The following is a 72,089-nucleotide window of genomic DNA, read 5'->3' on the forward strand; positions in this document are numbered from 1 at the left end:
GTGCAAGAAGAGAGCATCTCTTCCCTTCCACAGTTCAAGAAATTTTTCTTATCATGCTCCCACTTCCAAGATTGCTCCTATCACTAATATTTTTCTCATAAACAGGTAATTTTTGCCAAGGTAAATGGAATGCACAAATACATTACTAAGTAATCTAGGACCAAGAATCTGATCTTTAATAACATCGCCCCCTTGACTTCACACTTTCCAGGTTCATATGAGTCATTAATGGGATACTGTTAATTAAGCTGACCCAGGCTACTACACATACTTTAATGTATCATCCACATTCAATAAACACCAGGTCCTCTGAGATGCGTAGAAGTTCTTGCTCAAGTTAAGTTCTTAAGTTCAGACTTCTGTTTATACTTGAACCTACCCATTTCTCAGTGATCACTGAGGTGACATCTTATGACAAAACCATTCTCTCAAGCCAATTCCACACTGCCTTCAGACAACAATTACATTCTTCTGCAACTAAAACCATCAACCAAACCAAGACAGCATCCCATAGCACCTCAAAACAAACGACCATGTAATACATCCCTACCTACGGAGGGGCAGATGTGGATGCCTCTGAGACAAAGCTTTGACACAGAGATGCTCAAGCCTAGATCAGTCTTACCTAGGAACGGTAAACAGAACAGTGTACATTTAGAAATGTCAATGTTAGCAACTTTGTGCCTGAAACGAATCATGAACATACTCTCAAACAATACAGGTGGTCTGTTCTCACTTTGAGATGCAACAGTAAATCCCATTCATCAAACTACTTAGAAGTGCGGGAAGTTCACATTTTGAGCGCTTTTTTGATTCAAAGTGATACCTTTTGAGCACACTACCTGTGTTTTTTCTCCCTCATGTTTCTTTGCCTAACAGAAACAGCATCTTGAAAGTTATGGTCAAGAGGCATTTGGGGCAGGAGATATATAAAGCAATTCTGGCAAGGACACCAACTTAAAAATCTAATGCTCCCAGAGAAAAGTTTGTTTTTAAAAGAGGCGATGTTGCCATTGTACAGACTTCTACAATTGTAGAATGTTTCCCCTGGGTCTGTGGACCAGCACAATTCTACTAGTGTAAAAAATCCCTTTTACAGACAAGTTCTAAGTAAATTATAAAATACACCATCCACACTTGATTTCAAATTCCCTTAAAATTTACAGTTATGTAAACAGAGGTGTATGGTTGGAGTAGAGCTCTTAAGGAAAAGTAAAAAAGGAAAAAAAAACCCAAAGACTGTGGCTCTGCAAAACAACAAAAGGGAATAGTTAGCTCCCCCCTGCTGCCACTTTTTTTTTAACTGAATAGTCTCAATGACCAGTTGGAAGAGTTACTTTTTACTCCATCCAATACTGGACTTGTAGGGTCTTGGTTAAATACAAGTTACCAATGTGTGATTTAGCAGGGTGAGAATCTGTAGTGTAAATAATACATCCAGAGATGTGTATCAAGTATGATTAATTCTGGATTGTTGAAATAAAATAAATAAATAAACACCAAGTAAGAAATGAAGGTAAAGTAGTCTGTTTTAAGAAAACTATTTCCAAATACAGCCAAATACAGCTCTGACTGTAAGTGACTGTGTGTTTGAACTATTTTCTGCCACACCTTCCTGTATCTACTCATCAGGATTTCAACCTCATAGACTTTCCTATCAAGCTAACGTGACAATTGATAAGCAAACAAAAACCCAGTTAAAACAGTAAAAGGCATGATGGCTTCAATACTGTTACTGGAGCCTTCAGAATGAAACATTGTATTCCGGTGTTCCACCAAAGACTGCTACACAAAAATAATAGCACTCACCAAATATAGTCTGGATCCAGTAAGGTATTAGCATGATGCCATATAGGAACAACCTGGAAACACATTTAGCTGATACTGACAGATTCTCCCATTCTTTTTTCAGACACTCTGTTTCACAAGCATTTCAAACTTTTTTTTCTTTTACCTCCATTTTTTTTTAAGTTGAATGATACAAAGTCCACGTTAATGCAGAAGTTAAAAAATAAGAAAATGCCATGGTAGGAAGCTGACAAGAGTGATTTCTTAGAAGATTAAGGAACAAACTGCATTTGCTTAATAAAAATCTATGCCAGTTCTTTAACAAGTGATAGAGTTCTATTCTGAAATTGAACTTTAGGACTGACCATCTGTCATAGGTTAGCAAGCATAGTCCCGGAAGGGATGTGCTTGCTAAGGGGTGCTTACAGTTTCCTCTGGGAACTGATAGAACCTATCAGCTGGCCAGTTTGAATATGGACAATTCTTTAAGCCACTTAGAGTTGTGACCACCTCTGTGATCCACATTTAAGAATAGGCAAACTCGCCCTCCAAGCTCTCTCTCATTTCCGGCGCTGGCACAGGTGGCTGCAGGCCCCGAGTGGGGGCCAGCGGGCCCGGCCAGGCCCTGCTTGGGCCAGGCCGGGCCGGGCCACGGCCATCCTGGAGCCATGGACCTGTTCTAGCCATGGAACCCCCCCCCCCCACTGCCTTGCCGTGGGCAGCCGGAGCGGCTCGGCTCTCCCCCTCTCCATTGCGATAAGAAAAATTCAACATTCCAGCTGCAAAGCTGCAAGGCCGAGGTGAGATTAACCCTTTTATTGCTGTGAAGAGCTGAAAACCTGAGGGAAGAGAGAGAGGAGATGCTTAAAGCTGAAATTCTGTTGTGAAGCTATGATATATCAGAGTATCCTGTTGTAATTTCATGAAGATATGGGGGGTGGAGTGTTCAGCTCGTGAGCAAAAGCACCTGCGCTGAGATAGGCAGATGCTGACGCAGCTGTAATTTCATGAGAAGTTTGGACAGGGAGAGATGGACCAGATGAGGACTTTTGCCCCAAACGGGAAAGGAGAAAACCTCAGTCCCTAGAGATGAACCAGATGAGGACTTTTGCTCCAAACGGGAAAGGAGAAAACCTCAGTTCCTAGAGATGCTCCCAGAGATAGTCCTAACAATGAAGATGAGGAAGACCCTTTGCTCCCAGGGAAGGAGAAGGGCCTCTGTTTTTGTTTCTGAACGGCTCAACCTTAAAACTGTACCTCAAAAAACTTCAAGAGTGGACCCTCGAAAGCAGTTGCGGGAAAAGCTGCAAGTCGGGGGAAAGGACTCACACACAGGCAGAGAGACTCCTCTTCCTAAATGGACTGCACAATATTTGGAAGTGGGCGGCTGTCTCGTTGTGATAATGTTTTCATAGCATGAGCAAGAAGAGGCTTCTCTTTCTAAATGGACTGAACAAGGTTATTATGGAAGTGGTAAACAGACTGAACATCTTAAGGGTTGTCTTTTTACATTGTCAGTGGGATAAGGGAGGAAGGTGGGGGGAGGAGGAGAGTTCTGAAGGTGGTATAATTTTTTTTTTCCCTCTTTTAGGTCTGTTAATAAACTTCTTTATATTCTTTCAAGTTTGGTGCCTGCTTTGCATTTCTCCTAATTCTTATCTCACAGCAGATAAACAGTAATGAGTATTTTGGACCAAACCACTACACCATCAAAAGAGAGAGAAACACAGAGTTAGCTAACACTTGCAACCAAGACATGCATTTGAAAAGAGAATATTGCACTAAGAGAAGAACCCTGAAAGCTTTAAACGCTTCCTTCACTGACCTAAAAAAGTAACCAACCATTTTCTATAAGCAGTAGCAAACCTGACTTGGTCCACATCCCTACAAGTTGATAATACTTTATCAACAAACCGGTATTCCATTTCTGGACCAAGAGAGTCCTGCACAGGAGCACGCTTCAGGCGTTTTGTTTCTTGGGTATAACCTTGTTTGCTACTGGATTCATTCAAACCATCAACATCCATAGCTTGTGCCATGTGACTTGTTGCAGCACCATGGTGGGAATTATTCAGAGTTTCATCACCGCTGTCCACAGATGATACCACTGCACTCAGGAGAGGAAGTTTGTTGCTTAAGTGCTGTTGAAGGTAGAATACACACCTTCTTCAAAGGAAAAGGAAAGAAAAGAAGAAAAAAAGTCATGCACTGAAAATAACCTGCTGTTGCTGCTGAACTGTTTCAATTCATTTGCCATCCCACCAGACTTCCCTCAAAGACACAAATCTGCTGTCTCTGCTCATGCTCTACTAGAAAGGCTCCACATCACTTTAGCAAATCTACTGTTACCTAGTCAGGAACCTGCACCCAGCTACTAAAGCAGAAATTTTCTGCAGCCAATCTTCCATCTACATTTTGCTCATTTTTTGTTGTTTAAACATTTGAAGTGCGAGAAGGCTCATTAACAGCATTGTGTGTGTCTTGTACAAATTAAAGAGACAAGTGGAGCTTACACCACAAGATATTTAAGCCAAATCAAACTTCCCATGCATTAGTTCTGATTATGCTCTTGAACATTTTCCAAAGGCTTAATACATAATAGCTTAAAAAATCTTTTATTGAGTGGTACTTTCTAAAAACAGAACAATTTGTTTGGAAATATCACATGAAGAATCATCCACAAATCAGAAGGAAACACTTTTAACCAAATCCTCTTACCTATGACACCACAATGTTTCATGCCCTGGGTAATTATCAATCAGTTCAGTGCAGAGCTCCATCTCTTCATCTAAACGGCAGGGGAGATCCACACTTTGCTCCTCTGCACAGGCAGCTTCTGTCCCTGCACTCTCTTCCCCCTTCTGAAGGCTAGGGTTTTGTTCATTTACCATTTGATTTTGTACCAGTATGTTATTGTCAGTCACTGTTCTGCGTATCAAGGAATTGAGTAAGAACTGGCGGTAATGAAATCCACTGTGGTCCGAGACATGCATGGATACCCAATATTTAGTGGATGAAAGTTCATCGAGGAGAACCTGAAACAAAATTCAGCGAGAGTTATCATCCAGTAAAAAGGAGGAACCTACCACCACTGCTTCTGTATTAAGGTAACCTCTTCTTTGGGGATTTCAGCCACTGTGGTAATAGTTTAAGAACATACAGAAAAATGATATATCACTGAGCCTTTTCCCCTGTGTGCTGAAAAGCATCTCGGCATCCCAGCAGGAAACAAATTAATACTTCTTCCAAACTCTGAAAAGGCAGGCTTTTCAGAAACCTGCCCACAGGCTGACTGGGAAAAAACCCAAACCACTTATGATATGAAATAAGCAATGGTTTAAGAATCTCAGAATGGTTAGCAATAAATACTACTTAGAGAAGGCAGAAACTACAGTGCTATTAGGTTTAAGAATTTTAGTTTTTACCCAGCAGATTGTGGGTGTCAGAAGGTGGGTGAGTTGCTTAAAAAGAATAAAACCCGAACTTAATTTACACCTTCATTTTCCATGAGAGAATGTCAACCATAGCATTACGTTTAAAGTCCTAGGGCCTGTGAAATACAAAACTACTTGTCCATAATCAAGTTGTTTGATTTTACTACTGAAGAACCCCTAGAAAGGCTTCCACAACAACTCTAGTAAATAGTTAAATGCCAACTACAGTTCTGTTTTTAACACTGCTGGCTCCTATGAATTGTCTCTTAATTCTGAGTGCTTTTAAATGTTCAAAATTCATTTCCGGAGAGAAATGCAGGTTTAGCTACCAGACAAAGCTTCTTTTACTTTGCTTTCTCTGTTAGAGCCAGTGATTTGGTTTCTTTTTACAGGCCTTAACACCTCTTTCCTCACACTACTTCTCCTCTGGAGCTTAAACTATCCAAAGAGACCAACACTACCTTTTTCATTCACTTCTAAAGACTTTGAATATAATCTTACTGATATGCTCCTGCTTTTAATCTCTTCTCCTAAGCTACCTACATCACTTAACAGGACCAGCTGATGCAAAACAAGTTTCATAGGAAGAAGTCTTTCTTTTTGATACTGCAGCACAAAAGCCACAGACTCCCACAAAGAAAACCATGGAAACACACAAGGCCAGCTATACAGCTTTTTTGGGGGCATCTGATCTAAAAGAAATTGGAGCAAATACAATGCAAACAGTGTCTTCTACCCAAGACAGTCAACATGTTTTTCTAAATCCTGACAAAAGATACCAGCATTACCTTCCTTTTACACATCAGCAATCTCAAGTGAAGTATTAAGTAACAGTCCACACACAGTCTTCTTAAGGAGGCTAAAATTCCATGTCCAGATCTGGACTTTAACCATTAAGACCAGCTTTTCCCTTCTCAATTGAGCTTAGTATTTTAAACGTCTGAACTTTAGAATTTACGAGTCTGTTAAGAACAACATAAGGCTTAGAAAAATCAGATCAGCCTTTATTCAGCTGTGATAGGTACTACACACATTTATGCTCAACTGAGACCTTGGAAGAATCCAATTCATTTATGTGAAATATTTATAAGCTACAAATTTACAGGGGACCATCTTAATTACGCATTTTAACTCCCTGTACAAAGGGAACAAAATTATTCCCAGCATCACTCCTTATCTGAACCAGAATACCTCTTTCAAGAAAGCAACACAGAAGATTGCCATTAAAACCTCCTGAGATCTACAAAAAACAGAGCCTCCTATCTAGGAACCTTGGAGTACCAGTGGAAGATGCTTCAAACAACTGGAAGTAAAAGAAAAAGCCAGCTAATGTTTGAATTCCAAGAGGTTCTTTCTTAGGACTGTATGCTTTGCTTAGCGCTTTCTTACAAAGCCAGCTTTCTCCATTTCCATCTCTATCGGTACAAGCCCTTGTACAAGCCCTTTGCCACTGTTCTGTGAATAAAGAGGAAACTGTATGAAATCTCCTTCCTTCCCACTCTTGACAATCTCTTTCCTACCTCTGGTGGTGAGCTGGCTACCATGGAACTGGCAGCCTCCCCCAGAACAGGACATGTGTGTTCAGTGATCTTTGTCTTGACCTCTGGGTCTGCACTCCCTCTTACACCATCCCTGACTGACTCTTTGCTTGGTTGTTTTAAAGCACTTTTCCAACCATAAACTGCAGACAAAAACCTCCTCCCTGGTCTGGGACACTGGGGAAATGAAAAGGAACTGGGGAAACAAGCTTTTAAGGATAACTAGATAAATCCAGCAATGTCCAGTCGCAGAAACTAGTACCTTGGAGACCCAGTCATCTAAAAAAAACCTAAGGCTATACTGGGGATGGCTAGAAGAAAAACTACTTCGTGGCTCGTGAACATGCTGTGTTCTGGGCACCACACAAGAGAAGTGTTGCCTCACGACAATTACCCCACCACTTGTTTGCTTGCTCTCCATCCTGTAATTATGAAATTGAGTATTCCAAACTGAAGAAAACAAAAAAGTTTGTAAATCCTTGCTGAACTACATCCTATTTTTCTACCTGCATGATTTCACTGAAACAACACAGTGTGTGTTGCAGCGGGGATTACTGCAACATGTGTGAGACAGCAAGGCCCGTGGAAAAGAAATATGGACGGATTCTTGGTAGCTGTTTCAGAGATGTTTATTTCTCCAGCCGCATGGCCGGAGCTCCGCCGAGGAACTGCTCAATCACGGGACCTGAGGGTCCTTCTGCCCGTGCAGGGGAGCACAAACCAACCAATGGGAACGAGGCTGAGCAGGGGCAGGGAAACCCCATGTCTCACCCCCAGGGCCCTCTCCCAGGGCTCCATGGCAGGGGTAGGAACCCCAGCAATGAATTTTAAGACTACACCCCTACCACTCTCTTACCCGGGTTCTTTAACTAATTATGCACCCACCTTTTAGTAGGTATCTGGAGCCTATGATCTAACGCTACTAACTCTACAGTCATGTGAGAAAGCTGACATCAGCCTTTCCAAGGCAAGTACTCCAGTAACAGAAAGATTATTCTTGACAAATCCTTGACTGATATTAATGAACACTATTCAAACCCTACATAAACTTGCTAATGCCATTCAAATTCTGCAGCTAGAACAAATTGAAATTTATGTATTGAAAGAAGATAATGCTTTTGACTGTCTAGCATAAGAAAGAAGAAATATCTATATCCTTATGAGAAAATCTTCCTACTGGGCCAAAACCTTCTCCTCTAGCATTTTAAATCTTTTTCCCATAGACTGAGCTGAGATTCAGTCTGCAGTAGCATTAGGATTATCAAACAACAGAAGAAAACCAATCAAAATCCTATTAAACAGCCTACCTCTTGAAATCTTCCAAAGCAGGCCAACAGCTTCATTAATGATAAACCTGTTTTTAGAAGTCTATTTAAATGATAATTCAACACACAATTTATGTTTCTGGGCCTCTGCTTCCTTGTACACTTCAAACTGCAGGTCAAGTTTGCATTACAGCAGAAATATGGCCCTAACTAATACCCGTACTCATTAATTTCAGGCACCCTTGCAAGAACTAAATGGCCGTAGAATCAGTGATTGTTTTATTTGACAGTTTTTCAGTATGGTTCCAGTCTTGCACCTCAGTGAAATTTATCATACTTTTCAGATATTCAAACACAGAAATTGCTGAAGGTGCACCATGAGACACCATGCAAGTAAACAACCCATACAGAATGTGTAGGGATGGGGTCAGGATAGCCAAGGCAAAGCTGGAACAGGACTTGGCAAGAGGTGCAAAGAAGAAGAAGGGACTATGTAAGTACACAGGTCAGAAAAACAAGACCAAGGAGAGTGTATGCTCACTGATAAGCACGAAGGGTGAATTGGTGGCAACTGATATGGAGAAAGATGAAGAACTTCTACTGAGGTCTTCATCTCAGTCTTCACTGGCCTGGCAGTCAGGCCTCCCACTTCTCTCAAGTCCCTGATCCTCTAGATTCGTGTGCGGAGAAGTGAAGTCCCTCCCACTACAGGCAAAGAGCACATTCAGAAACCACTTGAGGAAGCCGAACAGCCATAAGTATATTGGATCTGAAGACCCACATTACAGAGTTCTGAGGCAACTGGTTGATGTTGCTAAGCCACTGTCCATCATATCTGAATTCGGGCAGTTAGGGGAAGTCCCCAGTTACTGGAAAAAAGGGAACTGGAGACCGGTAAGCCTCACCTCTGTGCCTGCCAAGATCATGGTGAAGATCCTTCCACAAGATACGCTAAGGCACATATGAGACAAGGAGGTGACACAAGGCAGCCAGCAATTGTGCCTGACCAATCTGGTGGCCTTCTATGATGGAGTAATAGCAGTGGTCAACAAGAGAAGACCAACAGATGTCAACTATCTAGATGTGTAAGGCGTATAGTATGGGCTCCACATGATAGCCTCATCTCCAAATTTGAGACAGACTTGATGGAATTGGATGGAAGGTCTGCTCAGTGGGCAAGGGACTGGCTGGATGGATGCAGCCAGAGGGGCGTGGCCAGTGGCTCTATGTCCAGGTGGATACTGGTGACAAGTCCCTCAGGGCTCTGCCTTGGGACTGCTGCTCTTGAGTATCTTCATCAAAAACACACACAGTGGGATTAAGTGCACCCTCAGCACATTTGCAGATGACACGAAGCTGAGCTGTGCAGTTGACACAACAAAAGGATGGGATGGTAGACAGGGAGATACGGACAAACTTGAGAAATGGGCTCATGAGTTCAAGAAATCCAAGTGCAAGGTGCTGCACCCAGGCTGGAGTAATCCCAGACATGAGCACAGACTGAACTGAATGAGAACAGTCCTGCTGAAAAGGACTTGGGTGTTCTCACGGATGAAAAGTTGGACAAGAGCCAGCAATGCCCACTTGCAGCCCAGAAAACCAACTGCATCCTGGGCTGCATTGAAAGCAGCATGGCAAGCAGGTTGAGAGAGGGGATTCTGCCCCTCTGCTCCACAGTGGTGAGACCCCACCAGGAATGTTGCATCCATCTTTAGGGTCACCAGCATAAGGATGTGGACCTGTTGGAGCAGGTCCAGAGAAGGGTGACAAAGATGCTCTGAGGACTGGAGCATCTCTCCTCTTAGGACAGGCTGAGAAAGCTGGGGTTGTTCAGCCTGGACAAGAAAAGGCCCTGGGGTGACCTCACTGTGGCCTTTCAGTACCTTAAGTGCACTTACAAAAAGGAGGAAGAGGGACTTTTTTTTGTGAGTAGATAGTGAATGAACAAGGGATAATGGTTAATGAAAGAAGGCAGGTTTAGACTAAATATTAGGAAGAAATTCTTTACTGTGAGGGTGGCAAGGCACTGAAACAAGAGAGGCTGTGGATGCCCCAACCATTGAAATATTTAAGGCCAGGCTGGATGGGGCCTTGAGCATCCTCATCTAGTGAGTGGCATCCTTGCACATGGCAGGAAGGTTGGAACAAGACTGAAGTCCCTCCCAAGCCAAACCATTTTGTGATTCTATGAAACTGCATTATTTTTGTGAAAAACTGTAATGCCTGCTTTTTCCCTGCTTTCCTACTTATTTGCGTTTTTGCTTGCATCACATCTTGCAAATAATCACTGTATAATTCTGCCTCTTAAAGTTACCTAGACACAAATTTTATCTCAAGTTTCTAGCTGTCTTTTATGTTCCGCACTTTTTCCTAATTTTCCAGTATCCCAAACATCTTCTGCTAGGCCATCTGAAGAGATAGTGTGTGGTGTCATGAAAAAAACCTAGAGCCAACATGGAGACTTCCCAACAGGTTAAACACATTGGTGGAGGAACAACAGCACCAGTGAAATTTTGCCAGAGGTAACAGAAATCAGATGGACAACTTTAGACAAAAGTACCACTTCCACAGTCTTTATTCTAAAAAAATAGCTCAACACGGGGATTAGGATGGCAGGCAAAGCAAATCAACTTTGGAATGACCAAACAAATTTAAAATAGTTCCTTCACAGGCATCTTTATGATTTGTCACGAAAAGCACTCACAACTGACAATGAATAAACTCAACAGAGTAATTCCAGTTCTGCATAAAGTTATTTCTATTACAGTGTAATTATTTCTCTTTAATTAAATTAAGGAGCAGCATGTGCAAAGAGCACTCAAGGTGTTATCCAGACCCTCAGAGTACAGCTACCAGTATAATGGAGACAGAGATGTTTAGAACATGTGTTAGCTTTTTGTTTGTTTTAAGGCATAAAATTACTTAAATTTTCTTTAACAGTGCTAACTCCTCTCATCCTTTAGTAAGCTAGTAAAGATATTAAACTTCCTGGGTAAGAACCCTTAAAAACAGGCAGAGAAGTATCTTGAAAGCAATGTCTGATCCTGTTCTCTTTCCCTTTTTGTAGGAACCCAGAGTGCCAAGAATATTTCTCTGCCTGTTTTTAAGGGTTCTTACCTTCCTGTTTCCTGTTAATATAGACTTCTAAACCTAACTTCTAACCTCCAATCTATCTCAATCCTACAATTCTTCTAAGTTTTCTGAAAACTACCTTTTCATATAAACTTGCTAGGCAGATGGGTCCAAATTCTGCCCTGTCTCTGCAATGGACACAAAAATAGTGGCTATATTGACTCAATAGTGTCCTGTCAATTCCTCCCTTACCACCCTATGTGGCAAAATGTAGCAGCTGCTGTTAAAACTGAATGATGCGTCACTGTGTCAGCCTAATATTCACAAAGAATTCACGTAACAACTTAGAAAACACAGTATTACAAAACTGCCTACATAATTTTAGATCACGTCACATTAACTAATTCAATTTGCTGCAGGTCTTAATGTTACAGATGCACAATATTCAACATTGCATAAAATGTCCCTGCCGTGCCTGAAACAGTTTAATCAGCCCCCAGTGTAAATGCTGTCAAAAAATACTGCTGGAGCTGAAGAAATTAGTTACAAGCACTATTATACTTTCTCCAAAATTCCTGCTGTCTTGTCTTGGTCCTTCAATATTCTGAAACCACAGGTAAGGCAAACGGGAGTACAAAAACAATATTACATGTTCAAAACCATATCTGTTATGTATTACCTTTTTTCTCTACTAGGAATTTCAAGACTACTGCTGGAAGAATTACTTACGAGTTGCCCATTCCTTACTTCAGCTCACAGTCCCATCTATACTCTTCCCACACACATATTAGCACCAATTACTAAGAGAGAAACATAACTTTGTACACAGGCAAGAAAAATGTGTTATTTCTGCTGAGCAGAATCTGCTTACACTGGCAAGAAAAATGCAAAACATATTCACTGCAGTATTTTGCCCACTTTCTTAAAACATTCTTAGCTACCTGTGATAACTTCACCTGATACTCTTCACTCATGTTATACAATCTGCTTAGCAAACTAGTATATGGGTTTTCTGGATAAGAAAATTCAAGAATTTATTCACTATTGTATTATACCTTGACAGTGAGCTTTGCCAAATGCTGTAAAACCCAGATGCGATGGGACCAGGCATTGTAGTTGCTTGGATACCTCCCAGCAGCTTCGGAGCAGACATTCATTTCCTCCTGCACTAGTCGGTGAATTCTCTCCATGGGTGCTGCTCCCAAGTTTCCTTTAGACGCAAGACTGGGCAAGGAGTTTTCCTGAATTAGTTGTTGCAGCACCCATCGTCTGGTTAAACGATGTAAAGTGTTAATGGTGAGAGAGCAATTTTAAGAGGAAAAAAATAGTTTTTCATTTGCATAAATCAAATCTTTCCAGTATTTCTATTCTCTGAACTACACTGGAGCTAGGTAATGAGTGAGTAGTAAACAACCACCTGAACACTTGCCATACTAAAAGCTGTGACGCAAAGATCACACTCCAACTCAGCTGTACCAGTTTGCTCACCCTAAGTGATCATGGCTACTCACAGCATACTAAAACAAAACAGAAGGAAACAGCAAATTTATGAAAGAGTGCAAGCAGAATGTGTGTGAGATTTCTAATGAGCTCCTCTTTCAAAGTCTACCATAGCATTAAAATGAAGTATCGAAAGTGAGATAAAAGAAAGTGATTTAATAAAAAATTAACTCTGCTCAGTATCTTTTACATCTGGCAGTACTGCACACTGCAATTCAAATTTCTTTCTGTACATCACCAGCAATAGCAAAGTCCAAAAGGTTTATGGTTTCAAGGGCTATAGGTATAAGCAAAACAAATGTTTTTACTGATGAATTACACATATTTGATTTCATGTGTCTGAGATAAGCACAGATTCCTAGATGTTTTGGGTTTTTATTTTACTCTGGACAGAGTTTAAGGTGTATTTTTAGAGGCAACCTCAATGCTGCATCTGTAGCCTGTACACAAAAGGGTCCTACAAAAATGGGTTACAGATGTGTGAACTTCTGCAGAGCAGCCCATGCTAATGGAATTGCAAAGGTCCAATGTGGAATGCTCTAGAGAGATGGACATCCTCTGGTCTGAGACACAAAGGTTATCCTGTTTTGTACTGGCTCACATCAGTTCCAAAAACCAATGATTGCTACTTTCAGAAAGGTGTCACTCCTGGTTAAAAGAAATCAGTAAATAAAATAGAACTAATAAATTCATTTTCTTTACAGAGAGAATTCTATTTTACAAGCCATATATAAAATTATATATATATAAAATAGGTAAGTCAACCACTGTTTTAAGAAAATGGTTACTTCATCTGCTTTTTCTCTCATTTGAAAACATAATATACTTGTTCACTGGTAGGTTTCATACACATTGTATCTTTTCCTCTCAGTTATCAAAAAAAGACAAAGTATTGGAAGACAATATTAAAGATAATTTATAAGAATGCAATTTTAAACTCTCAGCAGAAAATTACAAGCAGTGTATGAACACTTTCTTCATATACACCATGTGTTTTAAATAAAGATGTACAGCCAAGCAAACCATGCTCTGACTGTTGTAGAACAGTATTTTAGGATATGTGGTAATTTTGAAGACTTAGTTTTTGATTTTTAAAAATGTCTTTAATCCAAACATCACCTCTTAGTATTTTTTAACTTCAGTCCAGAGGTATGCAAGAAATGGAAAATTCAAAAATAGTCTAGGCAGAAAATCTCAATGAGCATAGTCACTCTTAACAAAAGATATGTATTATTTCATTAACATCAGCTTCTGAGTAAAACCATAAGACAAAGTATTTCAACTCTAATTATTTCAGTTTCTTAAAATGAGCATGTTTTACAAAACAAGGAATTCTGATAAATTATATATGCAGGAGAGAGTGGAAAAAATACAGACTTTATGGGCTCTCTGGCTACAACACCACAAAAAATATAAAATTAAATTAGAGCCACTTTCTAGACAATGCAATCACAATCTCAGAAGACTTAAAATATATTTTTGGAACCTGTTGAATACCATGGCATTATTTGGGTTTTAAGCAAGATTTCCTCCAATTAATTTGGAGTCACTTTCACCTTTGTTCCTATTGCTCTTACAGTTTCTGGAATTACTACAAACAAAGAATTGTTAAGTGACAACAGCAAAATCAATAGATATACTGACTGTATATGCACAATATATACCTGAACCCCCCAAAATATATAGCAGGAGGTCATCTGACAAAATGAATGACAGGTATTTTGACATCTTCAGTGAGTGTATCTGCCATGTATAAGAAAAAACAATGTGGATATGGTTTACTGTACTTTATTCATAGCCCCATTACAGGTTTTTGCATCTTCTGTCTGAGATGTAACACCATGAGGGAACAGAAAACCCCAAATTAGTCATTATGCTGATGCAGAAAAATATTTTTGTGAATCTTATTTTCTAACATGTATCAATTATGGTCAGCATATCCAAATCCAAGCCAAACATTTGTACAATCATTCTCAAATTTACTTTTCTGATATAGGCAAATAAGAGAAAGAACAACAAATTATGACACTATTAAAACACTTTCAATTTAAGTTTGCATGGAAATCATAGACAGAATTTTTTATTATTTCTAAAATACAAATAAATATAAAGAACCTAATGTTATGACTTATTTGATAAAAAGATATTGATCATCATAATGATATGGATGGCACCAGGTTCAGAACTATTAAAATGCAAAAAATCTTATTTTTCCAGTGTTAGCTACCATGTAGAAAAAGTAAACTACGACAAACTGCAAGATTTTTTTCCCATTATAACTACATAGTTTTGCTTCAAAGCCACAAGTTAGTAGCATGAGGATGATGAAAAGCAGCTGAACATGAAAATTAAAAATCAGTGCTGAAGAAATTCATTATTGTTGTTGCTGTATCAATGAAACTCCTTGGAATATTCCACATACTGCTTTCTAGGTTTACTTTGATAATTTTAAGGTCATGCATGCACTGACAAAGAAGAGTTTACCAACAACTTCCCCTTCTAAAAATTCTCATGTAGTAAGTTTTGTTATGTTCTTTATAGAGTATGAACCCCCAATGCAGTATCAACTTTACAGCTGCCCTAGTGCTGGACATGTTAAACACAAACATTGCAAACTAGTTCCAAATGTGTTATATTTAAATCTCTATAAAAGGATGTCTATAAAAGGATGACCTATCTTTTTATTTCTATCATGAAACAAGATCACACATGTACAGAGTTTTTTGGTTTTTTTTTTTAAAGTTGAGCAATGGATCTATACTACACTTGGCTCTGCTACAGGCATTTTAATGTCAGTCATGACTGAGATGGTGCATTTGAACAATTCTGGAGTTAGATTTTCCAAACATGTGATCTGTTATTTTAATGTCCACTAATGGTGACTGATCAATTTGGCTTAAGTTACAAATTATAAATTCACCAAACCAAAAAGACCAGTATTGAAATGGAAAAGAACCCAGCTTTGGTTATAAATATTGGCTTTAACAGTGTCTTTGCTTTCTGAAATGCCTGTAGACAAGCAATATAGTGGTAAGTTGGAAGGAAAGGAAAAACTTACAGTGCTCAAATACTTACTATTGATGGAATCAGAATTTCCAGGCTGAAAATTTTAGGTGCTGCAAGACGTGATAAAACTCTAGGGAAATTTATCCTACCTCCAAACTTTATTTAAAAAGTACACAGCAGAAAAGGTACATATGATTTCAGTCCTAAGTGTAGAATGTAGACACGTAGCTTCAAAAGTCAAAGCACAGTATTCTGCAATGACTGGTTCAAAGAATATGATAGATTTCTAGACATCCTCCTGCATCTATGACTCTCCTTAACCCAAGGACAGGAAACAAAAAAAAACCCTAGGAAAAATGTTTGAGGAGTCAATAGAAGGCAAGGGAAACCAACCTATGAATCCATGTTTCTGGACTCTTTGGAAACTTGGTTAACGCCAGTTTTCCAAGATGCAAATCTTTAAGTGGATTTAAAGTGCCAGACAGTATTAATTCTTTCCTACAAAAGATAAAATAAATCTGTGTGAATGAAAGTAGTAACCTGAAAACAGAACACAAATCCCAGTAACAAATTGCATGGCATTTTCTTTGTATCATAACAGAACTTCACTGTAAAACTACACAAGTTAAAAAACCCTTTAGTGCATTAATCCATTCAACTGTACTACCCATATGTGCACAAAGAACTTCATGTGAACACATACAACCCATTAGTTCTCAAACCTACCCAGAAATCACGGAGTCAACTACCAGTAGGGTTACATACATGAATAAACATCCCTTCTTGAAATTAAGCCCTTAAGTAATTGTGTATAACTGAAAATACTCTTACACATAGCACTCCTCCACACTTACTTTTAGTTTTTAAATACTGTTCAAGATAGAGTGTCAAGGTTCCCTAAATTTATAAAGAAAAGGGGAATATTCTCTCTGCGTAGACTGTTTTACAAACTTAACAAAAAGGCTGAAATTGCTGAGTTAACTTAAATGTAAAACAATCTCTGGTTAAAAAAAAATTTACCCTGACAAAACAATGTTCCTCCAACACAACCCTTCCCAAAGTACTTGCAACAGACACAGCAAAATGAAAATCTGTACTTGGCTTTCTTACCTTCTTTACACAGAATTCCTTGCCCCTCACCCTCTTCTTTCTAGCTTTGTAACTGTTATTGCCTGTGCTGAGCATGTTTGTAGGCATCACCCCATCTCTGGTTACTTCAAGGGCACTATTCTTCATATCTTATTCTCCAATCTAGTAGGTAGCAGCTTTGAAGTAAAGATACAGTAACTTCCAAAGCTACCATGTGCAGAAAGAAAACACACATTTCCCAGAACCTGCAGAAGTCACAAGTGAAAACTGAGAGGGCAAGAAGCAGCAGCAATTTTGGTATGAGTTTGGGTTTTAGTTTGGTTTTTGTAATAATTTCTGATTCATCATGATAGGCATGGCTCCAGTAAGTGAGGAGCAGATGATCAACTTTCTGACCAAAAGACCCCAGTGGGATGGGAGAAAATATATTCTGGAAAGATCTGCTATCAAATAAGAAGGCAAAACTTCTCTGCAGTCTGTCACAGAACACATAATGCTGTCCTAAAGTTATGGCCTGAGTCTCACAAACAAATTGACATATTTCCTTTCTGTGAGTACATATTTTCTGTCTGACTTGATAGTTTTCAGTAGGAAACTGACTCCATATGGTACTTTGGCTTTGTGTTGCTGTAATTGAATCTTACAACCACAGTCAGAAGCTAATGGTTGCAACACTAACAGTGAGCAAATATTACTGAAAATTGAAGCAGAGTGGGGAAATATATAAATCCTTGTCAGAAGTTTTGCTTCTGATAGCTACTGGGACATTTATTTTTATCTCAACAAGGTTCCAGCATGCTTCAGATCGGATGCTTTCAGCCGGTTTTTAACAGGCAGTTCAGATATACCAACCAGAAGTGGCAGACTGACCAGACCGTTCTGTGCCAGTGCACTCACTTTTGGAAAACAGACAAAAGAAAGATTCAGGGTCAGCACTGGAGCGGGTGGAACAATTGCCTCATTACTGCAATGCAAAAGGTGATGTTTTGGTAAAAATGACACACAGAATGAAAATACAGCCGAGATCAGTCTGATACTTAAAACAAATACATGTTCATATTTAACAAAAATTTAGATTACCAGGCCATCTACCTCCCAAAACCTAAACTTTCAGTGAAGAAATCGCTCTTTCCGTATTAAAACATTCACTGTAAGTAAATAGGCTCACACTTAACACACCCTTAAAGTAAACTTCCTCTCTTGCAAAGTTGAGGAGCAGTGCAGACAAGATCCACCTTCACTGCTGTAGTAGAAAAGCTGTTCTCAGCTGTATTTATTTTCAAATGAGAGATTCTCCCATTCACGAAGGACTGCAAACACAGTATGACTGAAGTACCATACACACCCACATAAACCTCCTCTAAGCTCTTTCAGCTAACATCCAACCTGGGATACATAACTTCTAGCTCACTTCCTTGCCATGTGGATCACAGATAATGTTTCAGCCTTAAGGATTATAGCTCCCACAAAAGATAATCTGGAATAATTTAGACTTGCTGCTTCATGCTGACACCTTTGAAGTCATTCATATCTGATAGCAGTTATGTTTGACTTTTGAGAGTGTCTTGCTACCTCATGTCTTTTCATCAATTGTACATGCCAGGAAGTAAAACAAGAAGAACAAAGGCATTTATGACAATTCCTTTCCAATCACTTACATAAAAGTTTTGGTCATTTTAACTTGCAAGAGTTTTCAACTTCTTTGTCCTTCAACAGGACAACTGAATTTAGTATCAACAGCTGGAGATATCCCTTATCCCATTCAGTGTAACAGGGGTTCCTCTCTCAGTTCCAGGAAGTGACACATCTCCTATTCTTTAGTATGTCTTCCTCTGCTGTAGAGTTACCTCTTGCTCAGGTCTCAGGGTTTAGGTTATAGTTGCTGCCCTTCTGTAACTTCCCAGTCATTTCTGATTTAAAAAAGTAAAAAAAACCAAATCTATATAGTAGGCACATTACAATTGTTCAGAATAGCTCCAAAGTCAAAGTAGACTATGTAGCCTAGATCACATGTTTAAAGTTCTGTGTTCTCCTGTGCTTCATTAACCAGACACAACTTTCTGGGATCGCCAGCTGAGCTGAAATGCTCATTTGTCTTCCACAACACCATTTTACTCTTCTGACTTGGCTCTGCCAAGTCCTGTGTCCTTTCCTAGGACAGGATTTCCTTTTCTTTCTCTTCCTCTATCTTCAAGTTCAGTGCTACTGAGTCAACCACTATCTCTGAAGCTCTCATCAGAATTCAACATACAAAAAAGGGATTATCCCAGTCTAAAATGAAAGAGTCAATAAATTATAAGAAACACACTGTGCGCAGGGCTGCTATTCAGTAAACAACTAGAATACTTTTTATTTTTCAGGCTACTTAGCATCTATGATGATTTTTTCCCTTAAAATAAAGCAGTGAATTTGTGTATGGAGAATGCAAGATGAACCTGGCATCACAAACATCCTCTGAGCAACAAGAAACTAATCATCCCACAACAGATCCATCATGTTCTGCAAGAAGAGTGCAAATCTCATACAATTAGTTCTCAGCTCGGACTACCTCAGGATAACAATTTATCACCAGCATCTGTACAGAACACAGTCTGTTCTGTGTAACTGATTATGCCACACATCTGTCTAGCTTGACCTGTAACTTCACAGAGAAGCTGAAATATATGTCAACATAACTAAAGTGCCTACCCTTCAAAAAAGCAAACTTCCAGCAGGAGCCTAAAACAACGTAGGGCCAGATTCAGCAAAGCAGCTCCCTGGCCTCCCGAGAAACTGACTGGCTTGTGTAACAAGTACTTCTCTCTGGATGCTAAACAGAGCTTCAAAGACACACTGACTGGTAGACCACTAGTCAGGAATTTGGGGAGTAAGGCTACCTTCTGTAGTAATTGTATATTTTGATAAATCATAAACATCATAAAAGAGAAAACAATCCTCATCCATATTCCTTAACATTTTTAATTCCACTTACAACTTTGAACTACTCTTCTCATGCACATAAAAGCTAACTCAGCTGCCAGGCAGAAAAAAAGCCAGACTGATAAGGATGAATGCATCTGCAATAAAAGAAAGTCCACAAAACATAAACCAAAAATCAATTATAAGTATCATACAATTTAGATTACTGTAACATCTTGTACTTATACAAGCTCGTAATTCCATTTTATCACTTGCAAGCCACTCAAGCTATACATTTTCATGACAGTAAACCCTTTGCTATCACATTCATCCCCCTTTTTTAGACCTGAGATGCTAGAAAGATACAGATCACAGCAGAATCCTTCAGAACTACTTCGGCAAAGAAGAAAAAAGAAAAAGCTGGATTTCCCATAACTAGGGCTGACAGCTACACGCAGCCATCATTTTTCTAGGTCATTTTGTTAATGCACCAACTACAACAGTGCACCTTAACTACAGAAGTGCTGTTTTCCATGAATGCACTCCCAGAGACTACCAGAATTTTGTCAGCCCTCCAGCCCTCCTGAAACTACAGCTTTAAGACTGTCTCCAGTCTTACCTAGGCAGCAGAAAGAGAATATTCCTCCGAGATTTACAGAAAAGTCTTAAGATTACAAAGTTGTAAGGACCTGATGTTTCCGCACCTCCTGAAGAGCAAGAAAGTAAATTCCTGCCCCTCCTCCATCATGTCTCCTGGACAAGTTCAACAGGTACAAGAAAGGAGAGGGGAGGAGGGAAATGTGTTTGAAATAAAGGGCAGACACCTTCCCCGCTTCTCTTGCGGTGTAGCTACAGAGGTCTACTCAGCTATGATAGCCTGCACTAGTAGTGGCAGCAGACTGAGCTGGAACCTGGAAAGAACTCACAGAGGGGTAAAAATGAAAACAGTGAATAAACACAGCAGACATCAGTTGAGCACTACCCTCATTAACTGCAGGAGGAAAGAGGATGGTAGTTCAGTGGGACTTATACATGTGAAAATGTGGTGCAAACATGTGCCTTCATATGCACCGTAATCTTTAGCCTGCACTAAAAAAAAAAAACCCCAAAACCACTCCCCAAAACCAAACCCAAACAAACAAGTAGACCCCACAAACAAAAAACCCAACCAACCAACCAACCAAACCCAATAAAAACCAAAAAAGGGCAGTCTTAAACTATCTGCAGTATACAGGAAAGAAGAGATTTTTAACATTCCTTCAGTACTTCTTAGCTGACAAGTTCTTGCTGTGTCACTACCTACCACTTGAAACAAAGCTTTCAGCTTGCTCATGTAAGGCTCAGGTCTTTCCGATGGCATTTTCTGAGTGCAACATACCTCACGTTCCAAGCAGTGGTGAAGTCGGGGTTCAGCAGTAGCAGGGTACACGTGATATCTATCAGCTCTACAACAATGGAACAAGAGACATTAGGATTAGTAATGATCTGCACACAGCACTGATCTCTCCGCAGTCCCTTACTCATTCCTCAAAGTCTCTCCGCTACGGGCTGCTGTACCTGTGGATGACCACCTCTGTAAAATACTGCTCTGTCTCATTCCAGAAGAAATGCTAGCTTAATTTAAGAGGGAGCAAGATCTGCCATATACTCCCTTTCCATTTTTTAAAATAATGAACTGAGTATGCCCTCAGCAAGGAAAGATAGTTATACAAAATCCTTGAGTATTCAGTGATTTTAACTGCACACACACTATGTATGAGAAGCAGAGAACTCTTCAAAGAAGATCCAAAGATTTTTAAATACTACAGAGAAGTAAAAATATACCCTACTATTTTAGTATGTAGTATATGGCAGCTAAGCAGTAAGTATACGGCAGCTGCAGATGGCTGCCATATACTCTACTGTTACAAAAAATACACACACTATAAAAAACCTGTAGCTAAAAAATGAAACACCACAGCTATGAATAAGAATTACAAAAGTACTCCCTATTGAACTGCACAGAAAACACTTTAAATACATTGTGAAGTGCTTCAGATTGAAACTTTAAGACTAATTCAGTAAAAATCCTAAGCAAAACTCACAACACTTGTTTGCATCCCTGCATTTAAGCACTGTATACTGTAGATTTATGTATTACCCTTATTTTTAACTATGTCATAAAAACTGAATGTGACTATCCAAGCTTTTACTGTCAATTAAATTTGGCTACAGTCTCTCCTAATCACCCTGCTTTTAGCATACTAATTAGATAGTACTTCTGGTGATTTCCAGCAAATAAGAGGTACTTTATTACTTGAAGGAAGAAGATGGTGCTCATGGAAACAGATCTCTGGTTAATATGACTGTAAAATGAACTGTTAAGAAGTCGTTGAAAAAATTCAACAGTAACGGGACATAAATTAATTCAAAATGCAAAGGGACACAGCTTCACACATCTTTGAAATGGAAGTTAGTACTTGAGTAGGTGAAAAAGTGAAATACCTTCATGTATTACTGGGTGACTGATTGATCATTTATGTCCAGCAAAGAAATTGTGTGGCTTTCATAATGTTCTTCCTTATGAGGAACATGCTAAGCCATCATATAATGCAAGGGGTGATGGGGGGTGTGGTGTGGAAGTCTTTAGTGTACCGTTGACTTTGCACTAAGCTGTGATGTTTTGAAAACTGTCTCAAGGAATGAACTTAACTTTCTATTTTCACAAGTTTTAGTCAAACCCCTCTCTGCTGCCAAGGAATAAATATTTCTCTTATGTGCAAAGCTTCTTCCTAATTTACTGCTTGAATGTACCAATATTTTTCCTTGGTATACCCAATTCCTGAACAAGAAGTATTTCAACACCCATTTAATTTTATGCAGCTGACTATCCCAATTCAAATAACCAGGACTACCCACATACACAAAATTGAACATACATAAAATTAAACATCTGCTAAGTGTTTTGTGGCTAATGCTTCAATTTTACATTCAAAAAGCTAGTTTGGCAACATTTAACAAAACATCAGTTTTATAAGGAGGTACAGTTAAAATTGTGAGCTGTGATTGTTTCATGTACATTTTCCATTTTACCTACAATAATGGTTTTAGTAACTATTAGGTACTACCACTGTACATGTTACATACACATCAAGCAAAAATTTATTACAACCTATTTCAGTCTTCTGAATACTTTTTAGGAAAGATTTTCAAAGTCCACTTAGAACCATACAGTTTGTTTAGTCATTATTTCCAATTAATACGACCATTCTGGTAATCTCATAGGTCTGTAACAGCACTCAATCAAGTCCAACTTACACAGAACATTTTGTCCATTTTCCCATTACATTTAACATTTTGTCCATTTTCCCATTACAGAGGTTCACTGCATCCTAAACCTTACCAAAGGAAAGATAAAAGGAAAATCTCCAAGTAATATCCAATTCTTTCATGTCAATGTTCTTTGATGTAAGTAACAGTTGAAGAGTCATGAAGTGTAGATTCTGAGCCAGAGATGTGAAATGACACAATTTGGTAACCTCTGAGCCACTTTTCAATAGAAAGTCTTATGACAGGTCTGGGACACAATTCTAGTAGTTGCCAGCTATTTCCCCGTGTCAGTAATAAAACCCAACATATCTTATAATTTAAAATTACTTTCTACTAAATACATTTTAGGCAAACTACAGCATTATAGGTGCTCACACTGAACATGCCCTTTTGCACATTAAAGTCCCCCCAACTGCAAAATGATGAATAAAACAATAAGGTTTTAGCTTACTTTTTAAATATGGCTATATCCAATTTTTTAGACATTCTGGGAGCAGTTTGTAACAATTTCAGAAAACCATCTTGGCATAATATAAATAGCACGCATGCATAAATTTTAAAAATATTGGAGAAAGGATAAGAACACATTGTAAAATTCAGATTTCTAAACTGAAATAGTTGCAAGAGAAGCAGTCATTATTCTGGATTCCAAGTATCCAAAAGAAACTGTAACTAAATTAAACACCTGTGTCACTAACCTACCAATGAATGACTATAAAGTACCTTCTTCTTCCAAGATCCTATCAGAAAAAATATCAGATGCCACATCTAAAAACAGACACTTAAATCTGTTTTTCTGCTCTGTTCTATTTTAAATGGCTTACAGTGACTCAAACAAAACAGAAGAGGTAACTAGAGACTACATCTGCAATCACCATTTATAACAAGCTTCAACAGAATATACAGCTGAGTTCTGAAGCAGTAATAGACAAATCTACCTCTTTACTAGATGCAAAAGAAAACAACTACCCTGCCAAATTCCAAGCATACACTTTTGTCAAAAGCAATCTGGAGCCAAATCCTTCAGAATACTGAAAAAAAAATGCAACATCTCGTGACAGGGTATACATACTTATGACACATTAGAGACAAGTCTCTAAGCCAACCTGGGAAAGATTTTTGCCTTCATTCTCTCCACCACTGCAGTTCAGTTTCTGCTAAAACCTTCTATCAAATTTGAAACTTAATTATGGTAAAACATACTAAACTCCTTTTCAAACAGGTCATTAACATTAAGGCCCTGATTGTGTTTTACAGTGGTTACAGAAAACCTCAGCAGACATGAAAATGCTGTAGATCACCTCTTCTCACGCATCTGAAACCGACTTTTGTAAGTGAAGAGACAAAGCAGAATGGAGTTTCATTTTCAAAAGAAAGCCAAACAAGTTGCAGGCACTAAAATTCATCCTACTGCCATATTCACTGACAGTTTTCTGAGCTGCATTTTGAGAGGAAGGGTTCTGCAAGGTTTCACCCATGAGGGAAGCAGAGGCTCACAGATACCATCCCTGTGGCATCACGGCGCGTCACCACAACAAAGCACCTGCACTGCTGTGACTGCAACAGGGTGCTAGCACACAGGTAATGGCTATCAGTCATCTTCACACATCCGAAAACATGACACACATCTCAATGTTTGTAGTTTGGCTTGAAACAAGAAGTTTCTGTCTGTGTGGAAACTTCAACGGTGAGACTTCACAGTAACACTTGACACCAAAATGAAGTCTCCCTGCTGGAGATCTGCAGCATAATAACAATACACATCCCAAACTCCTACCTCAGACCTCCAAAAGCACTGCAATGAGAACCACTGGTGTCGGTAAGATTGCCTGTGCTAGCAGGTTCAACTGTTCAAATGCTGAAGTTTGTATCTCACTATGTGTCAGTCAACATTAGTTTTATTCCCTGTATTAAATCTCTTTTTATTGATTTTGTAGTCATCTGCATTATAAATGAGTGTCTGGAGTGATGTCACAATCACCAGTTTCTATCAAAACTGAATAAATCAGCAGCAGCTTGGTGGCAGTTATCAAAAAGATCCTGGTTTCTAACCATAGAACACAAAGGCCAAGAAGAAATGAAGTTACTTATGTTAGCAATACACATCCCCTAGGAATAGAGTCTTTTAAAGATGTCTGTAATGACAAAAAATATTAAAGAAAATAAATTCTGTGAAAATAAAAAATAAAGGGCAATGTAAAATTTTTAAAGTCCATAAAATACTCTTCCTAGTTAATCACATAATGACATGACATCGACCCTCTGGGAGGAGTGTGAGAAACACAATGACACAAAAACACACAAAAAAATCTGTTAGACAAAAATAAAATACAATCAACAGGTCAGTCATACCCAGCAACACATGAAAACACTCCAACTTCTTTGAGCAACTCTTTTGAAGGGTAATTAATTCTAAGGATCAAGCCAGTGCACTGTTACTCTAACACACCCAAGGTGTACAGCTAGCACTGGAAGACTGCATGTTGCCAGGTGAACGCATTCCTCCTTGTCACAATCTGCCTTGACTGCCATTTCATGCCACTCTTTCCAAAAGGCTTGCATTATGCATCTGTATGCTTGTAATAAGGAATCAAAGTGTGTTTAACAAATCTAAGTGTGTTTAGCGGATCTAGACTCTGCCACCAAGTAGACAAAAGTAGGCAACATTCACTGCCTTAAGAATGCTCCTACTCCAAGATCCACTAAAGACCTCAACCTTCTTTTCCATATCATCCCTGAATGCAAAAGAAGCTCAAGTGCACATTTATAGACTTGAGTCTATAAATGTGACTGTGCTGTACACTGCACTTCAATGAGAATCGATGCACAGCTGGGTTCATCCACTTAAAGCGAAACAGACTACAGCAATAAAATACTAAAGAAGAGAAAAGCAGGTATCAAAAGAGAGATGCTACTGACCAGACATATCCTCCTGATCTACACTGCTATTTAGAAGACACCACAACAATAAACAAAAAACTTGTTTCATAAACTAGTTACTCTTTTTCATTCTTACTCTGAACAGGACACCTTATAAGTAGTCAAATACCTCCTATGTCACATCTGTTCATAATTCTTTATTTTGAATTTTTTTAAAGAACATATACCAAAGAATTTTACATGCAAGTTAAAACCAACTAAAAACCAAACCAAAACAAAGAGATGAGAAAGGAAATAAAACTTTACAATTACCAAGCTGTAGGGACTAATACTTTGTGGTACCTCTTCATCTGAAACACTGCACTCATTTCTTACTTTAGATATATGCATTACCACATTTTCCTTCTGACTCAGGAAAACAGGAGGAAATTCTTTCCGTATCAACTAACATCACTTCCCTAAATAACTCATTCAAGTAAGCTGTCTCCCTCTAACCTTTCCAGTTTGGGCAAGAGAGAAAGAAATTACATTTTCAACTAGATGATCCTACAACTTGTTTAAGCTGTTAAGATGCACAATCCAAAGCCTGCTCTCCTCAGTAACCATCACTTCTTCCAGAACAGGTTAAGCTGGCATTAACAAGGGTAAATGATCCAGAGAAGGGCATTAAGTGCACCCTCAGTCAGTTTGCAGATTACACCAAGCTGGGTGGGAGTGCTGATCTGCTGGAGGGTAGGAAGGCTCTGCAGGGGAATCTGGACAGGCTGCACTGATGAGCCAAGGCCACTTGTATGAGGTTCTGATAGGTCTTGCCCCTGGGTCACAACAACTCCATGCAACACTACAGGCTTGGAGGACAGTGGCTGGAAAGATGCTTGGTGGAAAAGGACCCAGAACTGTTGGCCAGAACCAGCTGAATGTGAGCCAGCAGCGTCCTCAGGTGGTCAAGAAGGCCAAGGGCATCCTGGCTTGGATCACAACAGTGTGGCCAGCAGGATCACACCAGTGACCGTCTCCATGTACTCATGGAGACATCAATGCGCTGGAGTGAGTCCAGAGAAGGGCAACTGGAGCACAAGTCTTATAAAGAAGAGCTGAGGGAGCTGGAGGTGTTTAGCCTGAAGAAAAGGAGTTTTGGGGGAACCTTATTGTTCTCTACAGCTACCTAAAAGGAGGTTGTAGCCAAGTGTCAGTCTCTTCCCACAGGTAACAAACAACAGGATGAGAGAAAATGGTCTTGGGCTGCATCAGGAGAGTTTAGGTAGGATATGGGGAAAACTTTCCTCACTGAAAAGTGTTGTCAAAATTGGAACAGACTGCCCAGGAAGTGGTGGAATCACCCTCCCTACAAGCATTTTAAAAGACAGGTAAACAGCACTTAGGAACACGGTTTAGTGTTGGACTTGGCAGTGTCAGGTTTATGGCTGGACTCTGACCTTAAAGCTCTTTCCCACACTAAATGATTCCACGATGAATAAAAAATGTGCACTAAGAATCATGTAATATTCTCTTCTCTGACCTAGAACTTACCATCTTTGTTCAGCCACTGTTTTCTTTGTCTGTAGAGGAGAAGTTTATTGTGGACATACGGCAAAAGAAACTTCACACACCAGCTCTCCACACCAAGCTTGTTTTCTACCAGGACAATAGGGCTCCGGTTATATCTGGCTTCAGGGCAGGGTATTAATCCAATTTCATCTCTTAAAAAACAGAAAGAAATATAAGATTATTTCCTGTAGGTGACAATTGTTTTTCTCAATAGCGCATGCTAGCAATGCTTCCCAGCCAAACATTTCATCATCTTTTTTTTCCTCATCTTTGCTGAAATCTGTAATCTAAAAGGTTTTATTAGATTTTCACAAAGATCCTAAATGACAAAGGCCCCACTTTTTCTGTGTTTAGGTTGTCATCCAAGCAGTTTAACTCAGCTGAATCAACACAAGCACCTCTGTTTTTGTAATAAATGTGACAGAGCTGCAACAACTGCTTCAGCAAGAGAAACAGAACATGTTAACTAGTACAGGCACCTGACTGACCAAAAGCTAGCCAGCTGTGCCCTGCAGTAGTAGCCTGACCACGTGCTCTGAGACTAAAGATGACACAGAAGAAAACCACATAGACAGCCATATGCTCACTTCCACACATACCATTTTTCATTGTCCCATGCAAGGCAGCATGATCAACAGGGGGAAGATTTGAGACACAGAGGGCATCTCTGATGAGATGACAATTCTGTAGGAGAAACTTAAGCCTTTAAAACAACAGCGACAAACACAAGCATTCGCACCAGCAAACCAAGCAGAAGAGACTCAGCTGTTTAGTTTCAATGGGCCATACCATATTTTACTTTTTCATCAGGTTTTTCTAGCATGTTGGAATAGCAGCTTCAGCAGCTTCTTAAAAATAAACACGGTTCATCAAGGATTCACACTTGTATCGACAGAAACCAACATTATTTTATGCTTTCCATTATGCATAATTTCTCCACGAACTCCCATTCAATGGAAAAATTTGTTGCTAAAGAAGGAAATCCTCAGCTCTCACACAGGATAAAAAATATTTCTTGTGAGCTCAGAAATGAATTCTGCATCTTAAGTTTTCTTAATACAAGATCTACAGATACACTTCGAGTGACAGCCTCTCAACCTCAATTATCTTAAATAAATTTTACTACTGGGTACACTGAGTGTGCTGATTTAGTTCTGTGTCTTCACTGGATTATTACTGAAGTAACCAGAAGTGGCACAGTGTGCTTTTTTAAGAGTGTATTTGCTTATTCAGAAAACAGACTCAATCTTCCATATATCACAACATATATCACATGCCACAAAAAGCACAGGTAAGGTGATCTCAAGGTAAAACATTTGCAAATCATGTGGCTCTGTCTCCAAACACACACTCAGGTCCCTTTAGCTTCTTCCCTAGTCAGCTGAGAACAGAGAGAAGAAAAAAAGCATTCTCCTACCCCACCAAAAGAAAGCAACGGGTATCAAACCAAGATCCTCATGTGTGCTGCTCCATTTAACACAAGCTAAGCTCTTCAAGAAGCTAGTAAGATTAAACCTAAAATGACATTCCAGTCTGCTTCTTTCAATACATTATCTTAAAAGCCTGAATTTTGTACTTATTGCTGGGTCTTTCCTTTATGAACACTAAACCTGGTCCTTGGCCAAATTTTGTCTGGCCTTACATACAGGGACATCAAAGTCCTCAAAACCGATGAAGATGCAGTCAGGCACAGCTTGGCTAATTAGCTCTGTGAATTACCACAAGAACTTACCTGCTGTAACTTACAAACAGTACACCAAAGGTAAACAGCAAGGAGAGAAAAAAATCCACAAAACACACATCCACACCTTTACTTATTACCAAATGCAAAAGGTCTGACTTGGGTTAGCAAAGTTTCACAATACTGCTTTGAACATGCCAAAATGATACACAGGTACAGTTTGCACAAAGCTGACAAGTCAGGCTGAAACACTTCAAATCCAGAATGCACTCTGAAAGTCAAAATCACCAGAGGACTAGACCCACTGCACAGTGAAATGCAGTAAGACATAGTGCAATACAAAAAAATGCTTTATCTGGTGACTACTCAGTTTTTGTGAAGATGCAAACCAAGATTTGTCATCTGGTAACAACCTTGTCTCCAAAACTTTGGTATAATTTTTGATGATTCATGTGCTTCAGAAATCATCATGTTGCATTCAGTTCCTGAGAATCAACAGAATTCACAGTGTGAAATACCAGCGACGCAGATTTATCTAAGGTGGGGTGCCTATCTCACAAAACAATTTATTCAGGGCACCATCTAACTGTCCTTCTGTAGGTCCCTCAGATCTACAAAAGGACTAAGTAATAGGGCAAGCCTACCAGGAGACACTGCTCAAGAATGACTGCAGTGTCTGCTCCATCATGCACCCAAAGCAAGCTTCTGCAGCAGGACTCAGATACAGACACTGCTGAATTAGTGCTTGTGAAATGAAGTGACTGACCATACAAAACGTCCCAGCCATATGATGGAAGCTGTTCATATGACAGGACTGCCCAAACTCACTGCAGAATGTTCAGTCCCTGCATTTAGGAAAAGTGACAGGAGCAAAATGCTCTCAGTACTGAAGGAGACACCAACTGAGGGCTGCAGTTCATTGGTATTTGTATCATTAGTCTAAAGTAAGATTCAATTCCTCTCCCCAGATTTCTGACATTGTGTCTTGAAGTTTAGAAGTTATTTGGTGCTTTTACATTTATTTTCCTCAAAGCAGGCACCACAGTCACGTTCCAAAAATTTCACAAATTATGTCTATATTTACAGGATACCACATAAGTTCATATTCCTGAAATATGCTGTGGAAACAGCCAGGAAGTAGTGGAAGGTTTTCAGTGCATTGTCATGAAGTCTTAAGCCATTACAGAGCTTCTTCAGCCTGAGCTGAGAAGATGTGCAAAATGACATCTGAGAGACCCTGGAGCTGCAAAATTCAGACCTGGTCCATAATGCAAACCTTAGCCAGGACAGAACAGTACTGACAAGCCATTGCAGCACCTGCTTCAAGAGTCCCAGTCTGTTGACTCAGCCATTCAGTGGCCCTCCCCACAACAAACCCTAGCCAATCTGCTGTAAACTTTTAAAGCCATGATAATACGAAAAAGTTCCCTCTGTCACAAATCCATAATACCAGGGTACATCTAGGGTAGGAACCATTTTGTGTGACACTACCATGATGGGTCTTCAGCTTCAGGCACTCCATGTGGACAGACCTTCTCTGACTTCTTTTCTGGAAGCTCACCTTTAATATAATCCAACCTCTCTTGGCAAAATATAAGCAGTACCTTCATATTTTGTACACAAATGCTGGGCTACCATCTAAGAGTTCATCTTGCCAGTTATTTCCAACAAATTCATGTACTTTTTTGAGAAGCTCATCTGTTTCTGCTTCATTTTACACGTAAAGAAACAGCAAAGTTCAAAGAGAAAGTATATATTGATCTGCTCGCTGTTGGTGATGGGACGTTCCACCGGGATAGCTCACATATGTGACTTTATCAAGATCTGTGCTTGGAATACTGGGTAAAAACACTTAAATGTAAAAGAAGGCTCACAAAATTGAAAACTAGTATGTTGACACAGTTATCTAACTGAAAATAAGTGGTGCTATCAGAGAGAAAAGGCAAAAAGAATTTTGCATTGCATATTTAGTTAGAAGCTCATCTTAAAAAAAAATACAGTCTTGTTGCAAATTTCATTTAAAGTGAAAAAAGGAGAAATATCAATCCTATGTTGTATTTAGTCTAAAATTTTATTTTTACATGCTTTTTAGTGCAGATGCCATTTTAAAACTTATGAAACTATGAACCTATCAAAACAAAACACCCATTCTGACAGATGCTAAGTGGGTAGGCGTACAAACAGCCAAAGACAAGGGTCAACAGATGCTGGACAGGAAGTGAGTAGGGGACAAAAGTATAGTAAGTGAATAAGAACATCCTGCATGTAGCAGATTCCTTATTTTCAGTGAATCTAGGCATATCCCACATAAAAGAATTCAAACCTGGATCTGTAACATGCTGAATTCAGGAGGATACCACGTGTCAGGAACTGCAGCTGGCCAGCAGCAGGAAGACAAGATGCAGATACATGGAAACACCTGGCCAGCACGGCTGCAGCCTGGTGCTCCCGAGGCACAGAGGCAGCACAGCAAAGGGCCCACAGCCCACACTGGCCTGCAGAGTCCCATTCCAAGTAGTTTCAACCACGTCAGAAGTCTAGCAAACAAAACTGTCACCTTTTCTACTCTGAGGGATAAACTAGCAGCAGGTTGTGCGTTCTCATTTGAAGCATTCCACAGTGCATCAGTCTCAACACTCACAACTCTTGCAGCCTACTTTCATCTCTGAGACTGCATCTATGAGAGAACACTGCAATAACAGCATATTCTTCAAAAACACCATCTCAAAGTTTGCTACCAATAAAGAATTCTGGCAGAAGAGTGGGAACTATGAAAAAATCAGAACATTCATTCATAAATACTGGCTGTTTACAGCACAGTATGCTTCACATCCTAAAAATGAAGCTTCAAGGCAAAACGCAGCTTTTTTAAACAGCATCCATATGCTGCATTTTAAAATCTGGCCGCCCACCGAGATTGCTTACTACATTTAGAGAAACATGAGGGTATTATTCTAATCTTCTCTTTTAAGCAAAGGGATAAATTAGGTGCCATGAAATTTTCCCATGCAATTGTTTAGCTTATCACTTTCTGGAACAGATTAATAGGCCACCACCTCAGAGACTGCAGAGTTTCCAACTGACACAAATACACCTGACTTAAGTTATGAAGTTGTTATTCATTATATGCTACCTTACTTGCCATAACTAACATGGAGCTTGTGTGTACGTTTAAAGATACTTCCCTAGTTTGTGTCTTAAAGGCTGGGGAAATATGTTCTGGGACACAGAAATATGGGAGGCACTTAAAACAGGGTCTCAAGGCTGGTCAACAATGGAACTGAAAATAAAACACACCATCTGCCCCCGAGATTGCTGGATATATCCGACTGTCACAAAATAGCAATTACTGTAGTTTGCATTTTCATAGTCACTCTGTCTCCCTCAAAACAAAACACAATGAAAAGCACTGGCACCTCTGCCAACAGATACAGATTTGAAGGTGGTATTCACCACACGGCTCTGTTTGTGCAAGGGCGCAATTCAGGAGGCTTCAATCCTGAGCGTTGCTCCCACCAGCGCCAGAGCTCTGTTCCAGGCACACCGAGAACCCGCTGCCTCCTGCTGGCCCACCCGCCGGGAACGCTCAGCCCCATCCCGACTGTGCGATGCGTTTAATACTGCCAAACATCGAGTTCAGAGAGAGGTCACCTAGCAACTTTCCTTTGAAAAGATACTCATCGCTTCCAGACTGCGGAGCCCCCGCTGGCTTCCATGACTCGGTAGGTTTTACCGGCGAGGTGGCTCTGGCCGCACCGCACGGGTCGTCAGCGGCTCAGGCCCCCGGAGCGAGTCCGCGGCGTTTTCCAGGAGAAGCCGCGGCGGCAGGAGAGCACCGAGGACAAGGGCACGGCGCCCTGCCCCAGCGAGGCACAGGTGCCACCGCAGCCGCCCGGGGCCGGTCCTCCCGCTCGGAGGACACCCGGCCGGTCCCCGCGGCCGCTCACGGCGTGACCTTGGGCCCGGGCCCGGCCCCGGCCCCGGCCGGCCCCGCCGGGACCCGCACCCCGCCCGCCGGCGGCCGCGGAGCGCGCACGGGCCGCAAGGCGGGCAGCGCTCCCTCCGCGCCGCCCGGCCCCGGCCGCACTCACATGTGTGGGTTCCGCTGGAAGGCGTTGTGGATGTCCTTCACGACCCGCTGCACCAGCACCGCCACCTCCTCCGGCGACTCGGCCATGTTCCCGCAGGCGGCGGCGGCGGGAGCGCTTCCGGGGCAGCGCGGCCGCGGCGGGCGCGGGGCGGTGCCGGGGCGCGGCCGGCGGGGCACGGCGGGAGCGGCCGCTGATCATTCTCACGGGATTTTTGTCAGTGCGTGCCTTTATGTCAGCAGTCGCGCTGGGCCACGTACTTTAAAAGATAAGCATGTGTGTACAGCTTCTCTTGACTCCCAAGAGACATGGGAGCGCTTATCTTCGAGGCTGAATGCGAAGAGGTGATTGTGATTCTGAACCGTAACTTCTGTATTTGCTTGTCATTTGGAAATTAATGTATTTACAAAGCATTAACTGTGCGTAGTTGAATTGTCTCTAATTTGAAAGCTTGCAATGTCGTCATCATCATCTGCTTATCGTTACCTTCTCCCCCCAGGAGGCCTGGTAGACTCTTCCGTATATTTTCCTTAAAAATATAATAAAATAAAAAATAATTTAAAAAAAATCTGGAGAAGAGTGCTCCGTCAATGAGATGTATGGAAAAACAAATAGAAAAGTCCCTCAGAGAAACACTGAATGTGTTCTTACGTGCTGAAGTTGCCAGCTTTTTGCTGGATTTATAAGTAAACTAACCTTAAATTTGAAATGTATTTCTTGTGGCTCTTGTCTTTCTGTTAGTTAAATTTTGTCATATTTCATTGATTCCTGAGGTAACATTGCTATCTTTGTCTTTCATGTATTCGTGAAATAATATTTTTAGGTGTTTATGTGAATCAGGGGGATGGGAAGCAGGAGAATTAGTTTGTTAGGAACAATGCATCCAGCTTGGTCAGCATACCAGGGCAGGAAGAAAAGATAAGAGACCACTGATAAGGGCAGAGGGAGTCTCAGACAGACATCCTGCCTCATCCCAAAACTAGCTCAAACCAGTCTCGAAGCTTAAACCCAGGCCAGGGGTACAAAAGAGCATGCGTAGGGAAGAAAGGTGAAAAGTTCAGGATGATGAAGACTCCTGACTTCATCAAAAAGACCCTCGGAAGACCCCTACCAAAGCCACCAGACCACACTGCGCAAGCGCAACGCGGATGTAAATGACTTTTGGGTTCATTATAATACGAAGCGAGGCTGGGCGGGGCTAGGTGATGAATATGTATAGGCGTGCTGCCAAACTTAATGAATATGGAACTTGTAACCCGATAAATACCGAGCTGAATGCAGCTGTCGGCACGCTTGGCTTTGGAGGAGCGATCCCCCGTGCGTCCCAGCTGGAAATAAACATACCTACTTTACTACTTCTTTAGTAGTGGAGTTCTGTCCGCTCTTCATATGGATGCCTCTTTAAGCTATAAATGGCTGTATTTTTCTGCATACATGCTTTATTCTCGTTTTCACAATATGCTTTTGTTTTGTTTTGTTTGGACTCACATTCCTCTGGTTGAAAGTTATGTGGAGCATGTACTCCGGATCTAGAAACCAGGATTTCCTGCATTCCCATTTCCCATAGTTTTCTTCTTTTCACCATTATAATACTACCTTTCAGACTGTGGGCTGGCTACTTCATTGCAATACTAATGTCAGTAGCTAGCCTGAGCATCTCGGGGTTGGGTTTTTGTTCTTGTAATTCTGTAAAGAGGTTTTGGTGAATTAGACCTATTTCACATGGGGCATAAACTGTAGAAAATACACTATAATTAAATATTCAAGAATTACCTCTCTAGCATCTTGGTGCTCACAGATGTCAATCCACCCTAATAACAGGATTCTGACCTGAATGCCTTTGCAAGCCAAAGACAGGCAGCATGTGTTGTGTTAGCAGCTCCAGTACAGCCTACTTGCCAAAACATTTTCAGAAATTTGAGAAACTTATTTATTACAATAACTACATAAACATTGAAATCAAGTAGACTTTTTATTTCTTTTCTTTCAGTAGTTCTTTTTACTCTAGTGCATGCCCAGGAAAAAGAGGATGTAATAGTGTGAGGCAGATCTAAATTACCATTTTCAGAGTAGTAAACAATTGGTGTGTTCTGTTTGCTGAGAAAACAAATGATGCTTTAATTTTGGTTTTAGGCTTCAACTCAGTAATTTTTTAATACAAATAATAATAAGACAAGAGCCTGAAAAGTCATATGGCCCTTGAAATGTGATGTTAAGAAACTGTTGCCTTTGACAAATTTGGGCCTCTGCAAATTTGTTTGAAGGTTCAGTGTGTTGAACTCTAAATTAGAAAACTAATTGCATATGGGAATTTTTGATGGGCCTTCTTAATAGCCCATATGTTAAGTGGAAAAATTTAGACCAAACAATGCTGGTTTCAGGTAACTGTGTTACATGTCTGTGCTGTTCCAGGTTTTCATTCACCTTGTAGAATGTATAGACTGTGTTTTTATGATGTGTGGTATCTGAAATTATTGAAGTAAACTGATACATTCTGGATGTCAAATGAGCAAAAATACAAGTATGAGGAAAGGTATTGCAACACTTGGTGAGCATTGGGAGATATTTTTAGCTGAAAAATGCAAACTGTTTTTCAAAATAGCTTGGATTTCTGTGTTCAGCATAACCCTGAAATTTTAATTTATGCCTATTTGCCATGCTGGAAAGGATTAAGTCAGCTTTAAGTATATAACAATATACCTCTTCTGGCTCACTGCCTTCTCACTTTGTTCTGTGCAATTTGTTCGTGTATGGGTTTGAGTCACATTTATTAAAAGCAGAAAATTGAAGTTCAGTCAGGGAATACAGTGACTGAAATAGTTCTAGCTATGAGGTTGGTTTGGGTTGGGTTTTTGTTGTTGTAATTCTGTAAAGAGGTTTTGGTGAATTAGACCAGTATAAAACACCTTTTAGATGTCATTAATCATGACAAAAATACTCTGTGGATTGAAAGTCTAATTTTTGGGTTTCAGATGGATTGGGGTTTTGGTGGTTTTTTAGTTTTAGTATGGGGTGTAAGTGAAAATCAGTCATAACAATGCAAAGTTATGAAAGTACTGAAAATTCATACAAAACTACTAATGTACTTACAAGTTGCAAAAGGAGTTATTTAGAATAGTGCAATCAACTGACAATATACTGTCTATGACTTCATGCATACCTTTTGAAGAGGACTGAATATTAAATTGCTATTCTTATTCAAATGCCATAGTAAAAGTTATTTAATTGTACATATTGGCAATTATATACATTGTCAAAACTAGTGAGGTGGGCATTGGTATTAATATTGCACATGATACTTTATAGTAGCTTTTGGGAGTGATTCTTGAGTTGTCAGCCAAGAATGCTTACTTCCTGTAATTTTGGGGAAATGATAGTAATTTACTTCAGAAAATATTCTTTTGTTAAATTTCACATAGGGCATAAACTGTAGAAAATACACCATAATTAAATAGTCAAGAATTATCTCTCTGTTACACACAGAAAAGAAATTTCCCTGAGTAATCCATTCCTATCTGGGTCAGTCTTAAAAGTATTGGAAGCAATTTGCTTGAGGACTTATTCTCTCATGGGCACAGAATAATATATCCTTCTAACTATCAAAAGTGACATAACAAACTCCTATTGCATTAAACTTGCCTTAATAAATGCCTAAAAGGTTAAAATCTTGCAATTTAGATCCAATTCACCAGGAGTGAAATGTAATTGTTAATTTCTTCATGGCCACCTTTGCAAAACAAGTAATAATCTTGGCTCCTTTCTGTGCCCTCCGGCTATTTTAATTTGTTACATCTTTACGAACGGCTCCAACTGAGTTTAGTGCTGTTGATTTCAGTATCATATTTTTTGTGAAAACCTGTCACCACTGGTACTAGTTGTCCCCCCCTTTGTGAGGGTGGAAACAAGTGCATGGGAAAATGGGCACATCAATCTTAGTGATTTCCCATGGCCTAATATTTTTCTAAGCAGATCACACTGCATGGCCAACATGAGGGAAAGTGCATAGCCACTGTCCTTGCTTTTCTATTTATTACAAAGATTGTTCGAAAATTTAACAGCTGTGATACAAATGCAGGAGGTCACAGCACATTTTTTTGTATAATGAAAAGCCTGAGTCTTCAGATCTTTCAGTGATGATTCTTTAACATCAGAGAGTGTGGGGGGTATGGATATAGTTTTATACTTAGTAGTTGTGCAGGTGTTTGGCTTTTCAGGTTGGCAAATAGAAAGATTGTTGCTATTTGAGATGCGCAGCGGTGGTGACTGAGTTAACAGTACTTTGGTTCAGGCCACACTGACAAACAGGCCTGAATGAAATCGACCCTGATATGCAAACCCTTGCAAACTTGTGTGAAGTCACAGCTTACTGGGGACTAATGCCCTGGCCCAGAACCGCAGTACCTTGTCTGGTCTGGAACTAGGTGGAATGAAGCATTGCACACCTGCACACACACCAAAGAGGTGTTTGATGACAAGGTTGTCACTTTACACTACAGGTGTCTACAGTGGCCAGAGCCCACTGAGTTCTCCTGCACAGAGATCTCTTGGACAGGGATGCTTCTGAGTTACGTCTCAAGAGTGACAGACTCCCTTACCCAGCATTTGATGTCTACAATGAGGGATGATATAAAAAGATCTAAAACTATATTGTAGACAAGTGAATTATTTTGCATGCAGCAAGTACTAGGTTGTATGACTGCTGTTTAGTCATTGTTTAATGAAGTATTTGGTTAACCTCACAACACTGACTCAGAATTGGAGAATCATTAAGGTAAGAAAAGATGTTCAAGATCACTGTGTTCAACCTCTGACTGACCACCACCATGTCAAAGAAACCATAGCACTAAGTGCCATGTCCAGTCGTTTCTTGTACTCCTCCAGGAATGGTGACTCCATCACCTCCCTGGGCAACCCATTCCAATGTCTCAGCACTACTGCAGTGAAGAAATTCTCCTCATATCCAACCTGAACATCCCCAGGTGCAGCTTAAGGCCATTTTTACTTATCCTGTTGCCTGTGATAAGAGGGCAACCCGCCTATGCCTTCCTTTCAGGCAGTTGTAGAGAGTGGTAAGTTCTCCCTTGAGTCTCAGTTTCTCCAGGCTAAACACTCCCAGCTCCCTCAGCTGCTCCTCACAGGACTTGTGCTCCAGACCCTTCGCCAGCTCCACTGCTGTTCTCTGGACATACTCCAGCCCCTCAATGTCCTTCCTGCCCAAAACCCAGCACAGGACTTGAGGTGTGGCCTCACCAGTACAGGGAGAGCTGACTCCTCCCAGTCCTCGTCCTGCAACCCTGTTACAGCAGTGTTCAGACATTGTCAAGTACTTCCGGCTTTGCTCCAAAGAAGCTCCAAGGTTTATGTGAAGAATTCATGGTATGTTGTTATTGCATCAAAATTTACTATTCTAGTATAACAGTTTTACTGCAATAAATTATATTTTGTGATAAAGGTTGCTTACCACTGTAAGGAGTTTGGCTTGGTTCATCATGTGGTCAGTAAGCATCAGTGGCTTGTGGAAACAGCATCTTTGACAGACAGTGCAAACATGATCCTCCAGTGGATGAAAGATAAAAGGAATGGAAGCAAACCTCACTCTAAAATATGCTGATTTTTTTTTGATAAAAAGTTTCTGAGAAACACTCCGTATGCTTTACAGTTTGGGTATAATGGATGCCATTTGTGGATATAAGTTTGTCTGTGTTTCTCCGAATTCTTTACTTCTTATTTAGAAAAAAAATGCAGCTGAGGTGCCAAGAAGAAATAATCTCACATACGCTGAATTCCTCATTCTCTTGAATGGAAAATATGTTAAATTAATAAAAAGTTCTACTTTTTTTTTTAGGAATAGATTTTTAATGTTGTGAACATATTCCTGACATGTTAACTAATGTCAAACTTTTTCTGGATAGTGTATATTTATTTTCAATAAGACCTGGATGTGACTGAGAGAAGTTCCAGCAGCACTTTTATATGTGTGATATCAAGTGGTTTGAGTACACCTACACAGCCTACAGAGCGAGATGGGTTTTAAGCAGCAATTGTTGGCCATATGCACTCAAATCAGCAAATCATACATAATCAATTATTTTAAGTCTGACACTTATTTCGTCCTCTTTTCCTCCCTTTTAAAATGTAATTTATTTTAATTTTATTAAAATCTCTCTGAAAAGAAAAATAACTGATTTTAATGCTAGGTGCAGATTGTCAGTCCAATATTAGCTAAGACAATGCTGAGATTTCTTTACAATTTCCGTATCAGCAAGCCCATGTTGAAACTATTTCCCTATATAATTGTAGTTTCAGTGTGATTTGGCTTACAATCATCAAGGAATGATTCAGAGAAGTAATAAAAATTACTATTTCATTTTCCTTCCTATTGTAGCAGAGTGTGGGATGATGGTTTTTGTAAATGAGCTTATTTTGTGTTGTGTTTAGAATATCTTCAATGTTTGTGCTTACTGCCAAATGCCACCTTAGACTACTTTTGAGAATGCTTACTCATTTTCCAGTGAAGGACAAAGTTCAGTCTCAAGAGATTTCCCTTATATGTAAGAGAACTGATTTTATATATAATAACATTGATTTTGATTTACAGTAAGAATGGTAGAGAATGAAATTTTGTGACCACCTAATTTCCTTTTGGTGTATATTTGCATATTCTAACTAATTCTTCTTCACAACCGTCTTGTGATATCAATGTGTAATAGAATTTTTTTAAGTCCTCCCTCCCTCCTTCCCTCCTCCTGGGCTGAGATTGAAACTTTTAAAAATATATTGACTTGATAGAAGGGAACAATTTTGTTTAAGGGTAATGCATGCAAGCCTCAATTTTAGTCAAGCTAGATAATGTAAAAACACTTCTAAGCAGCAGAAGGCTCCTGAGAATAACAGCTCTCAAACCTTCAGCAACACTCAGTCCTAGTACTTGTAACTTAATGTGCTCTATCACATCATGCAGATATTAACATGGATTGCTAGAAACAATCAGGACTTGTTTGTTCCTCTGTTCTGTAAGTGCTGAAATCACATTTTTAATTAAGATGATGGCAAAGTACATGTGGAGCCATAGGATGAAGTCTCATCTTTCTTTTGAAAGTCTGGGAAGCAAATACAGGGAATCCTGGAATATGTTTGTGTTTTCAGTATCTGCAGCTGCTCATACAGTTTTCATCATTCAGTGGAGTTGTTGATGACTCACATTCTGAATATGTCTTATTAAGACAAACTATCTTTGAGGTAGTTAATAGGGCAGGGCAGTTGTTGATCTGGAGAAGTTTTACAGGGCTGCTTGGAAAGAACTCTACTAGGTGCCCACTAATGTAGGTAAAGAAGAGTTGTGAGAGTGCTGGAAACATGCTACATCTCAGCTAGTTTTGTTGCTATTTAGTTTAGTATTAGTTTAGTGATCAGGAAACAAATTTGACCTTTTTTATTCTTTAATGCACAAAATACTGGGTGTCAGAAGGAAGGGTTTTTTGCTTTGAAGTGGAGGCATAGATCTTACTTGCCATCTCTCAAGTGTAATGAGATACAATTGCAAACATTATGTGAATTAAAGGTGGTAGCAGAGAGAGTTGGAAAATAGTATTAAAAATAACACTGTTTTTTAACCTTTTTCCTGAAACTGGAGAATGTCTCACTCTGGCTTTCCAAAAATGTGATTATGCTTTTTTAAACTTTTCTCCTTGCCATGTCTTGGCACCAAGAGGCTGATCTCAAAAGACTAGGATATAAATGAGATTCCTTTGAATGTATTCAATACAAGGAAGTACAGAAGAAGCAAGTAACTGTGCCACGTAATTTTTTTATAGCTTAGAAATTGAAGTGTGCACATCTGTGAGGTCTGTTTGTAACTTTAACTAACAAAACATGTGTTTTCATGTCCTTTAGGTTTAGTTTATTCAGCAAACATAGCATTTCAATACGTACTTTCCATTGAGAAGGTTAAATGCAAATTCATTTCCATTAAAGTGGGTAGCTTTTCCTCTTTGTATGAAAGACTAATGATACGTTCACTCTGTGAACAACCTTTTTTTTTGTGTACAGAAAACAAGGTTTTCAAATCTAGCAGGCATGGCTGTGTATTTTCTGGGTCAAATCTGATGGCTCATAGGAATGTCATTTAGGCAAAATGAGGAATAGGTTTGCATCACTCCACACTGGCTAAACATACTGCTCTTCTTCTACTGGAGAGAAATACAATGCAGTTATGCTAAACAAAAGTATTCATATATAAATCCTTCTCCAAGAAACTGTCATCGTCTGGCTGCAGTTTCCAAGACAACAACACCCTGAGACTGTCTCTGGATTTTTTTTCTTCTGAGTAACTTTGCAGATCTCTTAATTCACTCAAGGTGAGTGAATTAAGGTAACACGTGAAAGCTGGTACCGTTCTGTTAGACACCTTTTTAATAATGAAAGTAAACCAGTTCAGCAGCCTAAGTCTAAAGTAAAACATACTTTGATTCATTATCACCTGTGCATTTTACAATTTTTGGTAGAACACTTCAAATAAACTAGCTGTCATTTTTATTCTGTTGAGTATAAAGGTGTGTTATGTGATGACGTTCTTTTTTTAGAAGCATTCATATATCTGAAATAAAGTAATTCAAAAGTGTCAGGCTTCTACAATTTCTGAAGTGTTTTCTGTGAAAAACCAAGATTGGAGAGCATTTTATCGAATAGAATCAAGAAGAGACTACAGCTTTACATCAGCTGTGTGTGGGACTTCATAACCCTTCCCCCAACTTGTCATCACAAACGCAGTAGGTGCAAGAGGTTTCCAAAGTGACAGATTCCATGTTGCATTGAACCTGTGTAACAAATATAAAACACAGCCACTGCTACTTAATGAGGAAAGCTTTCACACGTTAAAAGCAATGCTGTAAATGTCTGCTTAAAATACTGAACAATGCTTAAAGCCACTCCTTAGCAACACTGTCATTTATTACTGAAGACAACTGTTTAAACCAAAAAATTAAGGAATTATGTTATTCTTACTTAGACTTACTGATCTGACATACTTACTGTCACTTTATTCAATTAATACAGTGGTTCTGTATTGTATTAATCTGGCAAAACTTATGAAACACCTTCCTGCTCCTGAGTGCTAGGAAAATGTGCTAGGAATGTATGAGTAGTGGTAAAGTGTAATAGGAGAGCCCTTTTATTTTGTTTATCATTAATTGAGATGACGTTACAGTTGTTTTGACTTTGCTTCTCACACAGGGCTGACAAAGCCCCATTTCATACTTAATTATCTGACTCATAGAAAGAGCACTTAGCAGTCATTGCAGAAAGGAGAGATTAGAAGTTTCTCAAGTCCAGGACAAACAGAGATAGTTCATGGATTTCTGATGTGTAGTACTTCCGGCATTCCTTTTGTGTTTAATCGCAGCAATAATCCACTGCCATTTCTAAAAGTGAAAAAGAGGAAAACAGGTAGCTGTGTTCTGCTGGAACAGCAGTTCTTGTTGCAGTTGTAGAAAACTGATTTATATCAGAATGTAACCTCATTTTTTAAACCTTTTAGGACTGGGGCTTAACCGTGTTACGAGGTCGTGGTTTTGGAGTAACTCCTCTCTGCTTGCTTTGAGCAGCAGTTGCTCAAAGCATCCATCTGACAGGGGAGGTACTAAACGACATTTTAATGTAGTCTGAAGAAAAAAAGGGGTTAAAAATGAAACGGCTTTTATGGCAAAAAGGACTTGCACTTCACATATTTTGTTTTAATGTCCTGAGTTCGGCTGTAGCTGCAGGAAAATTATTAGATATGATGACAGGAATGACTGACAGGATCACTAGCGGAGCGGGTCCCGGAGCCTGCCCGGGGACAGCAGGGGGCGCAGTGACCCCTTATCCTGGTGCTTTAGGGGCGGGATTCATCTGGGATTGCAGCTCCGGCCGCGGGGATCCGTGGATGGATGGATGGATGGATGGATGGATGGATGGATGGATGGATTCCCTCTCTGTAGGTGTGCCAAGAAAATGCTGTGGCTGAAACACTCTCCTCTTAATGAGTCACGCTGTCTAGAACACTGCCTGTGGATTTGCAAGACAGAATGATGTTTGCATCCTAGTCCTAAAACTAAAACAGAGAGGCATAAAAACATGCAATAGTTTGCATACTGCCTGTCCTGGATTAAAAAAGAAAAAATTATGGCACATTTTTCTGCACCAAATAGCTTGGATTGTAGGCTTGTTCGCTATTGGATGAAGCAGTGATGAAGAGGGTATTTGAAGTCCTCAAGTGTTTAGGAACTGTATGTTTGCAAGGGAATACTTAATTAACAGTGATTAATCCCATACTGAGTGGACCTGAGTCTGCCCCTGTTCCCTCATGGTCTTCACTTGAAGTAACAATGGAATGTGGTGTGTATTATTGCACTGAGTCATTAGAAGGGATAAGCACAATGTGTAATAAAAAGTCACACATGGTTGTGGAGGGCTGGCCCAGAAACAGTGAGCTCACAGCAGCCACTCTAGTGTGAGAAGGTGATAAAAGTGCAACAAACAGCAAAGAGGTGGGCAACGGCCTGTATTTTACAGACTGTTGTGGTACTGCTGCATGGTCTAAGAACATTCCAGTGGAAAATTTATTTTGCAGCATTGAGGAAGTAGTGTTACCTTTGTACTACTGCTAAAATAAACTCCCCATGTTTTCTTGAGTACAGAAGCTTTTATTTTTGAACTCACAGACTGACAGTTGGCTGCTCAGTGGTAAAGAATCACAGGCTGGTTGAAGCTGGACGAGACCTCTGTAGGCCATCTGGTCTAACCCCCTGCTCAGTCAGGGCCACCCAGAGTTGGGTGCCCAGGACCATGTCCGGATGACTTCTGTATTGACTCCAGCAACCTGTGCCAATGCTCAGTCACCCTCACAGTGAATAAGTGTTTCCTGCTCTTTTTTTTGAGCTTCTGGTTTAACTTAATGAGATTTCTGTCAGCCTATTGCTCTGGCATTCTGTGTAGATGTATAGATTTTTTCAGAAAAGGTGATAAAATTACAAAAATAATTCTAAAATGTTACAGCATTTTCCATAAAAATTATACCAGATTTTATATTACTGTGCCAGAAGATAATCCTGAGAATTTCCTTCTGCTTCCTTGCAGACTTGAATCATCATTTATCAAGCTCATCTTTCTCAGCCCATTATCATTATGTAATATAAGGAAATTGCATTTAAGAGTTCTAGAAGTCCACACTAATGGAATGAGGACTTCGTGTGTTATTTCTGGTAGCATAATGAGCATTTATCTCTGTGTGTGATACAGCACTCTGAACTGGATCTCTGAAACAATAATTTGTTGCATGACAAACTGGAACAGCCCCTTCAATCTGATGTTTGAAGGACTTCATTTTTAGGATTTTGCCCTGGTCAATCCAGACCTTTAATTCTTGAGCTAAAACCATGCTGATGGAGGGAGCCTGATGTGGAAGAGAATGCATATGGCCTGAAAATACACGTAATACTATATTAAACAAGAATGGTTAAAATTCAATCTGTGTCTTTCAAATAAAAAGTTTTCTCTAAATATAGCAGTTAGAGGAGATACTGTTGAAAAACAGACGTTTAAATAATGAGTGAGATAATGCATGCTGAAGATGGTACTGCTTAATTTTCTTTGCAGATTTTTATACCATTTTTTGGCTGTGGGAAGCAAAAGGAGCAATAGTTTGTGACAGATTTGTATTATTAAGTCTTCAGCAACAACCTTCCCTGACTGCAGGAAATACTGTGAACCTCTAAAAAACTTCTGTAAAACTGTTTGATTCATGTCAAATTTCTATTATTAATTGTTTACTATTTAAACATTTCTTCATACGAGATGGAATGCAGTAAGTCTGGAATCTCAAACTAATAGTGATTCATTTTCAGGAAACTGACAGAATGTCTTTAACTCTCTGTAGCTGTTTTCTCAGGCTTTCATACAGATTGCTTTAAAATATTCATGATTTTGCTTTTTATTATTTCAGGTAAAGAACATTACAGATCTGCATGGTGTAAGATATTCATAGCAGAGGAAAAAGTTGGGGAAGATTGTAACAAACTTCAACATAGAGTGGTTCAGAACTGCTTTTTATTCTGCTCTTGATTGTCACTATGTCAAGTTTGCCTTCCAGGACTGGAAATAAAGCAGTAAAAGGATGTTGACTTCCAGACTTATTCCCTCAGATAGTGATGCTGGAAAAGCATAGGTGGAATGTAGAAAGGCTGTTTAAATGCAAACTCAGATGCTAGAGGACACAGTGTAGCTTGCAGAGGGAGGGCCTGTGTGTGTTTTACTCCTTTGTTTTCTCCTCCTTTGATCTTTAGTTGCAAATATAGCTGAGGATAGCCAAACTCCACAACTGGATGTCAGCCATCAGGTGCTCTGGTGCACCTCTTGACAGAGATGGCTTAGTACCTCATATTGCATTTTACAAATAAAGGTGTGATTTATTTTTTCTTCTTTGCCTTGAAACCATTGTTACCTTTTGGTGAAGAGCTGTCAACCTGCTATTTGCAAATCTGCTGGTTGCACAGTATAATACTTAAATATAACTATATATATTTACTTTTATATAAATATATATATATATTTAAATATGACTATATGTACACATACCAGCAAAAACTTCTGCTGGTATAAATGTATCTGAACATATACTACTGTGACAGTATAAAAATATAGCTATAATAAAAGTAAATGTTACTGTCTGTAATCTTGCAAGCACTGTAATGACTTTGAAATAGAGAACACTAATGATGAAGACTGTTTAATTTCTGGCAGAAAATCTAGGATTTCTAGCCTATTTGGGGACATTTTACATGCTGGATCCTTTAAACTTTTGATGGAGGACATGCATGCATCTAAACTCCTGAGAAGTAATTATACTTTAAGATTATTTTTAAACATTTAGTTCTATTCCCCAAATCCAGAAATGTCATTTTAAACATGGTACCATGGTGAGGGATAGCCTGCTCTGGAGAGCAGAGGCACTGTGTGTGTCAGTGCTATTTGCCCACAAGACCATTTCTATGGAGGTCTGTGGCTTTGTGGTATCACTGATGCAGGTAGTGTAAGGTTTTACCATTTTAAGGTACCACTGTCCTTTTATTTAACATGTATACATCTCTTACCAAAATGAGTAATTTAGGGGGTTGTCAGTCTAAAACACATAAGTCAACTTACTTAGTTTTGAAAGGATTTTGTGTTATACCCCTTTTTTGCATAGATCAGGTGCCTACACTGCACAATTTTTAATCCCCCTTTCTCCCATGGCTGAGGCCGTATTGCTATCTTACCTATCATACTTTACTTTCTTCTTACTCCTTCTTTCCTTTCCTGCATCTGTCATCTCCAAGTAGTACATACTTTAAGAAATCCAGAAAAAAATAACTAATTAGTATCATTTCTTAAATTCATCCTGACATTGCATCCAAATATGATTTCTCTTTCAAAGAACATTCTTTGGTTTCTAAAAATGCAGACCGCCTTCCAAGAGATTGTCCTACTAATTTGCTTCTGATAAATGAGGTTGTACAGACAACCTTCAAAAATAAATTAATAATTTATCACCATCCTAATATAAATTAGAAAGAAAAGAGATTTTGTTGTAGTAACAAGAGTGTATGTCCCCAAACTCTGTAGTTAATGAAACAGACTCATCACCAACTGCTCTCCCACAAACATAGAAATCTTAGTTTAATTTTATTGGATCAATTTTGTGTAGTGATTGATGTCCAGGTAAATAGAATTGGATAGTAAATCCAATACTGAGCTGTAGAAATGGGGCATTGTAGGACCTGCAGTCCCTTAGGACTTTAATTGGGTGTTTGTGGTAAATCTTGCATGGGCAACCTCTTTCCATACAGTTCATCAACTACACTGTCTATCTGACTGGGAAACAGAAATTAAAATCAGGTTTAGTATGTACAGTTATTGCTTAGAGATATTTTGTGTAGTGAAGCACATGCTGTAAAGAGTGTGATAACATCTTCCTGTGTGCATGAAGACATGAGTGAGCAGTGCATCCCTGTGCAGTTGAAACATTGATTGAATTAAGAACTGTGTCCCATTTGTCCTCCTGTTTTGTAATTTTTCTGTAGGCGAATGTTAGAGGACAGTTTTCAGTCATCTCTGGAAATGCACTTAAAGTACAGGACTTTAAAAAATGTTGATGGGCTTGAAAACATGCGGGCTATTGCATACTCTTGGATAAAACAGTTCACTTTGGTAAAACAGGTGGTGGTAAATATGTGTTAGTGCCACTTGAAGCAAAGAATTTTACTCAATTAAGAATAAGATCTTGTCCTCAGTAATATTCCCGAGTTACTCTCCCTCTAACCACACTCATTTCTCTGACCCATATAAGCACTGTAGCTGTACACATTTTTCGATTTTCGGCCTTTCTTGTAAATCTCTTTTCAGAATTTCAAGGGTAGGAGCTGAATTGAAGAGTTGAATAAGTTCATATCACAGTTAAACACCAAATCAGTTTAAGATTCCTTTGACAATTATATTTAGGCCACCAAGTTAAATTTGAGGGATGTATATCTGATGCAAGTATTGGCAGCTATGTCCTAAAACTATTATGACATATTGACAGAGTGTCTTCAAATGCCTTACAAGTAATTTCACTGAAGCCAACAGAGGTAAAATGGTTCTTATTAAATGAGAATCTGTAATTGTTAATAACAATTGTTCTTATTTGACTATTGACAAAATTTCATGTTCTTGTTAATTGGAAGGTGGTCAAACTTGAATGTTGTGATTGTTAGAAAACTTCAGAAAACTGTAGAAAATAACAAAACCTGTCACTGTTACATTAATGGACTATTACCTAAATGGATACCCCTGAGTCTGGTGTATGCATTACCCCATCCAGCTGTAAAGGCCAGCAAGAACATGTCTTGTAATATTTCTCTAGCTCCAGGCAGCCACAATTCTTGCCTTATTAGGAAAGAATTTTCAAAACTAATTTTTCTGAAATTATGTAGTCTTGCTTTTGCTTCTTTTATTTTTCCAGTGTTTGGTGTGTTGGGTTTTTTTCTTTACAGCTGTAGTCCATATAACATCGTAAAACCAGATGTGTTACCAAAGCCAGATAATTTTGCCCTTTTTTTTTTTTCCCCACTGTCTCAGAATCAAATGGAGAGTGTTGAGTCAAGGTGATAAACAGTGAAATAATTCTCATCTGCTGTCCAGCAAATGGAATCTTCTCAGGACTTTTTAGGAAGGTATTTTTTCAGTGTTTTTAGTGGTTTTAATATGCAGATGGCTTAAGCTCAGTTCTATGGAATTAAAATAACTATACCGCCCATCCCTGAAACTGCCCACTCTGGGTTACAATTTGTAGATTTTATTTTGGGACACTGGCCCAAGCACTGACCCCTCTGAGTTACAAATTGTAGGTTTTATTGGGGGATTTTCATATAAAGATTTTATTGTGCTTTTCATTATTTGGTTTCTTTCCCTGCAATTGAAACCTTGAAGAAGATAAGTTATTCTCCCATTAATAGTAAGATAGAACCAAGTTTTTGTAATGTATATCTGAAGATGTGAAAGCACTATGAACGTTGTTTTCTTCTTTTTGTTTTCATTGCAGTGCTTTGTATATGAAGCCATCATGTAGCAGTGCTCTCATATGAAACCTAGAGAGCTTTAAATGTGATTGTGTCAAGTCACTGGAGCTGTTCCAAACATGGCTTAAGTTTCCACAAAAATAGTGTAACATTTTAAGTAGAAGATTTTTAATCATTCCTCGTCCTTGATATTGTCTGTCGAGTTACCATCAAATACTCACTTCCATTTTGTGTCAACCTACCAAAACCCAGAGTAACATGTAATTTTAAATATCTTATTAGTGCTAATTTGGGATTCCTTATAGTTGAATTAGTCACAGTGGTAGTCATATTTAGTAAACTCGTGTATGGCGTATGTCTCTCACATGGTATTTTCCATGTTTTAGATCTAGCCCAGCAATTAAAACAGTTTGTTAGTGGGGAGAAAAACTCAACAATGCACACAGTAATAGATGGAACACCTTTTACTTCAAACTTACCTACTTGCATACTTCTTCCACAGTTTTTGTGAATGAGGAAAACTGACAGTGTTTGAACTATCCATTAATTTCCCTAGATCAACAAATGGTCACAATAAGGTGTGTAAATAGATTCTGTTGACAAATTCTTGGAGTCTAAACAAAACATTTAGAAGAAGTTTGCAACTACTGCTCTATAATACCCAGTTGTAGACAAAAGTAAGTCTAGGTAAGCTAACATGGAGAGATATTGAACTGTTGTATACCGCTAGGTGCTTCTTAAGAAGAAATCACCATCTTAGGGAGCCAAGGAATGTTAACTGTCTCATATTTGCTAAGGCATACCTGGAAAATAAACTCTTACCTACAAGTTCTGTTTTCCTTTTTACTTGGAGGTGGATCCAAGAAGGGGACAAAACAGGAGAAAACAAAAACTTTGTTGGACCTAGAAGCAAATCTACATCTGGACTCAGATTTTGGGTTTTGCAGAGGGCGTTTTGGAAGCTCATGTAATAAGCCTTTCCTGCTTTCATAAATGGCTCTTGTTTTGTTACATTTGCCTTAGATACATGTTGTAATAAAGACTGTATTTTCAGTGCTTTATCCTGCTTCGCTGATAATTTTGTTATGTTTAAGCTGGTTAAAGTCTGTTTTGCAAATGGCTTTGAAAAAGAGGAAGTGTAAAGGTGAGATTGCATCATACCTATTGTGTATGTCAAGTACGTGATAGGCACCTAGTCCTGTGGGAGCATCCCTGTAACAAAACTACTATTAATAGTGATGAATCAAACACACCAGGAGAGACAGACGATGTTTTTGTTCCTGTAAACTATTCTCTTACAAAAAGATAAATGAGAGCCAAGTCTTACATACTCTTTGCTCAGCAGCAACATAGGGCAGCAGGAAAAAAGAGCATAACTTATCAGGTACACCTGAAAGTTACTACCTGCCTAACTCTCACTTAGCCATTTGTTTTCATTACAAATTAGGTCAAAATGCCAAGGTACCTGAAGGGCTTTAGTTCTGGTATTATATTTTTTCCATTAAAATCAATGGCTTTCCAATAAATCATTGAATCATAGAATATGCTGGGTTGAAAGGGACCCGTCAGGATCATTGAGTCCAAATCCTGGCCCTGCACAGGATACTCCAAGAGTCACACCATGTGCCTGAGAACATTGACCAAATGGTTTTCAAACTCTGTCAGGCTGGTGCTATGACCACTTCCCTGGGGAGCCTGTTCCAGTGGCCAGCCACCCTCTCGGTGAAAAACCTTTTACTAATATCCAACCTAAACCTCCCCTGACACAACTCCAGGCCATTCCCTTGGGCTCTGTCACTGGTCACCAGTGAGAAGAGATCAACGTCTGCCCTTCTTCTTCCCCTCAGAAGAAGTTGTAGACTGTGATGAGGTCTACCCTCAGTCTCCTCCAGGCTGAACAGACCAAGTGACCTCAGCCACTCCTCACACGGCTTCCCCTCAAGGCCCTTCTCCATCCTTGTGCCCTCCTTTGGACACTCTCTAACAGCTCAGTGGCTTTTCTGTGTTGTGGCACCAGACCTGCCCCCAGCACTCGAGGTGAGGCCGCCCCAGAGCAGAGCACAATGGGACAATCCCCTCCCTTGCCCGGCTGGCGATGCTGTCCCTCATGCCCCCAGCACACGGGTGGCCCTCCTGGCCCTCCTGGCAGCCAGAGCACTGCTGGCTTATGTTTAACTCACCATGACCAGGCACCAGGGCCCTTTCCACAGTGCAACTTTCCAGCTTCTTGTTTCCTGTCTATACACACAACCAGGGTTGCCCCATCCCAGGCTAAACCCTAAGGCTTCAACAGGATCAGTTGTTAGTCATGACAAGTGCTTTTGAAAATCTTACACGTTAATTTCAGCAACTCATAGCTGAAGAGTGTCATAGCTGCAAAATAGCATATTTAAGGAACGGATTGCTCTTTTAATGATAGTATTGTTTTAGCTCTGGTGATCTAAGGACAGATAGGAGACAAAACATAGTAGTTAGACCAGGTAGTTCAGCAGAAAAAATACACACACTGTTAAGCATGTGAGAACTTTCTTGAGATAATTTTACTAGCAGAATATTTAGAAGACTGGAAGCTAACTTACAGAGGATTACATAATATATGATGGTATCAAAAGAAAGTTTTCAGGCACATGAAATCTAATAAAGAAGTAACAAATTCCTGACAAAAGTAATTTAGGACAGCACTTGGTATCTGCTGTCAGTATCTGTTTAGGCCCGTTGATGACTATACATCTTCTAGGGCAGGTATTCCTTCTGTATGTAACTATGGATTTAGATAGTGAAATTAAGTTACTAACTGTGTTCATCAACTGGTCAGATCTCAGTGAAAAAGTTTAAACAAAAAGAAACAGAGAAGTCAGCAGAGGTTTGTGAAAGACTGTAAAATATAAAATTCAGTCTTCACTGCATTGGTGTATTTGGTTTCAGCAGAAGTGTGAATTTTGTTTACAGGTTCATCTTTTTTGTATGTTGTTGAAAATCAAGATGAGACATAAAAATAGAATGCTACTTTTAAGAGAATATTGCACAGGATTAGGATATAATTTTCTTAGCCTTCTTCTAGATTGTCAATCAAGTTCCTAAAGGTACTGTAGTGGCAGATTTCCTACCATTGTTACATCACAGGTTTCATTTCTCTTTCTTGTAGAGCTTAATCACATCTGAATATTCTTGCCAGAATATCAGTTTATTGCTCTTTAAGTTACTGTTTTATTAACAACAATTAAATCACTCACGGTGATTTATACTCATACACTCAAGCTGGTATGATAAATTAGTGTGTAATAGGTATAACAATCAAGCAATGTTAAAGCTGATAAATTATAGTATATATATAAAGAGATTGATTTTCATTGAACTTCCTGAAATATTTCATGTTTTAATCTAATGCAAACAGTAAATTATTTAGTTTCTTAATCCTGTTCTGGTCAACAAGGCTGCTATAAGGATAGTTTATTTTTGCCATGAAAATAAATTTAGTTGTTGTTATCATAGAGCACATTTATCTAGAGTTCGGCCATGTACTGATTGCTCCTGTCCTCTGGAATTTGACAAAGCACAAAATTATGATGATTGATAGGTTGATTTAAGAAGGTTTTTTCCAAACTAAATAATTCTATGATTCTAGAATGAAAAGGCAACTGAGGGCTGAAGTAGCTTCCTAAAATCATATGTGTTGGGCTATACCAGCCTACTGGTGATGAATGGAGAATGCGAAGCTGGTAACAGGGTACCTAGAAGTGTAAGAGACCCACGTATGCACTGCTCAGATGCATGTCTTCTACTCTAATCTACCTGTCCAGAACTCAAAGTCTCTCACTGACACTGAAAAATAATGCAAAATTAGTGGAATGAGGATTGCTAGAGTTCTGTGTCAGGCAGTAGATGCCATGTGAATCTGCTGGACAAAACCAAGGGCACAGCAGGACATTCTTACATTATGCATAAGAGCATAAGAACATTACTTGCTGAAAAGTGTATATACATATTCCTAAGGAACAGACAGTACCATGTTCGTAGTTGTTTGTGGCAGTACAACCCCATTTTAAGGCATTTTAGTGTGGTGTAGCACATGCTGTTCTGTTCTACCTTGGGTGTGTAAAAGCCCACGCATCTGGCGATAACCGTGTTAAGCTTCCCACAGTCTAAAAAAACCCCAACCGACCAACCAAAAAGCTATATTTCGTATTTTGATATTTATCTGGGAGGTCTGCTGTGCCCAATAAATCAGTGTTTGCAGGGGTAATCTCTTACATGCATGGTGTGTGTTAGTGCGGTCCTCACAGACTTTGAGGCATTTTGTGCTAGATACCCATTATTCTAATTATGCTTGCTTCTTTCTCCAGGGCATTGCTTTCTAGTGCACCTCAGAACAGAATGCTGGTGTTGACTGTAGCTGTTGCTGCAAGAGAATAATAACTGTGACTTGATTTTTCGTTTTAGTGATGGAGAAATTAAAAAAAAAAAAAATTCTAGGTATCATTTGGGCACTTAAAAAAAAGGTAAAATTTCAGTTTACTATTGTCAGCGTTTAAAATTTTCAGTACTTCTGCTGACCTCTCCCACTCCTTTTGCTTTTCTCCTTCTTCCGCTGCCCCAAACTTGCAGAGATTCAAAAGGAAGGAAAAACACAAGAGAAAGCTTACATTTGACTGTAAATTTTCAGTGATTCCACAATGAACTCAAAGAATTTTTGTATTTCAGCTCAGAAAAAGTCTAAAGAGAATAGTTATTGAAATCAGAGGTGTTTGAGAAAAGAATTTTTAAATGAGACCAAGTAAGTGCAAAAAGGATGTGGATTGCTAAAATTGTGAGCTTTCTTTAAGTAAAATTTAGCTCTGTCTCTTCCTATACACAAGTAATGACAATATTGTTAAGAAATTACTATTTTTATCCAAGCTATTCTCATGTGGACAACAAGTTCTACATTTGACTTAAGAAGCAGGGAAAAATTCTCATTTTAGGCCTATATGTTGCGTATTTTATTTTATTTTATTTTATATATAGATATATATATTTTTTTTTTTTAAGTTACAAGAGTGGAATACAATATTACAAGTAAATATTCATACAATCATAGAAGATCCTGAGTTGGAAGGGACCCACTAGGATTGTCAAAGTCCATCTCCTGGTTCTGCACAGGACAGCCCCAAGAATCCCACCATGTGTCTGGGAGCATTGTCCATGATATCCTAACTGTAGTAGTCACTAAAGAAAATCCACTGTGGAAAGCAAGTGTAGAAACTCTTCCTGTCTCACATTTCATCCATAACTGCAACTAAAATATTTATGGCAACGGCACATAGAACAAAGACCCCATTAAGTGTAGAAGGGGAGTAGGTAGCAAAACATGTTTTCTATATAAACTGACCTTCAGCAATCTGTGAATCTTGGGGATGGCAAATTCTCATCCTGCTGTTAGTTTTTACTCTAGAAAGTTTGAAAAAAAAGCTTTTCTCTCAAAGGCATATGCTAGAGTTATTAAGCCACATTGTTGTTAAACAGTATGAAAAGTGCAGACTAGATCACATCACTAGTGAAAGATTTACTCCCTGCCTCTTTTGTTTCCTCATTCCCTTTACCCCTAATTCAACAGGTGTTGAAGGAAAGTGGTTGTTATTTCAGTAACCTCTTTCTAAAACAACTGAAGAATAGGTTTTTATTTTTTGGAGAAACTAGAACAAAGTAGGAAGCCTTAAACATATTTTTTCAGTTTAAAATGTGATATTTCTGTAAAGGCCTTTTCATTGTTCTGATGATTTATTGGGTCATGCTTGAGCTTTTACAGGTCTTGCAGATGTGGTCTGTTAGCTGGAGCTTCAAGTACAGTTAGAAACAAATGAACACTTACTAAATGTATGAATTATCTGCTAGTAGGACTCTTCTGAAATCCCAGACCACAGGAATGTGAACTCAGACTTTTATATGGGTCACCATAACCTTGCTGCAGGCATCTCAGATACCACTAGCATCTAGGTTAATAATTCCTTTGACATCTGGAAATAATGGCAAATAAATCTTTCAAAATACTGATATCTGATATTCTCAACAGCTGTGTCAGTTGGTATCATAGGGCTGGAATCGCTCTTCTGGTGACTACCATGAATGCTGGCTCAGCTGGGTCCTGATGGGTCTCTTGAGATGCTGGCCTAGGAGATACTTTTTTCTGCTGCTCCACGCACAAAGAGGCTCTTGTGTGGGCACAGGCTGGGTTGCAGAGCAGCAGCATGTGCTGCAGGAAGGCACTCTGCAGTTACACTGGCATTGTACCCTGAGCGGCATGTAAAACAGAGCAGAACTAATGAGATCTGCTTCTCAGAAGGAGAAAAAGGAGTGGTGTAGCCTGGCTGCCTTTTTTTTGCTGGAGCCATTATTTCCAAGGGTGAGGTGCTCTTACAGCCAAGGGCTGTTCAACATGGACCTGTTTTTTTGTGCATGTTGATAATTCAGGTTTTGTTGAGGAAACTCAGCAGGAGGAACTTCTCCCTCTGGTGGGTCTTGGGCCCACAGCACATTCTCCTGCCCAGCTGATGCAGGAGAGCAGTCAGCTCCACACTTAGGCACTTGATGTTTCGCAGAAGGCTTTGAGACTCCAGCAAAGTGGTGTTTGATGAGGCTGCATCTCTGGGTTTGCTTCACTGGTTTGGGCTGTAGGAGCCTGCTTCCCCATTCACTGCATACACAAAATATAGTGTATGAAAAAAATAGGGTTTGTTTTCTCTTTCTTCTTTGGTTCATCTATGTACTTCTTTTGTCTAATGCTGAGTGTCACCTTCAGATGTTTCATAAGATTTTTGTAGAGGCTGCCCTAATATTTTCATGACCTAGTAGTAAATTTCTAATGAAATATTTTGCCCATGTTGTGACCTGCTGTACGGAAGAAGAACTATTTCCAATAAATCTTGTCTATTAAATCTTCTCCTATTTATTTTGTAAGAATTCCTCTTCTGTTTGGGAAACAGGAATCAGAATTGTCTTAATCACTGTCTGAAGAGGCAGAGTAAGCCATGAGAAGTAGCTGTTCTTCGTCAGAAATAAATCCATAATTGATCCTGATTATAGTATACAACTATGGGGGCCACCCAAGAGGAAAAACAGATGGCTCCCAAGCCTGGAGATAATAGTCTAGTGGCCACAAATTCTAGGTTTTGACTGGAAACTTGAGCATCGTGAAGAAAAAAGACACTCGGGGACCTAGTTACTGAGTGGACTAGTAGAGGAGAAACAAAAGCACATAGATGAACTTCTTTGACATAATTTTCTTTGCCACTGGGGAGTATGTGGAAGTAAGTGGACAGTTTATTGTAATGACTGTTTTGCTGAAGGACCCTTTCCTATGGTTCATCACTCAGGTACTTGTACTGGTGTGCTCTGAGGTGGGGCAAGGGAAACTGGGGCAGATCTGTCTGGGTGTTTCAATACACGAATGTTTACAATCAGGCAGTACAAACACACCTTGCACCATGTGTGGCTTCTCTCACCACGTGCAGTCCCAGGAGGTTGCTGCATTCATGCCCTGTGCTAGGACAGGCAAGATATATCAGTAGCACGATGTTTCGGTAATACTGCATGGCAGGGTTTTCAGTATGCCTTTTGGTTTTGTGCACAGTTTGCCACTAAAAAGTCTGCAGAACAAGGTGAGATCTCCACCTATCCCCAGTTAACCCTGTCTATATGGGAGATGAAGCTGATGGTGCTGATGGCCAGCTAAGGAATACAAAGAAACTAAGTGTTTGAACAGTTAATTAAAGAAATATTATCATCTTTCGTAATTTGTTTGTTGATATTGCTGTTAAGGAAAAAGAAAATCACAAATCTGGATGCTCTTTCAGTTAATATGGACCATCTGTCTGGTTTGGTCTACTTTTCTGGCAGAACTTTTACTTTTGTGGTTCTTTTTCTTCTCTTTGTGATTATGAAACAATCCCCAGTGGCGTGTCAGAAATCACCATTATAAATGCTGACAGTTGTTCTGGGGTTAGCATTAAAGGCTTCTAAAACCCGTGATATTTCTGAAGCTGTGCGTATAGTCGTTGGCTTCAAATGGAGGTTGCCCTCAGTTGTGAACACACTACAAATTCTTTTAACACAGAAATGCTTGTCAAGTGCAGATCAGAACTTGGTCGCCGGGACACCACTCCTAAGGGGAAGTGGAGTTTGGCAAGGAACCAGTTGAATACAGTGGCGTGGCTGGAGACCCACAATCCCAAGTGGTGAAGGTGGAGGCGGGCAGAGGTTCTTTGTACCAACAAAGCTTTGCCCTGAAATGGTAAAATACCAGTCACAGCTGTGCACAGACTGGTTGAAAAGGAAAAAGTGTGCAAGGCTGTTTTGCAGACAGATTAGTGCTCCTGCCTAAAATACCTGGCTTCTTCTGCACATTATTCTTCCTGCCTTGATTTTGTGGGAGTCTGCTGACTTTTATGCCTGATTGGATGAGACTAGGATTTGACCTGTGGCCTCTTGTGTGCATCTCTTGGTTGTGAAGAAAACTCAAAAGGGGTGTAAAGGAACAAGAAAATGGTTTAAGTTTGCGTCCAGTGAACTAGCAGCTGTTTTCCCTACAGCTGAACTGGTATTTGAACATGAATCTACATACTGTGGCAAGAGAAAGGAGAATGTTTAATCTAGCATTCTGGGGAGTTTTAGTGTATTATAGAATTTGAATCTCAAACGTATTTAGGGAAAAATACATACAGAGGCAAAGAAAATACCCTAATAATACACTAATTAATTTTAAAAAGTACTGGTTTGTTTCTGTTCTGAAAGTAGAAATCTTGACCCTCTACTGTGATGTGCTGGATGAACTGAGGTAAGATGCCTTTCATAATCTTTCATAACCAGAGAAAAGAATTAATAACTATCTTTAATGCTGTGTTTGGACGTTCGAGTTTTTTTACTGGTGTTGAGACTATCTTTCTATTTCTAGGGCCAAATAACACTGAACAAAGTAAAATAAAATGTAATGTTCTCTTTGTCTCCAACATAGTGTTCGAGGATACACATCTTTTCAGTTTGCAGCATCTCTAGGCAACTGAAGACCTTTGCCTATTTTCATTAAGATCAAGTGGAAGTCTTTTTCTTCCTTCAGTGGGAGCACAATTGAGTCATTACATACTGCTTCTTGAAAGCAATGTCTGATCCTATTCTCTTTCCCTTTTTGTAGGAACCCAGAGTGCAGAGAATATTTCTCTGCCTGTTTTGAAGAATTTTACCCCCCTGAACAACACTGGTTTTGACCTCCGTCCTTGGAAAAAACTGCCTACTCTTAGAGAAGAACTAGAAACTACATTGTTGTGAATTAGGTGATAGACTACTATGTAAGATTGTCACAGGGTGAAAAATTTAGAGGTTTTGGGTTTGGTAATCTAGTAAATAGATAAAAGCAAAAACCATCAAAATGGAGGAGTGTTGTTGTTCTCCAAACCTTCTTCTTCTTCTTCTACTACTCCATATTCTGCAGCAAAAGTAGTTTGGGATGATTGGATAGAGAATTCCACAGTTCCTGGCTGTGTCACTAAATATTTGGTAGAAAAGTAAAAATAATGTACATTTTTAGTAACCATTGGTTAATTTACCTTTAAAAAGGCTGTGTAAATCTTGGTAATAGGGCTTTCTCCTGCATTCTCTGCTTTGTGCTATGTCTGGGTCATGCTAGTGACTCTTTTTCTCTGATAAGAATTAATAAACAACTATCAAGAAGCAGTGAAGGCTGAGAGTCCCGTTTGTCTCTCGAACTCCTGGCAAGGACTTTAAAGATCTTTTCCACCAGGAGAGGCATAATTACGGCATGGTCAGTGTCACCTTTTTACTTTTTACTCCTCGTGTCTATTACAGAAATTAATAAATACTAATATTTTATTATTCTCTAGCCTTTTACTACACTTTTTTTTTATTTTCAAAATTCAGTGTGTTGTTTTAGCACACAGGAACCATCAATGGAAAGACTTAGTTAATAACATTGGGAGAACGTTACAAACAAAACCAGGGAAATACATCACTGTGAGACAGGTTGAAGTAAGCTGAGTATTCAATTCTGCCTGCGCCAGCATTTCAAAAGTATGGTTTTTTCAGCACTGAAGTTTTTTGCTTCTATTTTCATCAGGAGATTTTGAATCTTCATTGAAATCTACAAGGGAGACATGAAGAGTTAATTCTATTTTTAAAAACAGGAGATTGTGTAAAGTGTTGGTATTGAATGGAGTGTTACCATAGCAAAGTCAAACATGATTGGACTCTCTCGTGCTTGACATAGTGTAATAGGGTTTCTGTTATTTATGCATGTCAAAATTTAGCTTCCAATACTAACAAACCAATGTCATTCTAGTTCTGGTTTGAATTAGCAAAAATCAGAGCTTTTCTTTCTACTCTCATTTTGTAATAACAGTGCCAATTAAGAAATAAGACACCAGCCATGAACAAAGAAGCAGTTCCTGCTCTAATGAGTTTGTGGTCTGAATTCAACAGGCCCGATGGTCACCAGCTATTTTACAGCATCAAACTTGTATTTCCATCTTAAATTGGATGTCCTCATGAAATGGTTCAGGGAGCTTTTCTCTTGTTTTTATGAATAAACTGGAAATTAGAATTATGATCTCTATAATTATACAAATGTCTGAAGAATCATTTACTATATGTCTGTCTATAAAACCAGATGTTTTCAGTCCTGCTCACAGAAGTCTCCACTGGTGGTTGGGAATTTCTTTATCTGAAGAAAACCAGCACAGGTAGTTCTTAACCACAAGTTATTTCAATGAAGACTTTTGTAGTTTTTTCTGAATAATGTCCTTCATATAAAAATGTTGTTATTTTCTGATAGGTGCCACATTTCCTCACAGATCTGCAAAAAGGAATAGCTGCTGCTTTCACACTCATGTTTTGTGTGAAGCTGCCTGCAGCAATTATGAAAAGCTCCTGGCAGGAGCTGAATCAGGGGATTCCAAGTGGGAAGACTTGTTGATCATGGCGTATCTTTTTGGCACAGATTTTCACATGTCTTTTCCATCAAATTTCTGGCTTCTTCAAAATGGGACAGCTCATTTCAGTAGAAATACACCCATACATACACTGTAGATTTTAATTACCGTTTTGCTTCATTGCTACCACATCCTTACCAAGTACTAAGTTGGCCATAATCTTTTCAGCTGACCTCAGACTTTTCAGCATCATTGCATGGCATTATACCATTAAACATGGCTCCTTTTAATTTTAGCACAGTCCATAATTTGGGATACTGATATTTTATCTCTATTTCTACAGCTTCTATACTTATTACAACCAAAACCTGCAAGTGTTTACAGTGCCTAACAATTGGTGAATAAGTACTGCTGTCTTTCCTTTAATGCGCTTACCCATAGCATAATAGGAAATCACAATGCACAGTCAGGCCATGAATACAACATCTCATTTTAGGGATGGAAAATGCAGTGATTTCTGAGATTGATATAAAAACAGGTGGTGTGCCGTGTTTCCAATCCCCATGTGCTGTGTGATTCCTGTTTGGTTGAACAGGTAACTTTCAGCAGGGAGACAACAGTACGTGAAAGTACTCCAACTGTGTTGGGAGCTCTAAGGAGCAGGAATTAACAAAATGTATTTTGTTTCATGGTGGGTTTTGTGGTGTTTAGCCTCATGAAGTTCAACAAGGAAAAGTAAAACATCACGCTCAAGGGTACAAACAGCCCCAGGTACCGGTACATTCTGGAGGCTGTGCAGCTGGGAACAGCTTCACAGAAAGCACATGGGGTCCTAGCAGACACCAAGCTGACCATGGGCCAGCAGTCTGCCCTTGTGGGAAAAAACCCCACCAACAGCATCCTGGGCTGTGTGAGGAGCAGTGTTCCTGGCAGGGGGAGGGAAGGGATCCTGCCTCTCTACTCAGCACTGGTGACACCTGGGTGCTGGTCCAGTTCTGGGCTCCACAGTACACAAGAGATACGGACACACTGGAGAGAGTCTAGCAAAGGCTTCAGAGATGATGAAGGAGCTGGAGCATCTCTCCTTTGAGGAAAGCCTGAGAGAGCTGGAGCTGTTCAGCTTGGAGCGCTGAGAAGGCTCAGGGGGGGATCTTATTAAGGTGTGCAAGTACCTGAAGGGAGTGCACACAGAGAAGGGAGCCAGACTCTTTCCAGACATGCCCAGTGACAGGGCCAGAGGAGATGGGCACACACTGAAACACAGACAATTCCCTACAAACAGCAGGAAACACTTTTTCACAGTGAGGGTGACTCAGCACTGGCAAAGGTTGCCTAAGGAGGCTCTGGAGACTCCATCCTTGAAGATATTCAGAAGTCATCTGGACATGGGCCCAGGCATCTGGCTATGGGTGGCCCTGACTGAGCATGGGGTTGGACCAGGTGACCTACAGAAGTCCCTTTCAGCCTCAGTCAGTCTCTGGTTCTGTCATAATGAACATGCCTTTTCTAGAGTCTTCAATTAAACAGAACTCAAATTACTCATGCTTTGTTTTACAGACTGATTTTTACGTTATAGAGGTATCTGTAACTGCCATTTAAAATTTTGATGCAGAATCATGATGTATTACAAAATCCGTAAGACAAGTTTTCAAGTGAAAAACATAGAGATATCAAATTTAAAATTAACAGCAGCAGCAAAGGAACCAATAGCAAATAAACGGAATTGTCAGGTGAGTTGATTGCAAATCTTGCATGGATTAAGAAGCTGTGAACAAGAAGTTACTGAATTAAAAAAAAAGAACAACTAGGATCTATTGATTTTTAAAGTTGGGCATTATTAAATGGTCCCTATGGACATCTAAGATAGTTTAACTTCTGGTGGTTGTATGAAAGACACTTGCCATTTAGCATTATTCTCCATCTGCTTTTGCTCACAGTTGCTACTGTTGTGGAACAAGTTTCTCTTGCAAGCTTCAAATTTTCCATTACAACAGAAATATCTTAATTTTAATATTTTTTCAAAAGACAATCTGGGTTTTTTGCAAGCATCACAATGTGCCAGTTAATATAAAACCAGATTATATATACTTGTGATTATAAGTCATGGAAAGTAGCTGATGAATATGCTTGGATTTCTTTGTTCTTGCAGCCAGTCTCGTCGTCTTCTGGCTCTGCTGTCCTGTAGAGGTTAGACCTCCCTGCCCATCCTGCTACTTTGTATTCCTCCGTTTTCCTAACAGTTTCCCTTCCCTCTGCCTGTTCCTTGCAATCTTAGGAAATCACTTACCTGTATAAGGTAACACCACGGAGGTGTTAAAAATGCACAGTGAACAAAGTTGCGTGCTGTTTCTTCCACCTCCCGAAAGCAACACAGCTCATCCCTTTGCCTTAGGTGACAAACTCTCTAGTCCACATGGGAAAGGGTTTGTGACATGATCTAGCAGCAATGCATGGAGCACTACCTTGGGATGGCAGGCACACGAGTGGTGTTGAGAAAGGTGTCTTCTACAGAAGACATGCTTAGGAAAAAGAAGATCTGCTTCAGATAAGATCTTAAGATCTTCAGATAAGATCTTCGACACCTGGAATAAACTTCACTTTCACCTGTCCTGGCCCTCATGGGGGTCTTCAGCCACCCTGGTATCTGCTGCAGTGTTAATGCAGGAGAGCACAAGTAATTGAGGAATTTTCTGGACTCCACTTATGACGATTTCCTGACACAGGTGACTGAAAAGCCAAAGAAGTTCTGTTGTTTCTGTTAATTTCACAGAAAAAATGGCTGAGAATGTGAATGTTGGGAGGAGCCATGACTGCAGTTACCACAAGACAGTGTAGTTCAATGTGTACAAATACCTGATGGAGGGTGTAAGGCAGATAAAACCAGACTCTTCTAGTGGTGCCCAGTGACAGGACAAGAGGCAGCAAGCACAAAGAGAAAAATACGGGAAATTCTACTTAAAGAGAGGAAAAAATTTTTTAGTGTTTGGTCAATTAAACAATGCATCAAGTATCTTAGGCAGGTGGTGGAGCCTCCATCCTTAGAGGTGTTAGAAACCCAACTGAACAACAGTCCTGGTAAACTTGCTGTAGCTGATGCTGCTTGAGCAGGGGTTTGGACTAAGTTACTTCCAGAGATACCTGCCAACCTCTGAGATTCTGTGACGTGAATTTGTGATAAAAATATATTCCAAAGCACATTTCATGGTAAATTTTAGAAAAGCTTATTCATAAAGAAATTACAGGGAGGAATCCTGGCTGACAAACCAATTTGAAAGGGTGCTTTATTTAAAATTACAGAAGCATCAGCTTTCTTTAGCCTGTTATGCACAATGCCATGCAAATAGCAGCAGAACATGCTCCTGTTTAATCTCCCATGCACTTTTACGGCCCTTTCAGCCCATGGCTTCACTGCTGTGCAGAAGGTGAGCTAAGTGACGCAGTAAGCTGTCATGTAACTGGGACTAATGTGCACCATCAAGCAATACTATTACTCACAAGCTGTCAGTTGGAGTGATGATTTCCAGACTGTCAGACAAGTATAAAGGAGATCAACAGAAAGTTAATTAGGAGATGATGTGTTGACAATACCCAGATTTCCCTTTTCATAATGCTAGATCTGGACAAAGAAGTGAGTACCCCAGTGCTTAGGTGAGGTGGAACAGTGATGAGCAGTGGCTCAGTCAGTCTGAGGAAGCTGATGAAGTTGTTGCTATGTCATCGTGACTGTTGAAAGATGTGTGGGAGCCCTGCTCTGGAGCTCTGCAGCAGACCAGTTGTTGGCCCACCTGTAACTGAGCAACTCAACCCTTGTTCTGGTTTGTTCCCTAGATGGCTGTAGGTATTGGCCACATAAACCTCTCTGTGAGATTTCACCTTGGAAAAAAAGAGTTTAGGCACTCCTGCATGTCCCAGAACCAGCAACAATCAATGTATAGAAACCAATGGAAATAGGGGATCTGGCAGCTTGCTAGTTATTGGGTCCATCTTGTTGTGATGCTGGAACTAAAAATGGGGTATTCCTAACCAGAAGAGAACACAACTCAAAGACATATACATATATTGTGTAAGTCAGTCATAGGACTCAGTCCATGACAGCACATTGTTGTGGAAACCTCATACCCAGTGTCATTAATTATTAGTCACTTCTCCCCTTGGACCTTGCCATACACTGAAATCCTCACTCACTGCTTTTGTCTCTACATGGTAGCAAGAAAGCCACAGAACTGTAACTTTGTCGACAACTGAAATTTGCTTGTTTACCATGATGTGCAGCTTTTGGTGCAAAGACCACTACTTTCTCATCTGACAATTTTGCCCTGATGTGGGATGGTCAGGGTGCACACACAGATTGTTGGAGACATTGATCAGGTCAGCTGACAGGGCAAAACCACAGCCACAAGAAGGGGTGTAATTTTGGCTTTTCTTTTTTTGTCTAAGTAAAAAACTTTAGAAGGAATAACGTCATCTGTTAGCTTTAAAAACAGGAAGAAGAACTTCTAAAGTTTCTAGATTTACTTTTTTTGTTTAGAGATGATCAGTGTGAGTCAGTCATTCCTTCTGCCAAGCTGGAAACACTCATAAGATCCAACAGTCTCTAATAATTCCTAGGGAACAAGTATTTTAACCTGTGGAAGATATTTTTATCCTTGCAGATTTTGTAATTGGCAAAGCTTTTTGGTTGGAAAGCAAATCAGGAATGACAAAGTGATGCTGTCTCGTTCATGAAAATTGGCTTCTAAGGAACAGAATATGCAGGGATTTTTCTGTACCTCCCTGGTTTGCGTTCTTTATGTCCACTATTTGGGTCCTATACTCCCTTAACTTGGGCTACATAATATTTCAGTTTGAGAAGCCTTACTCTTCTCACACCAACCGCAGGGCAAACCAGGAAGAAGTAGACTGAAGTATAAAACCGGGGTATGAAATGCCAATCGGGCCTTAACTGTTCAAACAACAATAAATATATAAACGTCTGAGCTTATTAGCATGCTGCCTTCTTGCTGGGGAATGAAATGGGTGATTTCAAACAATAAACAACCACCGTGTTCATCTCTCTCCTTCTTTCAACAATTTATTTTCTCATAGCATTGCAATAAATGCTGCACTAAAGATTTTGAACAACTGCTTGAGTGTCACAACATTCACAGATAAGAAAAAATTGGTGTAGCAGGGAAACAAAAGGCAAGTTTTGCCCATGAAACAAGGTGAAAGTCAGATCAATTGGCTATGCAGGAACACTGTGGAGCTGCCGTTCAGGTTTTTCATCAGGTAGTTAACAAGTTATGACCTGTAATCAAAGTAAGCAGTACATTACAGAGATTTTTCTTTGTTGCATGTAATCTGTTGAAATGCTGGCATTTAACATGAGCGGGCTGGGGGGAACCCTGTGGCAATACCTGCCTATACAGCTTTAACTATGTATTTATCTCATGGCCCATGTATTTATGCTGTATATCAAATTGAAAAACAATGAGCAGCTGGGGCTGCCTCTTTAGGGGGTTGTAAAAGTGAAGCTGTACTTTTTGTGATACTCAGCAATCTCTAGTGTTGAGTAAGTGTCCCGATTTCCTTTGCAGTTGTTGTAAAATAGTTTTCTTCCCTTTGCTATGCATTTGTAAAACTGCAGCATAGTTCCTTCAGGCAAAAATGCTATATGTATGTCAGCTCTCTTGTTTCTGTGGTGGTGGGTTGGCTATCTTTTGGTTGTTTTATTTAAATCTCATACACTTCCTATTTGATGTCGCAACTGGGATTGCTATTGCTGTGAGTATGTCTTTCATTTATGCACATATGTACATGTCCTTCCTCTATTCAGCATGTTTTGACAGAAGAGATGGTTCCAGAGAGAAAGATCTGACACAGGCAGGAGGAGATACCCGGCTAAGAGGTGGATTACCGCGTGACTTCAAGCCACACAAAATCCCAGCCCAGCAGCTAGGTGAGTGCAGTGACTTCCAGCTGTAGGACTCTAAACCCCAAGGATACAATGCAGACATGGTGTCTGCTGGTTCTTTGCTGACTCAGGAGACAGAAAAGGTCCTGACACAGCTGAACTAGTCCTGTGACAGGAGGTCTCTCTTAAAGAGGGTAACCCTTCTCTGCAGGATTTTGCTACTTTTTTGGGCAGAAATTTTGCCCCTTCCAGGGATGTTCATTACCCTATTTCAGTCTGAAGAAGCCCCTGGAATACTACTTTACAGCAAGATAAGGCACATGCAGGTCCACTGCACTCAATTCTAAAAAACAGGCACTAATGATTTTCAACAGAACTGAATAAATTTTCCTTTTCTTGTCTCACTTCCTTTTTTCCCCCCCGTTTTCCATCTCTGCACATATCGTCATATTTGGCTTTGTCGTCTGTTTTCTACAAAGTTCTGCAAAAGTAATGTCATCTGAGGGAGAAACTGTCTGCAGGGCATTTATTTGTACACAAATAATATTTTACCATGGCAACCCTAATTTTTTTCATTACACAGTCCTCTGGATCATGAAATAGCTTTTGAACAGCTGGTCATTCCCCTGCTTCTTCTGCAGCTGATATCTTAAAGAAATCTTAAAAATAGATTGTTACACGCACAGAACCAATAAAAAAAAGGGACACCATCCATAGAAAAGGTTTTCTTCAATAGTCAGTGGCTTTTTTTCAAAACAATAAGTAAGAATTACTTATTTTAAAGCAATTAGTGATGTTATTTTGCCTCTTACTAGGCCTAATTATATTTACTTTTACACCTATACTGTAGCATCTGGTACAAATTACTGTCCATGGTATTTTGTTATTTCTGGGTTATTAAAAATTTTTGCTTACAATTTTTTCTTATACCTGATTCATTCCATAATGTCCAAAGAGGATAATGTCACTTGAACATTTTTTTGAACAAAAAAATGCTCTTCTATTTTCAGAACTAAAATTTGCAGCAGAATACAGATAGCCTATATTGGAAAGAACAGTTTACTTTGGCCAATTGGACATTGCTCCAATGGGGTCCTCAGATAACTAACACAGACCCTAACTTTACAACTAGCTGTCCTTGCAGGAGATGACACCTGTTCACGATGTACACTGACCTACAGCTTTGTCCTGAGCCCCACTGCCATCCCAGGTCTTTGGGCTGAACAAGATGTTGCTCGCATTTCAGCTCTGAGGTCTTTGATTTCCCTGGCCCTAAACCAAATCCTAACTTTAGCTTTCTGCAGAGTAGAGGATAAACCTCTCCAGTTCAAAATATATGATGTCCTTCTACTCCATCCTGAGCCCAACTGGATTTTCCTGAAATTTTGTCTTCATGGGAAAACTTTGCGATTTACAAGCTAGTTACACTGGCAATCATTGTATAACTACCTGCTCCAGTACATCTTGTTTCAGTGTACTGTAAATCCCTTCTTAAATGAAAATATACTTGCGTTTGAATTAATATTTTAACTATACTTTTGCAAGTAGTCCCTATTCTATATTTCACAGAATCACAGAATATACTGAGTTGGAAGGGACCCACAAGGATCATGGAGTCCTGTACAGGAGGTCACATCTCAAGAGTCACACCAGGTGCCTGTACTTGTTTAAACTCCTGTCTTCATGTAGAACAGCAAAGGCTGTTTTTTCATCTAGATATGACTAACCTTCAGTAACTAGACACTCACAGTACAGCTTTAATTGAAGAATTTATTTTTGTTCTCACCTGAGTAGTTGAAATATTCAGCAAAATGCCTAAATCTTACAGTAATTCTGTGGGTTTGTCCAGGAACAAAAACCTCCTTGAATATCGATCCCCAAAAACCAACATATTAATGTTTCTTTCTTCTTCTCCCTGAGTTCATTTCATAAATGCTCATCTCTAGCAGAGCATCTGGGGAGCACAGAAGGGCTCAGCTTTGTCATGTGAGGTCTTTTCTTGTGGTGGCTCCTGTCTCTTGCTAGTGAAGCATGGTGCTGTAGCTTGGATTTATGCCAAGAAACTCCTTTACACACATGCACGTGGAAAGACTACTTTTGACTGCTACTTTTTAATCTGCAGTTTTCATCACTGTGAGATTGCCCATCTCACTCTGGCTCTCCTACTTTGCCAAGGATGGTGCCACTCCAGCTTCTACCTACTGGCTTTCTTTTCTCGGCAAGGCTGAGCAGCCTGTGTTGTGAGGATGTAGAAGGGAGTCTTGTAGAACTGCATTCCCTAGGACAGATCAAGCATGGGTATCCTCTTGACACTCCTGATCACTTACACCAACTGCAAAATCACAGTGACTTGTGCGCTCTCTGTTGACTGAAAAGGACAGAATTTGCAGTTAAAGCAATATCCAGTGGCCTTCAGGAGCCATTGTCTGGCCAGCAGGCCCATACTCAGCCTTGTAGCCAATGTTTAGATTGCATACAGTCCAGTCACAGAATCACAGAATAATAGAATGGTTTAAGTTGGAAAACACCTTTAAGATCATCCAACTATGCCAGCTCCTTAACTAGACCATGTTCCTAAGAGCCACATCAATATGTCTTTTAAATTCCTCCAGGGATGGTGAATTAACCATTTCCAATAATCTGCTAACTGTCTGGGTTTTTTAAAAAAAATCATAGAATTCAGATGTGAGAGCAGCTGTAAAACATTCATTAGCTGTTAAACTGAGCATTTTGTGCTAGCTATTTCTCTGACACCTGAATGGTGGGGGTTTTTTTGAAAGAAGAAGTTGCAGTTTGCTGGTGCCAGCAGAGTTTTTACAGAGCGACAGTCACTGGGATTTAACTTGTTTAGTAATTTCACATGCAGGTGTCATTCTTGACTGTTCCTTTTACTCTTCTTCATGAAACCATGATGATGTACAGCAAGAATCCACTTCATTCGAGCAGAACTTTCCTTTACAGGGAATATAAACAACATCTGAAAAATATAATCATAAAATAATACAATCATTATAAAAAGTAGCCTGATACTTTTAATGTAAGAGAGTACTTTTAATATAAGAGAGGGGTCCTGTAATCTATTTTGCCCCTCACAAAGAGTCAGCTTTACTGAGCAGTGACTTCATGCCAGCTTTAACTTTTCTGAGATTGGCCTCCTGGTCTTTTCCCTACTATGACTAGCCTGCATATTGCCGAATGATTAAATTTTTTTAAGGATTACTCAGTTCAGCCACTTTTCTGGAAAGTGCTGCAGTACTTACAGATACACATGTATCTCATATATATACATATATACAGCAAATGCTGACTGGACGTATAAAACAGATCAACCTGTTCCTGTCTGTGGCTGTGGCTCTGTATTACAACCCTCAGCAACAGCCACTCTTGCCAAGCTCAGCCACAGCAGGATTCCCTTCACTGAGCTCAGCAGCTGAACCAGCACTGGACTGATTGCAATTTCCATTAACAAATCCAGGTGCCCCTCAAGATCAGTCACCAACCCTCAGCAATCCAGAAGTAGTGGAGAGCTCCATGGATCTCCACATGTAGTTTTCAGAGCATCAATTAGTAGATGCAACTTCAGTGCAAGAGTAAATACACCAAATCAAGATGCAGTATGTGGGGACAGCATGACAAACACATGCACTTTGTTAGGACTAAACCATGCCAGGCTGTGCAGAGCAGGGCCTTCCAAAGCATTATACAGAACCAGTTCAACAGAATGCGAACGAATTTCCTCTCTGAGCCATCCCCAAAAGCACACAGGAGTACCTGCTATGCTGATGCACACATGTGGCTCATTCCATAGACAGCAGGACAAGAGCTTTCCCCTGCTTCAGCTGGCAGTTGCCATTTGCTGCTAACAGTACAATGTGATAGCAACCAGAAACATTAAATAATACTGCCAGGACTTCTTCTTGCTCATCCCATGGGTGCATTTCTTCTCTTACCCCACCCTCAGATGGTAAACCATATGGGAGCAGAAATGTCTAGCACAGCCACTGGCTGCTAGTACCTTCTACCTTACCAGTGGAAGTATTCCTACGGCACAATATACTTCCAGAGAATGGAGAAGACAACAGCTGCAGAAACTGGCTAACAGGCAAGATAAGAATTGTCTGGAATTCTGAAGCACAGGAGATAATGGGCAAAGGACAGAAGAAATATGAATATACCAAAGCAAAGTTAGATTAGATGACCTCAGCTCAAATTATTTGTATTTTTCTTATTGAAGATAAATATAAAAACATGCCAGGACTTCTGCCTAAGTAGACTTGTAAAGTGTCATGCATGATTATAGTACCATTAAAGCATGTAAGGCATAAAATAATAACATTAACACATGTATATGAGAAGACTGAAGTTTGAACACTGAAAGGCACTACAAGACCTCATTTCCTTTTCCAGTCCTGGTGTCCTTTTCCAACTGAGAACAGTACTGGTGTCCAAGGTCTGAGAACAAGTGGAAAGTTTGGATGTGCCTGGGCATGCAAAGAGGTCTTTTTACGAAGTGTATTTTCCAGGATTTCAAAGCAAACACTGGAGAGGACAGTATCTGTAGCTGTGCAGAGAATTTGGAAAAGCTCAGACTTTAACTATTGCTCGTCTGCTTCTCTGGTGTTGCAGTTAATCTGCAAAAATGAAAGCAGTCAAATTAATAAAAGTTAAATGGCAGCCCATGGATTAACTTTGTGCTTAAAGCAAGCTCACTCACTTAGTAATAGGAACTGACAGGATATGTAACTGGCCTTCTGCCTTATCCTAGATCTCTGCATTCCCCATCCCAAAAGGCAGTAAGGACTAATGTGGCTTACACATTTCCTGTCTGGTCAGGAACAAACTGGGCAAATGCTTACGGAATTAAACTCTGCCATCTGTAGAAGGCTCTTGTACCTCTCAAATACTCCTGTATAATGATTAATGGCACTTCTGACATTGGTTTTCCCTTGTGAGATAGCCTGGTTAGCATGGCCTTGATTATGTAACTCCCTGATATGAAGAACACAAAGTAATTGAATGAGCACCAGGAAAGGACAGGGTGAGATTTCAGGAAACAGGAGTTAATAAGGCACAAAATGCTTTTACAAATTCATTATTAAGGAAAATGTCTTCTATACATTTCTTGGAAAAGAGTGTAGTGGGCCACTCTGAGGTTTTACATTAGTTTCAGGAATTCTTGGCTCCAGAGAGGTTGCAGCAAGGTGCCAGTTTAAAAACCAGTTAAACACATGGTGCTGTAAAGTTTGGTGGCTGACATGTGCAGCTAAGCCACCTCTGTTAAGAGGTGGAACATCTTGAATATCATCAATGAAAAAACTGAGGGCATTAGCCACTTCAACTGCTCTTAGTGAGTGCTTACGTTAGTGAGTCATCAGCATCCATTGGCTATTTGGGCCATCAGCTCTTCAAAAGTGGTGTATACTGGATAATGCACTATACTGAATTCTGTGCAAAGATAGGCATTTGTCAAAGCTGCTGGAGAAATTTAGCTCATCAACTGCCTTAGTACTGAAATTAATTCATGGAGATACTGAAATTGGCCAGAATAAACTTTTTAACACAATTTGAAGCATTAGAAAGCAGGCATTATGTATCTGCACAGGACACACAGAGGATCTCTCTTCATTCTGTGTGTGAGGTGAGAGTTTACAACAGGTTTTTTATCCATCATAAACATATATATTCATTAAAATGTGTCTCTTATCTAATACATAAACATCACTTCCCTAGAACTAATTTGCATGCATCCACTGCCTGCTGGAAGTCCTTTTATGGTCCTGGAGAGTAATAAAAGGGGTCTCTGGTGGTCTTTCCTATTCACTGAATGCTTTGATATTAAAGCATGGTATTAAAATTAAAGATTGTATTTGAAATACTACTATGTGCCACCAGTCAGATCTGGCAAGTATGCTATGTGGGCAGCCCTAATAGACAAATAGTTCAGAATTTCAGTCCTTGCAATGTAACAAATTAAGTGAACTTAATCTCTTTGTTAGATGCAAGGTGAGGGAAGAACACTGAGACAGTGGGGTTGGAGACTCTATCCCACAAGGAGGGGCTCCAGGACCAGGTCTGGTACATCTGGGAAGGGAGATGACTTCGGCAACACCTAACAGCAGTCCTGGTATGGACAGGAGAAGGACAGAGGAAATGCAGCATCACAACTCCTCAGAGTGGTGCACAGCTGGTGAGTGAGAGGGAGTAGCACAGCTGTAACAGTGGAAATACAGAGCTTTGACAAGGAAGAAACATTTTCCCCAGAAAAACAGTCTAGGAGTCAGGGCCCAGGCAGGCTGTGCTGTCACCAGCCTTGGAGGTTACCAAACCCCAGCTGAGCAACCTGATCTAAGCTCAAAGCTGGCTCCGCCTTGGGCAGGGTTTGCACTGGACCCCCCTTGTGGTCCATTCCAAACTGAGTTATTCTGTAACCCTAGGAACTACTACAAGCTCTTGGAGCATCTCAGCAACTGCTGGACCATTCTTAGCTAGAAGTGCAAGAGTACTCTGCCATGGCCCTCTGGAAGGGCAGGTTTAGTGGCTGGGAAGGACAGAAGGGCAACTTGTGGTAACACAGGAACTCAGGTAGGAGCCTCTTTGTCCTCGGCAGATGGGTTT

At 39.7% G+C, this 72,089-nt stretch overlaps 1 protein-coding gene across 1 annotated transcript; it reads right to left on the bottom strand.

The window, feature by feature from the left end:
• Positions 1-3,439: 3,439 nt before the first annotated feature.
• Positions 3,440-33,222, bottom strand: PTAR1 (protein prenyltransferase alpha subunit repeat containing 1). Its single transcript, XM_039567547.1, has 7 exons — positions 33,100-33,222; positions 27,310-27,479; positions 20,969-21,035; positions 15,997-16,101; positions 12,153-12,366; positions 4,507-4,823; positions 3,440-3,954 (listed from the first exon to the last, which is right to left on the bottom strand). Exons 1-7 carry the CDS (start codon positions 33,183-33,185, stop codon positions 3,606-3,608), a joined length of 1,308 nt encoding a protein of 435 aa, XP_039423481.1. The 5' UTR covers positions 33,186-33,222; the 3' UTR covers positions 3,440-3,605.
• Positions 33,223-72,089: the final 38,867 nt, after the last annotated feature.

Source organism: Corvus cornix, chromosome Z (genome assembly GCF_000738735.6).
Source record: "Corvus cornix cornix isolate S_Up_H32 chromosome Z, ASM73873v5, whole genome shotgun sequence".
Lineage (NCBI taxonomy): Eukaryota > Metazoa > Chordata > Aves > Passeriformes > Corvidae > Corvus > Corvus cornix.

Coding starts and splice junctions, on each gene's coding strand:
- PTAR1 (XM_039567547.1), bottom strand. CDS start 33,185: ATGGCCGAGTCGCCGGAGGAGGTGGCGGTGCTGGTGCAGCGGGTCGTG. Junction 16,102..20,968: donor ACCACTGCTTGGAACGTGAG/GTATGTTGCACT, acceptor TATCTTTTGTAG/GAAAGAATTAATACTGTCTG. Junction 12,367..15,996: donor CCAGAAACATGGATTCATAG/GTTGGTTTCCCT, acceptor TCGTTTAACCAG/ACGATGGGTGCTGCAACAAC.